At 44.8% G+C, this 70841-nt stretch overlaps 2 protein-coding genes and 1 non-coding gene across 4 annotated transcripts in view; 2 read left to right on the top strand and 1 right to left on the bottom strand.

Moving 5' to 3' along the window:
* Window positions 1-24575: 24575 nt before the first annotated feature.
* Window positions 24576-24739, bottom strand: LOC121152419. Its single transcript, XR_005883262.1, has one exon. It is a non-coding gene; the product is annotated as a U1 spliceosomal RNA (small nuclear RNA).
* A 4085-nt stretch (window positions 24740-28824) lies between these two features.
* Window positions 28825-67596, top strand: ZMYM6 (zinc finger MYM-type containing 6). Of its 2 annotated transcripts, XM_040974184.1 has the most exons (16): window positions 28825-28932; window positions 29672-29827; window positions 35608-35692; window positions 36139-36388; window positions 39704-39878; window positions 40000-40191; window positions 43194-43344; window positions 45006-45121; window positions 46222-46509; window positions 46664-46814; window positions 47548-47720; window positions 51233-51380; window positions 52467-52604; window positions 52995-53032; window positions 63364-63508; window positions 65646-67596. In XM_040974184.1, exons 2-16 carry the CDS (start codon window positions 29735-29737, stop codon window positions 67475-67477), a joined length of 3975 nt encoding a protein of 1324 aa, XP_040830118.1. In that variant the 5' UTR covers window positions 28825-28932; window positions 29672-29734; the 3' UTR covers window positions 67478-67596. The 2 variants fall into 2 exon arrangements, with proteins under 2 accessions (XP_040830118.1, XP_040830119.1); XM_040974185.1 differs by lacking the exon at window positions 28825-28932 and having other exon boundaries at window positions 29410-29827; window positions 46237-46509.
* Window positions 67597-68943: 1347 nt separating this feature from the next.
* TMEM35B (transmembrane protein 35B) overlaps window positions 68944-70841 on the top strand; it is a 2652-nt gene continuing 754 nt past the window's right edge. Inside the window, exons 1-2 of the mRNA XM_040974410.1 lie at window positions 68944-69048; window positions 70014-70194. Coding sequence (XP_040830344.1) covers window positions 68944-69048; window positions 70014-70194 — 286 coding nt within the window. The remainder of the gene's footprint in view (window positions 69049-70013; window positions 70195-70841) is intronic.

The raw sequence follows: 70841 nt of genomic DNA, 5'->3' as shown, positions 1-70841 counted from the left end.
AATCCTTGGGACCCTGCACCCGTGTGAGAGACCTAGAAAAAGCTCTGACTCTCGAAATTGGATTGGTGCAACTCTGACTGCTGAAGCTATTTGGGGAGTGAACCAGCGGGTGGAAGACCTTCTCTCTCCATCGCCTCTCTCTGTATTATCTACCTATCTTGCAAATCAAAATTAATAAATCTTTTTAATAAATTGATCGAAGACAGTGTCCAAACGCACGACTGAAAAACCAACCTATTACTGCCTCTCAGCCTTGGTTTGATTCTGCTTCTCCATTTCCAATCCAGCTCTCTGCTAATGGCATGGGAAAGCAGCAGAGGATAGCCAAATATCTTGGGCCCTTGCACTCATGTGCAACAGCCAGAAGAAGCTCCTGACTCCTGGCCCAGCCCTGGTGGTTTGCACCGGCTTGGAGAGTGAAGCGGCAGGTAAAAGACCTGTCACTGTCTTTTCTCAGTAACTCTGACTTTCAAATACCGCCCCCTCCTCCCCCCAAAAAATGTTCTTGTGGTGAGCTCCTGCCTGCTTATCTGCGCTCCTGCCTTATGATCAGCCTCTGGTCCCAGGTGTGTTATCTCTGGTTGAGCCAGTCCATCCTATCTGGTGCTTCATGGCCTTGGGCGCCTTGGTTTATAATCCCAAGTCTTATCTTGAAAATTTAAAGTTCCCTATTAGCTCTTGCAAAAATACTCTTCAGTGTATTTTCTCCCGATGCTTGATAACCAGAAATTTTCTCTCTTGACCCCTATGGCTACCTCCCCAGCCTGGGCCAGCTGCCCCAGTCAGCCTGCTTTCCCCTTACAAGTCTGAACTGTTGTATTTTGATTGTGGTCATACATACATGAATCTATTTAGGTGCTAAAATTAATAAGGCAATGTTAGAGTAATTGAAAAAGCAAACCACTAAATCAGAGATGTCTTCTCATTGGGAGGTTCTCTCTTTGAATTTCTCAATCTTTTTTCCTGTCCCACCAAGAACTGGGATCAAGTCTCCCAGGAAGTTTTGCTGTGCTGGTTTTTGCTTGCTTCACAGAGCCTATTCCTCTCCCTTGTAAAATTCTCTAGAAGCTACACCATAAAATGAGCTACCCATGACCAAAGAACCTTCAAACTTCACTGACTGCTAACTGCTGGGTTTGGATGATCGGCCATCAGGGAACCCAAAGATTGTGAGCAGGCAGCCTGGTCACCTGGCTAAGGGCACAGGGCTGCTTATTTTGATAGACTTACTTCCAACAACAACAAAAGGTAATTTCACATCAAAACCTTGCTTTTTGGCATCTCCAAGATACTGGAAGTTTACACAGACACTGGCCTGCATTTCTAAATGGCAAAAAATTCATTGAGGATTAGCAAGAGGTGGTTTAGGCTTAGCCTTCCATCTTTTATTAATTAATTAATTAATTAATTATATTTTTGACAATCTTTACATAGTTAATTGGGGTAAAAAGGCTAAAGGGCTATAGGAAAGTGGGTAAGACTATTATTTCCATATTGTTTCCTTCATGTTTAAAGAGGGGTATTAAGGGAGAAGGCCCACCCAATTTCCTACCCTCCCCAGGTCCCGGAGGTAGGTTATGCTCTGAGGTTCTTGCTCAAGTGGTTTTGATAGTTTGCCAGTTATAAATTGCTGCCAATCTTGCCACTCCAAGCGCTATGAGGTCTTTGAAGAGTCCACTGATTGACATAGTCCATCATAGAGTCTCCATTTGCCCTGTATTTTGCTGCCAACATATAGCTGAGGTGGTTGATTGACCTGTTCTGTCTTCTCTCTTTTCTTGGTTAGGGTTCTGAGTGCAGTGTTTCGATTGGGGAAATCTCCAAAGAAACTTTGTCTGAGGTGTTCTCAGACCAGATTCTTGTATGTACTTGCAGGTACAGGGCCCAACTCAGTCCATAGCCCTCTGATCAGCTATCTAATTTCAACCCTGACTTCCACTGGAACCAATGGGTGTTGCAGTCCAGCCTGGTTGTGCCCAGCACATTCTCGGCCCTCGCATAAACCAGTGGGAGCTGCAGCCTAGTTGGGGCGACCCACAATAACCCCTACCAGGCTTACCCCCTACCCTGATTTGCCAGTATGTGTAGCAGTAGTTCAGTCTGTCCCACACCCCATTCCACGCCAGCCTCTGTCCTGGTTTTCGTGCCCTCCGAGATACTGGAGGTGGTAACCCAAGAGGGATGAGTCCACTATTTCCCTCCCAGATCTCTTCTACTCCCAGATTATGCACCTCTGCAGATAGTTCTGTGGTTTGACTTGACAGAACTAGCCCCCAGTGCCAGCTTCTGCCAGTCAGCCTTCCATCTTTGCATTGCAGCTCCAAACACACTCCACCCCACTGGGCCTCACCCCTTCTGTTACATTTCTAGTACCTGTAGGCTTCTGGTGTCTGAAAAGTTAGAATTCATTTTAAAGTGCTGCGTATTCCCAAAGGCATGTTCCTGACACTTGGAAATACATTCAGGCTGCAACTGTCATTAACTTCTTTCATTTCTTCCCTCTGCATCTATGATACTGCCTTTGTTATTGCAACATCAAGTTCATTTTTATTGCATTGAGCTTCAGAGTATGGGATTGAAAAGAAGTAAATCAAGGTCCCTAACTGCCACCTGGAAAGAATATCTTTTCTCTTTGTCTCTCCTTTCCTTGTAGATATGCCTGTCCAATAAAAAATAAAGTCTAAAAAAGAAAAAAAAAACAAAAAACAAAAATATAAACCCAAACCAAAAAACATTGTGACAGGGTACCAGCGTGGTGGTGTTGAAAGCTAATCTTCTGCCTATGGTGCTGGCATCTCTCACATGCATTGGCTCGAGTCCTGGCTGTTCCAATTTTGATCCAACTCCCTGCTTATGGTCTGGGAAAGCAATGGACAATGGCTCAAGATCATTCGCTGGTTCCCTCCCCAAATGGCCATAGCAGCCAGAGCTGTCCATTTGAACCTGGAAGCCAGCAGATTTTTCTGTATCTCTTATGTGTGCACAGAGGCCCAAGCATCTTGTCCATCTGCTGCTGCTTTCCCTGGCCATAAGTGGAAGCTACATCAGAATTGGAGCAGCCAGGAACTAGAACCAGTATCCAGCTGCGATGTCAGCACTGCAGGCAGAGGCTAAACCAACATGACATGGCACAGGCCCTTAGGCATCATTTCTTGTGGCTGAAGAACTTGTAATACTGCTTTAAGAGGACTTATTAAGGCCGGCATGGTGGCCTAGTAGTTTAGATCCTTGCCTTGAGCATGCCCGGGATCCCATATGGGAGTCAGTTCTAATCCCGGCAGCTCCACTTCCCATCCAGCTCCCTGCTTGCTGCCTGGGAAAGCAGTCAAGGACGGCCTGAAGGCTTGGGATTCTGCACCCACATGGGAGACCTGAAGAAACTCCTGGTTCCTGGCTCTGGATCATTGCATTCACTTGGGGAGTGAATCATCAGACAGAAGATCTTCCTCTCTGTCTTTCCTCCTGTATATTTGACTTTGTAATAAAAATAAAATAAATCTTTTTTTTTAAAGGAGACTTATTAGGCAACAGATCCTTTTATTTTTTTTAAATGCTTGTTGGTCATGTACTATGTGTCAGCTACTTATTTATTTATTTATCTATTTCTTTATTTATGTTGGAAAGGAAGATTTACAGAGAGAGGGAGAGACAGAGAAATCTTCTATCTACCAGTTCATTCCCCAAATGGTTTCAATGACCAGAGCTGAACCATTCAGAAGATAGTAGTCAGCAGTCTCTCCTGGGTCTCCCATGTAGGTACAGGATTCCAAAGCTTTGGGCCTGGCTTTCCCGGGCCATGATCAGGGAGCTGGATGGGAAGTGTAGCAGCGGGGACACAAACTGGCACATATATTGGATCCTAGCACTTGCAAGGTGAGGATTTAGCCATTGAGCCATTGTTCTGGGCCTGTCACAGGTCTTTTTGACTTTGTTCTGACAATGCCTTTATCTCCATTCCTGAAGGATACTTTCACTCAGTAAAGAAGTGCATCTCAGGCCTAGCGCAGTAGTTTATGTAATCTGGGGCCCAGCGTGGTAGTCCAACAGTTAAAGTTCTTGCCTTGCCTACAGTGGGATCCCACATGAGCACCAGGTCATGCAAAGTGAGAGGATTTAGCCACTAGGCTATTGTGCTGGGCCGGGAGACTGGGGTACTTTAATCAGAGATGATGAGCCCTGAGTTTGGAGGGTAGGAGTAGGAGATGCAGAAGAATGAACTGACCTGGGAGATAATTAACTGGAAGAATCTCTGTGGATGAATGTGAGAGAAAATAGTTTTGATGGATGGTAGTGTCAAGTGGAAACACTGTACAGAGAGTGGTTCCCAAAGTGAGTGAATGTGTTTGGGAAGGATCAAGGGTTTAGGATCTGGGATCCGGGTGTTAGGATGGAGCCCAAGATGCTGGGATGAGGGGGAGCTTGTGAAGGTAGAAAAGATTAGTTCAGAGAGTTTATCAGTCAGGGAGGCTCAGTGAAAGAGCGGGCCACTGCTAACTGATACAGCAGGTGGGAGGAGAGGTCTTCAAAAAGCATCTTTGGAGTTGCTTTGTGCTGTGAGAATTCTGCAAATGGTCTTATCACAGGCAGAAGGCCCTTCAGAGAGTCTGTAACAATTTTTATCATAGGCATGTATGTGTGAGAAAGAGAGAGCTCCTCACTGATGGCATCCTGGTTTCGGTTTGTTAGGGTTTGAACTAAGTGGCTGTGTTTTGATTTTGACAACTATCACAGACCTTGCATTCTATAGGGAACCCAGGAGGTGAGCCAGCAAAAGGAAAATGATAGATTCAATTTTAGATTGAATGAGTTTGAGGTGCTATGGGATATACAAAGAGACACAGTTCAGAGGCAGTTGGGTAAACAGTTCAGAAGAAATGCCTGGGCAGGAACTGCAACCTTGCAAATTATCACATGGAGTTGATTACAGTCATAGAAGTGAGTTCTGAGGGTACTGCCTACTGTGGGCAGAATGAGATGAAAGGAGGGTTTGAGGAGCCTTGATATGGACAAACAAGTGAACACTATAAGATAAAAGTTAAGGGACCAGGGAGATGGCTCAGTTTTCTTTCCTTCTCTCTCTCTCTCTCTCTTTTTTTCTAATTTTGATGATCTCTACATAGTTAATTAGGGCTCAAAGAGACAAGGGCTATAGGAAAGTGGGTAAGACCATTGTTTCCACATTCTTTTTTCCTTCCTGTATCTGGGGGATGGGAGAAACAAAGCAAGAAGCCACACATATCCGCCCAACAATCCCAGGGTCCCCAATGTGGGGCATGCTCCGAGGGCACTGCTCAAGTGGCTTCTATAGTTCAACTGTTCTGAATTGCTGCCAATCTCGCCATTCCAAGCATGATGGAATCTCTTCAGAATCCACTGGCTGAAATAATCCACCTTAGCATCTCCACTTGCCCATATTTTCACTGCCAACACTTGGCTGGGGTAGTTGATCAATTTGTTCTGTCCTCTGTTGTGTCCTGTGCAGGTGTCCTCTGCAGGCTCCAATGGACTGCATATCCTCCATGTTCACCTGGATATGCAGTCCACTGCTCCAATTGAGCTACTGAGAAGGTTCAGCTTTGACACATGCACTCCATACTCAGACTCTGGAATCTGCACTTCTCTTCATGGTTGGGGTTCTGAGTTTAGCAGTTCGATTGGGGGATCCCCAAAAAACTTTACCTGAGATGATCCCAGATTCTTGTGTGTGTTTGCCAGTTCAGGGTCTGACACAGACTCTCACCCCATCAGCCTGTGCATATGCTAGTGTTTGCATTTGCTGGATCAGTTCTGTCTCCAGCCCTTTCTTCTACACAAACCAATGGGTGCAGGAACCGAACCTGACCTTGCCCAGCACACACTTGGCCTTCACGCAAACCAGTTGGAGCTGCAGCCTAGTCGGAGCAACCCGTAATAACCCCCACCAGGCCCATCCCATGCCCTGGTTCCCATGCTTGCCAGTATGTACAGCAGACTAGTCCAGTCTGTCCAATATCCCATTCAGCTCTCATACAAGTCAATGGGCATTAAAGCCTAGTTCAACCCAACCAGCCCACTATCCAGTCCACACGTGCCAGCGGGTAACACTCTGTCTAGCCACACCTGCCCCAGTCCTGGTTCTCATGTTTACCAGACAGAGTGGCAACCCAAGAGGGAGGTGCCCACTGTTTCCCTACTGGGCTGATGTTGCGGCAGAGCCCAACCAATCCACACCCACTCTGTCATGCTTGCACCAATAGGAACAGTAAACTCAGCCTGGCTTTTCCCTGGTCCAGCTCACATGAGGCCAGCAGGTGTTATAGTTTTGCCTGGTCTGGTCTGCCTCCATCCCAACTCATGCTCTCCAGTGGAGTGGTGATCCAGCAGGGGAGCCCCATGCAGCCCCACTCCTAGCTCTGTCCCCTTCCCCATTCCCTGTGTTCTGCTTGTGCTGGTCAAGTGCTGTGGCCTGGTCAGGAATGGCCTACCTCGCCTCGGCTTTTGCTAGAGGATGTTCTAGTCTGGCCTGGCCTGGCCCACCCCTAGTTACAGCTCAGGTTGTTGGTGAATATAGCCTATTCCAGGCCAGCCGGCACTCATTCCAAGCCCTCATGTGTACTAGCATGTGTTGCGATCAAACCTGGCTTGACCCACACTGCATTGTGGTGCTCAGATTTGCCAGCGGGTGTTGTAAACTGTCCCTACCTCGTTCGCCCCCGACCTAGGCCAAATGTATGCCACTGGATCCTGTTCTCTGGCCTGGTCTGGGCTGCTGCCTGTCGTAGTTCTTGAGCTCACCTGCAGGGACTGTCTTGACACAGGAGTTTCCCAGGCTCCTCCATTAGAACCTCTCCCAGTGTGTCAGATCTCTCGCACACTGTTGGGTCCATGGACTAGCCGTACTCAGTCCACCTCCTGACCTAGCAGGAACAATTGATTAAATTGGAAAAAGGACAAAGTCAAAAAGCATGGCTGTTCTGCTGAGCCCAGTACATTCAAATCAAGAGATGTAGGGAGAGGATTTAGCACAGCAGTTGAGCCCCCACTTGGGCTGCCCGCATCCCATTTCACAGCCCCAATCCAATTCCCAATTTCAGTTTCCTAGTAATGTGCACCTTGGTAGGCCGCAGCAATGGCTCAAGTGCTTGAGGTTGAGTGTTTTGCCTCCAGGTAGCATACTAGGCAGTTAGGGTCTCTGGTCCTCGGTGAAGTTGCCTTTGTAAAATATAAAATCATGCTTCTCCCCATTTTGTGCCCTTCCAGCATATTCTCTCTAGCTGGCTCAATTTTCTAATTCTCCATCTGCGAATGCATTCCATATGGGCATTGGTTGATGTCCAGCTGCTCCACTTCCCACCCAGCTCCCTGCTTATGGCCTGGGAAAGCAGTAGAGGATGGCCCAAAGCCTTCCTGTCTGCAGATTCCTGGCTTTGGATCAGCTCAGCTCTGGCCATTGTAGCCAATTGGGAAGTGAAGTAGCAGATGAAAGATTGCTCTATGACTCTCCTTTTTCTCTGTAGCTCTGCATTTCCAATAAAAATAATTTTTTTTTAATGACAAAGGCTAAGAAGAAATGAACAAGGTGACGTGAGGAAAACTCAGGGATTGGATTACCCAGTGAAGAGGAGTTTTATAAGAGTTTGAGGCCAACCACAACAACACTAATGACTGATGGAAAGAGATCTCAGCTATCTCCACAGAGCTTGGCAGTAAAGTCATTAGTGAACTGACCAAGAGTGATTTCTGCAGAAGGCAGAGCACACAGGTGGTTCTTGATCGAAGTGTGAGTGCATCAGTGCGTCAAGTGTCAAGTGCTCTTTTTTTTTTTTTTAACATTTATTTCTTTTTTTGAAAGACAGATTCACAGAGCAAGGAGAGACAGAATGAAAGACCTTCTACTGGTTTGCTCCCCAAGTGGCTGCAATGGCTGGAGCTGAGCTAATTGGAAGCCAGGAGCTTCCTCCGGATCTCCCAAGTGGGTTCAGGCTCCCAAGGCTTTGGGCTATCCTCTACTGCTTTCCCAGACTACAAGCAGAGAGCTAAATGGGAAGTGGAGTAGCCAGAACAAGAACCAGTGCCCAAATGGGATCCCAGTGCATGCAATACAAGGATTTAGCCACTGAGACATTGAGTCAGACCTGAGTGCAGGTGTTAAGTTTGGGGCCCAGTGCCATAGCTTAGTAGCTAAATCCTTGCCTTGCAGCTGCTGGAATCCCATATGAACTCCGGTTCGTATCCCATGTGCTCCACTTCCCATCCAGCTCCCTGCTTGTGGCCTGGGAAAATAATACAGGATGGCCCAAGGCCTTGTGACCCTGCACCCACATGAAAGACCCAGAAGAAGCTCCAGGCTCCTGGCTTCAGATCAGCTTAGCTCCAGCTGTTGTGGCCACTTGGTGAGTGAACCAGTGGGCAGAAGATCTTTCTCCCTGTATCTCCTCTCTGTAAATCTACCTTTCCAATAAAAATAAATAAAATCTTAAAAAAAAAAAAGAGTGAGATGTATGGTCAGGACAAAGAAGACGGGGCAGTAGTTGGACAGACACTCGCTGCCTTTGGCATGAGAGGAAAGAGCAGAATGGAGCACTGTAGAACACCTTGTGTTTCGTGCTGGGAACTGAGAGAGCACTTATCTAATGGCATATGGTATTTTCTGTGTGAACTAAGAGGGCAGGTCATCTGCCCTGATGGACATGATAAAGCCAGATATCTGGAAAGAAAGAAATTGCACTTAGTCACTGAAGAATGGGAGACAGATCTGACAACAGTCACATGACATCTAGCTGTCTCACCGGAGGTCAGCATCCCGTGTCAGAATGCTGGGGAGTCCCATCTAGCTGCCTGCTAAATGCACCTTGGAAACTGGCAGAAGATAGCCCAAGTAGTTGGGCCTCTGTCACCCACATGGAAGGCTCAACCAGAATTCCAGGCTCCTGGCTTTAGCCTGGATCACTCCTGGCCATTGGCTATCACTTGGGAAGTGAAACAATAGATGGGAGAGCGCTCTCTCTGTCTCTTGATTAAAAAATAAGTCTTTCTTTAAAGATTTATTTGTTTTTATTGGGAAGACAAATTTACAGAGAGGAGGAGAGACAGAGAAAAAGATTATTTATTCACTGGTTTACTTCCTAAGTGGCTGCAACTGTCAGAACGGAGCCAATCCAAAGGTAGGTGCCAGGAGCCTCTTCCAGGTCTCTCACATTCAGGATCCCAAGCTTTGGGCTGTCCTTGACTGCTTTCTCAGGCCACAAATAGGGAGTTGGATGGGAAGTGAAGCAGTTGAGACATAAATTGACACCCTTATGAGATACCAGAGTGTGTTAGGTGAGGATTTAGCTACTGAGAGATTGTGCCAGGCCCTAATAAATCCTTAAAATGAAAATTATTAAGGAAATGAACAGTCATGGGGTGGGATTTTGGCCCCTTGGGCAAGATATCCATGTCTCAGATTGGACTACCTGGGAATGATACCCAGCTCCAGCGCTGGCTTCCAATTCCAGCTAGTTGCTGATGCAAATCATAGAAGGCAGCAGAGAGGGATCAAGCAATTGTCTCCTTGTCACCTACCCGGGAGACTTAGATGGAGTTTCTAGTTCCTGACTTTAGCCTCTGCCCAACCCTGATCGTTAGGGGCGTCTGGGGAGAGAATTAGCAGATGGGAGTTCTCTGTCTCTGTTCTGCCCTTCAAAGTAATTAACGAATTGAAAAAATAACAGGAGACCACGAAGGAGTGTGTAAAATAAAAAAGGTAGGAATTAGATCCATACAAAATCTGTTCACAAATTCCAACTTCATTGCTCATAGCCTGGGGGATTCAGGATCTCTGGGTTCCAGTTTCCTAATTGCATTTGGAGTTGGAATTTCCCTGGCTCCTTTCTGGGTGGTATGGACCCCTGGCTATGATAAAGAGATGTCCTTTTATGTGACTTTTGTCACTCTCTGCGGGATAGATGCTGAGGTAGTGTTCGTGTCTATCAGAGACGTTAGTAACTCCACCTGATGGTTCTTTCTTGGTTCCTCTCCCCATTCTTCCTCGCTTCGTGTTTTCCTGTCTAGGCTGTGGTACAGCTAGGTAATAAACACTGCATTTTCTTTAGCCTGCTCTCCCCTGTACTGGCCAGGCCTGGTCCTGCTGGTTTATTTTTCTCTTCACATGAGTTCTCTCCAACAAGCAGATTTCTTGGCTGTCTTACCAGTTAGGTGTGCCTGGAGAATGCATCTAGATGTTATCTGTGGAAACATGGCTAATGTGGCTTCTCCTTATTGTGAAATATGCCTAGCAGAGATGTGATGTTTCTATGGTATTTGGTGAAAACATCCAATGGATTACACAGCATTCTATAGTGTAGGACACTGGCATGAGACAGGCACATTTCAAAGATTCATTTCGCCTTTTTTTAAAAAAAAGATTTATTTATTTTTATTGGAAAGTCAGATATACATAGAGGAGAGACAGAGAGGAAGATCTTCTGTCTGATAATTCACTACCCAAGTGAGCGCAATGGCTGGTGCTGTGCCGATCTGAAGCCAGGAGCCAGGAATGTCCTTCAGGTCTCCCACATGGCCTCCAGGTCTCCCACGTGGGTGAAGGGTCCCAAGGCTTTGGACTATCCTCTATTGCTTTCCCAGGCCACAAGCAGGGAGCTGGATGGGAAGTGGAGCAACTAGAACTTCAGTCACCACCCATATGGGATGCAGGTGCCAAAGGCAGAAGCTTAGTCTTCTATGCCAGTCCCCACACATCATACTTCACATTTCTAATGAAAAATACTGGAATCAGTTTTTTCTTAAGCATAAAACTATTGGTGTACCTGTTTTATTAAAATATTTCCCTTAAACAATTTAAGCTATAGTTACAAAATTAGTATTTTTGGAGTACTGGTTTAAGACATCACTTGGGAAATTCACATCTTATATGGGAGAGCCTGCTTTGAGTCTTGGCTATTCCATTCTCAGTCCTTGACAGGCAGTGCATGGTGGCTCAAGTCCTCAGTCCCTGTCACCAGAGCAGGAGATCTGCATGGACTGCCCAGCACTCCAAAGTTCAAACACACATCCTGTGATTTTCCCTGTGGCCAGGGTCTGAGTCCAGTGATGCAGTCAGGAAGTCTCCCAAGAAATCTCACCTGGGATGACCTCAGATTTGGCTCTTACGTGTACTAGCCAATGTAAGGTCAGATGTGGTGTCACCTACACCAACCTACACATATACTTGTGGGTGTAGCTTGGCCAGTTCTGCCTCAGCCCCACATCTCACACAGACCTACAGCTGCTGCAGCCCAGCCCAGCCAGCCTACCACAGACCCAGTCCTCATGCATAACAGCCAGTGCCATGGCCTAGTTGGAGTGACAGCTAATAACCTCCACCAGGCCTGCACCCAGCCATGGTTTTGTGTATGCCAGCTCTGCTATAGCCCTGCATGGCCCAGCCCTTGCCCAGTTAGCCCACCCCTATTTCAGCTCACAAACATGCTGATGGATGCTAGAGCCTTGCCTAGTCTGGTCCACCCACAGCCCTGGCTCTCACAATCCCAGACAGGAGTCTCCAGAGTTCTCCTACCAGGACTGCTCCCAGTCCTGGCATTGCCCATTTACATTCTCAGCTCTTGCTGGCGTATGTTACAACTCGGCTCAACCTGGTATGGCCCACACCCTCTCCTAGCTCTTGTGCTTGCCAATGGGTGCTAATGCCTGGTCCAGCCCAGCCTGTCCCCAGACCCAGCCCACACAAACACTGAGGAGAGCTGTGGCCTTTCCTGGCCTGGCCCACTCCCCAGTCCTAGCACTTGTGCTCCCTAGAGGGAGCTGTGGACCAGTAGGTGAGTTCCCCAAGGTTCTCTACCAGGTCTGCTCCCAGCCCCAGACCTCATGCATGCCAGTGAGGACAGCAGCCCTGCTTCGCATGATCTGCCCTCAGTCCTGGCCATAGCTTGTGCTGCTGGGTGCTGCAGCTTGGTCCCACCCAGCCTTCTCCCAGTCCTAACCCCCATGTGTGTCTTGTGGGTTGCTGTTAGGTGAGTTCTGTGGTCCAGACTGTCTCTTCCTGTCACCACCCCCAGCTCTCTGCTTAAACTGGTGGGTGCTACAGTTCCACAGAGGTGAGCCCATAAGTCCCTTGTAGAATCTGCCCCCGGTAGAGGGGAAGATGTTGGGTCACAGGCACCAAAACATGGTTAGATAGGATTAATGGGTTCTGGCATTGTACATCAAAGTGTGGTATTATTGACAAAGATATTACTTGCTGTATAAGGAAGTATTAATAAAAGCATTATATACTGTTAAAAAAAAAAAGAATCTGCCCCCAGATCCGGTTCTCTTGTATTCTCGTGGGTGCTGTGTCCCAGCTTTACATGTCCACTCTCTGCTCTCACACTGACAGGTGGATTCTGTAGCCTAGCCCAGCCAGGTATGATCCCAGCTCCAGCTTTTGCAAGCACCAGTGGGTGGTGGGTGACGCTATTTAGCCCAGACCATGTCTCTCACATGGTTGGGGTACCTTGACTTAACCCAGACATGCCCTTTGGTTTCCCCTCTCTTAATCACTCCATCTCACACCTTTGCCTACATGAAAATGTGTGATCTTGTCTGTAGAAGACCTCAGAAGTCATTTTTTCCACCGTTAAACATGCCCTGAGATGTTCCTACTCCAATTAGGTCCCCAGACCCTTTCTCCAGGCAATTTGCAGCCCCTTCACCTGATGCTGGGATGGTGTGTCTCTGCCAGGAGTTTCATGCCTTGCCCATTTACCTTAAAAAAAAAAAAAAAGCTGGGGGCGGGGGAGAGAGTAAGTAACTATGCTGGCATACTGGTATAGTTAACACAAATTTGGCATTAATTAGGCCAGAATGCCTCCAGCTACTGGCTGCATTTTCAGCAGCGGCGTAACACTTGCATGAGTACAAGGCAACTTAGGCAGTTACCTACAGCTGGGAAGATTTATTTTATTTGGAAAGGCAGAGTTACAGAGAGATGGAGAGATAGACAGAAAGCTATTTCATCTGCTGGTTCATTCCTCAAATGACCACAACAGCTGGGGCATAACGGACAAGGGATTCCCTCCGGATCTCTCACATGGGTGCAGGGTCCCAAAGCTTTGGGCCATCCTCGACTGCTTTCCCAGGCCACAAGCAGGGAGCCACAAGCAGGATGGGAAGTGGAGCTGCCAGGATTAGAACTGGTGCCCATATGGGATCCCGGGGCGTTCAAGGTAAGGACTTTAGTTGCTAGGCCACGCCGCCAGGCCCAATTTTATTTATTTTTTAAAGATTTATTTTACTTTTTACTGGAGAGCCAGATAAAAAGAGAGAAGGAGAGACAGAGGAAGAACTTTCATCTGCTGCTCCACTCCCCAAGTGGCTGTAACGGCCTGAACTGATCTGATCCAAAACCAGGAGCTTCTTCTGGGTCTCCTATGTGCGTGCAGGATCCTAAGGCTTTGGATCATCCTTTACTGCTTTCCCAGGCCACAAGGAAGGAGCTGAATGGGAAGTGAGGTGGCTGGAATTAGAACCGGCACCCATATGGAATTCCAGGATGTGCAAGGCAAGTACTTTTGCCACTAGGGCTATCATGCCACGCCCTCTTTTTTCTTAAAGAGTTATTTATTTTTATCTGCAAGGCAGATTATCCATCCATTGGTTTAATCCCCAAATATCTGCAATGGCTGAAATTGAGCAGATCAGAACCAGGAGCTTTTTCTAAGTCTCCCACATGGGTGCAGGGTCCCAAGGCCATGGGCCATCCTCTGCTGCTTTCCCAGGACACAAGCAGGGAGCTAGATGGGAAGTGGAGCATGCAGGACGTGAACAGGTGCCCATATGGGATGCTGACGCTTGCAAGGAGAGGATCTGCTTTTCTAACTGAGAAGCAAATAGAAGGTAAAGAAAAGGATGAACCCACTTTTACACTTCGAAAAAAATGAGTGGACTCTCTCATTAAAACCTGAATAGAGCACTCCCATACCCAGTAGGAAACCCATCACACAAATTTGAGGAAATTTTTTTTAAGGTGAAAGAGAGAAACCAAAACTAAGCAGCAGGACAGAGAAGTTAGGAGGAAATAGGAAACATGCAGGGAACAGAAGAAAATTACTTAAAAGCTCACCAACTTTAATTAACATACCCCCAAACCGAGAGGATGTATTACTTTAATAAAACAAGAATCATGAAAAAAATATATAGCAATGAAAAAAAATGGGGCAAGAGTGATACAGAGAGTGGGTCCTGGGAAATTAAAAATATGGTAATGGATGGTAGAAATTCAACAGAGATGCTGGGAAATAAAATTGGGAAATTGCTGAGAAAGAAGATCTAAGAGATAAGACCACGCCAGCTGCAGCTTCTTCCCAGAGGACAGACATGAAGGAAGGCTGGGTTCAAAAGAAACATATCCCTGTCAAAACCCCAATGATTGCTTCTGCAGAACTGAACAAGATCTTAAAATTTGTTTGGAAATGCAGGGAAATCCAAACTAGTCTAAACAATCTTGAAACAGAGAACAAAGTGGAAGGATTCATAGTTTATCTCAAAAGTTGCTACAAAGCTATAGTAACTGAGAGAAATCGATGCTTAGATACATCAAAGAAATAAAACTTAAAAAAAAGATTTATTTACTTTTATTGGAAAGGGAGATATACAGAGAGGAGGAGAGACAGAGAGGAAGATGTTCCATCCGATGATTCACTTCCAAAGTGGACACAATGGCCAGTGTGGACCAGGTTAAAGCAAGGAGCCAGGAACTCTGAAGCTCCTTTGCAAGTGGCAGGAAGCCAGGATCTGCACCATCTTCTTCTGCTCTCACAGGCACATTAGCAGGGAGTTGGAAAGGAAGTGGAGCAATCAGGCCGTGAATTAATACTCACGTGGAATTCTGGCTCTATAGGTAGTAGCTTAACCCAGCACACTGTAACTCTGGTCCCAATTAATATTATTTGACAATAAAAAGAAATATACGGCTAATATATGCTGCAACATAGGTTGGATATTATTCTAAGTGGAATAAATTAGTCACAAAGGACCACATATTATATGATCTACTTATATGAAATGCTCAGGATATATAATTCTTAGAGAGACAGGAAGTAGACAGGTAATTCTAACTGTGGGCCTGGTGGCGTGGCCTAGCGGCTGAAGTCCTCACTTTGAACGCGTTAGGACCCGTATGATATCATAGCTAGTATTACTTTTTTTAAAAGATTTCTTTTTTTATTGCAAAGTCAGATATACAGAGAAGAGGAGAGACAGAGAGGAAGATCTTCCGTCTGATGATTCACTCCCCAAGTGAGCGCAACGGCCGATGCTATGCTGATCTGAAGCCAGGATCCGGGAACTTCTTCTGGGTCTCCCACGTGGGTGCAGGGTCCCAAGGTTTTGGGCCGTCCTCTGCTGCTTTCCCAGGCCACAAGCAGGGAGCTGGATGGGAAGTGGAGCTGCCAGGATTAGAACCGGCGCCCATATGGGATCCTGACGTGTTCAAGGCGAGGACTATGCAACTGTCCATGCCCACAATGACGGAGATGTGATTGTGTATGAAAAACTATACTATAGTAACGATATAGGGTAACTCAGTGGGGGGAAGGGAATTGGTGAGGGGATAAGAGAAATCTCACAATCTATGTAATTGTATCATATGATGATAGTAAAAATAAGTAAAATTAAAAAAAAAAAGATTATACTCCTCCACCCAGGTTTTTAAATGCAAGCTTTGTCATCATCTCTTGCCATCAAGCTACCCTCAACTAATACAGGCACACTTGCAAGAAAACAAAGATTCAATAAAGAAGAGAAAGTCCCAGAGATAGCGCCCCTTGATCCTTTCTGTCCAGATGAGCTGACTATAGAGCTTTCATTTCTCGGGATCAAATAATGGCATCAGCTTGATGGTTCCTGAGTCAGATAAGTGTAACTTAATAACTGCAAGAACCATTAGGGGATGGGGAGACTGGTGTTGTGGCATTTGTGGGTTAAGGCACTTGCTGTGACACTGGCATCCCATGTCAGAGGGCTGCTTGAAGTCTGAGCTGCTCTACATTTGCTCCAGCTCCCTGCTAATGTGCTGGAGGATGATCCTAGTATTTTGGCCCCTGCCATCCATAAGACAAATTTGGGTAGAGTGTCTGTCTGTTGACTCAAGCCTGGCATAACCTTGGCCATTGCAACCATCTGGGAGTAAACAAGTGGATGGAAGATGTCTCTCTTTTGAATACATTGATCAATTTTTAGAAAAAGGACAGAAAGCATCCTCTGAGACACGTGGAGGAAATCCTTTTCTTGCTGTGACAGGGAACAAGGTGCCAATCACAGGGAGGTGCCTTCAGGTTGAGTTCTTTGGCAACTGAAATCAAGGCAGAGAAAGGATGGAAGCCTTACTCCTGAGTCATGTGGGACAAGTGAAGATGCAGGGAAGAGTAGGCAAGGTCCAAGAGGATTCAGGGCTAGTTCCCGCTGTGTGTAGAGCCCAGGACTAGGGGCCAACCCTAGTCATGGAGGGAAGACCCATCCATGGTTGAGGCTGAGGGAATGTCAGGGTAAGGGGTGTCTGGGAATCAAGGTTTTTGGATTAAACGATGAAGCAGTTCTGGAAACGATCAGAGTGCTTGTGGATGGAAGTTGTTTCTTGGGAAATATTGTGACTGGGCATTGTTGACCTAGATGGAGGAAAGGAGAGCCCAAGCCCAGTAGATGCTGATGATTAAGAAGGAGCAGCAACTGAGCTTCCTTCAGGTCCTGGCAGCACAGATAGTCAAGGCCCACCCAGGGTTCGAGGCCTTGTGTTACTAGCTGTATTCTTCCTCATTCTGACTTGGGGTCCGAGCTCTGGATCAAATATTTGATCATAGAAAGCTTAGCATGGAGGCAGGCTGAGAATATTAACTGGAAACATTCTTCCATGGTCTCAAGTTCCGGGATAGTTCCTGTTCACTGTCTTACTCTTCTTGAGCTGCCTACGGGTATGGCCTTTGAACAGATCTGCCATCTGTCCTGCAGCCAGGAGCTGAGTGACAATGCTGATTTCGTCACAGCGCAGAGCTGCGCTCTTTTACCTGTATCTCTAGGCTCCTGTCTGGCCTTGTGATGGGTCATCTGATCTTGGTGTCAGCACCATTGCTGTCCTAATTTTCTCCTCAAGCGTCTTCCCCCATGTGTTTGCTAGAAGACAGTGTATCTTTCCAAATTAAAATTTAATACTCACAATAGAGGAATTTCACATTTCTTTCCCAGAGGTGAGGTTCTTGTAGTGCAGTGATGTTCTGTCTCTTGGTCTTGTCTGTGTTTAGGAGACAATGTTCCTCGGTAATTTTTTTATAAAGTTGTACAACTTAGAATTTGTGCACTTTCCTGATGACACTGGATTTGCCAATATCAAGATCTTCTGAACCTCTCCATAAGAGGGAAATAGATGGCCTGATTCAATGGCTCGATGGCTAAATCCTCACCTTGCAAGTGTCAGGGTTTCCTATGGGTTCTGGTTCATGTCCTGACTGGTCTGCCTCCCATCCAGCTCCCTGCTTGTGGCCTGGGAAAGCAGTGGAGGACAGCCCAAAGCCTTGGGACCCTGCACCCATGTGGGAGCCCTGAAAGAAGCTTTTGACTCCTGGCTTCGGATTGGCTCAGTTTCATTTGTTGGCAGCCATTTGGAGAGTGAACCAGCAGATGGAGGATCTTTCTTTCTCTCTGTAAATCTGATCTGCCTTTCCAATAAAAATAAATAAATAAATACATTTTTAAAAAGAGGGACATAAACTTCCATCCCATGTATGGATTCAAGTTAGTGTTCTCGGCTTGCCAGAAAAGAGTGATCTAAAGTGTTTATCAGCAAGATCCTCCCTGAGCTTTACTGATATGTATGCTTGGTAAATATCATTTAAAATTTTTTTTTTTACTCCATGCTCTTGTTATGAACAAAAACAAGCATGCTAAGTGCTGGCATATATAAACACACACACACACACACACACACACACACACACACACACGAACATGGGTTGCCCCACACAAAGATATCCATCATGATTTGGCAGTGGGTCAGATTTACCTTAACAGAAGGACTAGCAGAAGGGAAGCAGGCAGAACCTGGTAGCCCATCCAGCTGTGCTCTCCTGAGGAAGAGACACGTCCCCCAGCCCGAGTTGTTGGTCTCCTTTGTGAGGTTGGGTGGTGCCCTTCATGCAGAAAGCCAACTGGGTATTACCTGACACCCATACAAGTTCCATGTGAAAGTCATTATCTATATTCTCTTGGTGTCTTTCTCTTAGGTCCCAAATGAAGCAGACACATTCTGTGAAAGGGAACATTTGATTGATAAGTAAGAAGACAGAATTACACCTAGGGGCTGGTGACTTCCAGCTCAGCAATCCTAAACTTCCTGCCTGTATATCCCACAGCAGCATGACTATAAACAGAATTCCAAGAAAACAGAAGTTTAAACTTAAATCTACGGATCCATCATCTCACCCTTTATAATCCTGAAATCCAAAAATTTCCAAAAAGGGAAGCTTCTCCTTGTTCAGCTGGCAGCACAAGACTTGACTAGGACTTAGTAGCGACAAAGCATGACCTGAAGCAAAGCTGTTTTCAGTTTTTATTTATTTTAAGGTGAATCTTCATTAAATTTTGCTTTTAAAAATTTGGTTATGAGGTATTAATAGATTGTTAAAAATGTTGCTGGAGAGTGTTGGCCAACTCTTTGGTTCTTGCCAGATGTAAGAGAAATAAGTGGGTAAAAATCCTAAAAGAAGTGTGAATAAAGAAAAGAAAACACTCATAAGCAATCCAAGTTGAAGATGATTTTATTCACAAAGGCAAGAGAATGAAACTAGTTTGGGACTTCTGACACTAAGGCAGAAGCCAAAATTTAGGACTCTTATAGATAGCTGAAACATCAATCTTGGGCAGGTTGTTGCTATTGTTGGAAATGGTGTAGTAGAAGATGTCATGGGGATTGCAAATCTTCCACTAAAGTTCAGTATGGAACTTAAAGAACAAGAGTTTGTGGGCCCTCTCTCTGGGTAACCAGGCAAAAGAGGAACATCTTATCAAAAAATAACGACTGAACATATATGAATGAACACCACCTGGGTCTCGCATGGGGTGACAGAAGCCAAGGCACTTGAGTCATGACATACTTTTTGCCAGGATGCATTAGCTAGAAGTTGGATGCCAAGTGTAGGAGCCGGGACTAGAGCCGGGCACTCTGATATAGGATGCTGGTATCCCGACACAACACTTACAGTGGCCTACTTCTCAAAAACCATTAAACCCTGTGACAAAAGGAAGGTACCCATGTTTGAGGACTATAGCTGCCTCTTGCCTCTTAATTAAGAAGGCAAAAGATTAACAACCAGGGTCCGGCAGCGTGGCCTAGTGGCTAAAGTCCTCTCCTTGAACACCCGGGATCTCATATGGGTGCCAGTTCTATCCCAGCAGCCCCGCTTCCCATCCAGCTCCCTGCTTGTGGCCTGGGAAAGCAGTCGAGGACAGCCCAAAGCCTTGGGACTCTGCACCCATGTGGGAGACCTAGAGGAAATGCCTGGCTCCTGGCTTCAGATCAGCTCAGCTCCAGCCGTTGCAGCCACTTGGGGAGTGAATCATTGGACGGAAGGTCTTCCTCTCTGTCTTTCCTCCTCTCTGTATATCTGACTTTGCAATTAAAATAAATAAATCTTAAAAAAAAAGATTAACAACCAGAAAATTGATGATGGGTCAACTTACTGACATGAATTCCTCAGAAGGTCTCCAGTCTCTGAAAAACTAAAAGAATATTCTCAACCATTCCAAAACACTGCAACACCAAGCCAGGCTAGACTCTCCTCAACCTCTGTACACATACTCTGAGAGTGGCTTCTCTATAACTCAAATTCATGGAGCTATCTGGAGAGAAAGAGAACCTCTTAAAAATGACAGTAAAAATTAAACATGGCTCAGAGAGTCTTAAGCTGCTGAAAACCGTACTTGACTCCAAGGAAATATCTATGCTCTACTCTAGGTCATTGAAGCAAAAGATCAGAGGCCATAAACTAACAGATGCAAGAAAGTGTTTCCAATTGCTATTAAACTGATCTCTGTCTTTCTAAACTTTGGCTGCACTGTATCAAGAGACCAAGAAATCTGATACAATCACTGCCAATAGCCTTTTCGTATGTAATGACAGCTGGGAAAGCCAAACTGGAGCACAGTCCTTTATTTTTTTAATGTTTATTTTTATTTACTTCAAATAAAGGGTCTCTCTTCACATGCACACATGAAAGAGAGAGAGAGAGAGAAAAAGCTTTCCACTTGCAGATTTACTCTTCAAATCCCTAAAGCAGGGCACGGCGGCATGGCCTAGCAACTAAAGTCCTCGCCTTGAACGCCCAGAATCTCATATAGGTTGCCGGTTCTAATTCTGGCAGCTCCACTTCCCATCCAGCTCCCTGCTTGTGGCCTGGGAAAGCAGTTGAGGACGGCCCAAAGCCTTGGGACCCTGCACCCATGTGGGATACCTGGAAGAAGTTCCTGGAACCTGGCTTCGGATAGGCATAACACTGGCCATTGCGCTCACTTGGGGAGTGAATCATGGGGGGGAAGATCTTCCTCTCTGTCTCTCCTCCTCTCTGTATATCTGACTTTGCAATAAGAATAAATAAATAAATCTTTAAAAACAAAACAAACAAAACAAAAAAACAACCAAATCCCTAAAGCAGCCAGAGTGGGGCCAGATCAGAGCCAGGAGCCTGAAGCTCCATCTATATCTCCAATGTGGGTTCAGGAATTCAGCAAATGAGTCATTCTTTTCTTTTCTTTTCTTTTTTTAAGATTTATTTATTTTTATTGCAAAATCAGATATACAGAGAGGAGGAAGGAGAGAGGAAGATCCCCTGTCCGATGATTCACCCCCCAAGTGACTGCAATGGCTGGTGCTGCACCATCTGAAGCCAGGAGCCAGGAACCTCTTGTAAGTCTTCCACGCAGGTGCAGAGTCCTAAGGCATTGGGCTGTTCTTGACTGCCTTCTCAGGCCACAGTATGGAGCTGGATGGGAAGTGGAGCTGCCAGGACCAGAACCAGTGCCCATATGGGATCCTGGCATGCTCAACGTGAGGACTTAAGCCGCTAGGCCACAGTGCTGGGTTCCCAAGTCATTATTTTCTGCTTCTCAGGACGCATGGGCAGGAGGTTGGGTCAGAAGCAGAGTTGCCAACACTCTGACACGGAGTATGGCCACTGTGCCACCACACCCCTCCTCCTGAGCCCCTTTATCGTTCCTTTCCATTGCACATCCAGAACCAGAATGGAACTTGAAACAGAATTTTTTAAAAATTATTTTTATTTTCATTGGAAAGCCAGATATATAAAGAGCAAAATCTTCCTTCCAATAATTCATTCCCCAAGTGGCCACAACGGCCGGAACTGCCCCAATCCAAAGACAGGATCCAGGATTCTCTTCCAGGTCTCCCACGTGGGTGCAGGGTTCCAAGGCTTTGGGCCATCCTCAACTGCTTTCCCAGGCTACAAGAAGGGATCTGGATGGGAAGCGCGGCCCCAGGGATTAGAATCAGAGCCCATATGGGATCCCGGAGTGTGCAAGGCAAGGACATTAGATATTAGGTTATTGCACTGGGCCCCAAAATAGTTTCCTTAGGAGATGGTTTTTAGATAGACTTAGGGGAGGTTGTATTTTAGCCGACACATTGGCTTTTTCTATCAGTACTAGTAGCGCTATCAAAAGAACAAAAAGCTTTCTAATAAAAACTGTCAGCCTCATCTTACAAAATATATACAAGATTGACTAGAGCCACTCCTTCTTTCTTGGGCCTTGGAGAGGCCACTCTTTTCTCTTTTTGTTCTTTGAGTGAGCCTCTATATTTCATTGCTTTGGTCTGTATGTGGACAAAACAAATAAAATCCCTAAAAACTGGAGCCGGTGCCATGACATAGCAAACTCAGTCTTCACATGGAATACTGACATCCCATATGAGCACTGGTTCAAGTCCTGGGTGCTCCACTTTCACCCCACCTCCCTGATCATGGCCTGGAAAAGCAGTGAAGGATGGCTGAAAGCCTGAGCCCTTACCCCCACAGAGGGGGCTCAGAGCTCCTGGCTTCAGCAGTTGCAGCACTAACCGCTGAGGCCATGTGAGGAGCGAACCAGCAATGGAAGATCTCTCTTCCTTGTTTCTTCTTTCTCTGCATCTGCCTTTCAAATAAAAATAAATCTTTAAAAACTACAGATGGTTTTTGTTCAGGAATATAGACAATTAGGGTTTATTCCTGGGGATCTGCCAGGCCTTTTAATAAATCCAATTCTCACAGACAGCAGCTACCAACAACAACAAAAAAATCTTCAACCCAGCCTCGGGTCTCTCAAAAATGTGTGGAGTCAAGTGAAAATAGAAGAGGGATTTTTCTAACTCCTGTAATGAGAGCTGGAAGAATCCTTCCTTCTTGGTAATCAGACAAAAGAGTTAACAGCTCACAGAAATGTTCTTTCTGGCCTAGGGAGAGGAGACAGGTAGTTTGTTTGACCTGAAATCTTGTTGAAACCATTCAGGGCCACAGCTAGGACAACTGAGCATGCGCACATGTCCAAAATCGACTAAGTCTTCCCCCAGTTTTCATGACAAGGTCCATGAGGATGTCAGCACAGTTAGCATAATACGCAATGCATGTCCAAGCATGTATCTAAACTCTGTCTGTGCCTGCTCTTTTTTTAAAAAAATTTTTTAATTATTATTTTTATTGGAAAGTCAGATATACAGAGAGGAGGAGAGACAGAGAGGAAGTTCTTCCTTCTGATGATTCACTCCCCAAGTGAGCGCAATGGCCAGTGCTATGCTGATCTGAAGCCAGGAGCCTCTTCCAGGTCTCCCACGCGGGTGCAGGGTCCCAAAGCCTTGGGCCTTCCTCGACTGCTTTCCCAGGCCACAGGCAGGGAGCTGGATGGGAAGCGAGGCCACTGGGATTAGAACTGGCGCCCATATGAGATCCCAGGGCGTGCAAGGCGAGGACATTAACCACTGCGCCACTGCGCCGGGCCCTGTGCCTGCTCTTGCATGCTCTAAGGTGGCCCACACTTCCTTGCGTGTCAGAGACATTTTTCTGTGGTCTCCTTAAAAGACAATGTGTGACTTTGTATGACAATGACTTCTGTAGGGGTTTGGAGCAGTGGGCCCACAACTTCGGTGGGTAACAAGACTTTCCCTTTTTCTGTTGAATTATAATTGTCGCTGGGAGCATGACGCTGCCTCAACTGCCAGTGCAGCTGTGTGTGGCCATGTGGCCTAGATTGTTTCTGATACGGTAGGATCAGAAGAGCTAGGTGCCACTTCTGAGCCTAGTGACTTAAATATTTATTTATTTTTAATGTAAAAGCAGATTTACAGAGAAAAGGAGATACAAAGAGAAGGTCTTCCATCCCCTGGTTCACTCTCCCAAATGGCTGCAAGAGTAGAGCTGAGCTGATCCAATACCAGCAGCCAGGATTTCCTCCAGGTTTCCCACATGGGTGCAGTGTCCCAAAGACTTGGACCATCCTTCACTGTTCTCCCAGGTCATAAGCAGATAGCTGGATCAAAAGTTAAGCGGTCATTACTAATTAACTATGTAAAAATCACTTATTTAAAACCTTTTAAAAATTACTAAGTTTTATTTATTTGGAAGACAGATTTACAGTGAAAGAAGATGAGACAGAAAGATCTTTCATCTACTAGTTTACTCCCCAAATGGTCATAATGGCTGGGGCTGGGCCAGGCTGAGGCCAGGAGGCTGGAATTCCATTGGGTTTCCCACAAGTGAGCAGGGGCCCAAGCACTTGGACTGCCTTCTGCTGATTTCTGAGGTGTGTTAACAGGAAACAGGGTTGAAAGTGGAGCAGCCAGGGCTTGAAATAGTGCCCAAATGGGATGTCAGCTTTGTGAGTAGTAGCTTTACCTTCTATACCCAAACAAAAACACATTTTTCTTTATCTGCCCAACTCTGCAAAGGAGGAAGGCTGGCATCTCCTAGTGTTAGACGATGTGTGGGAAATATGAAAGCAAGGGACGAGAATGTGGCACAACATCAATTACTGAAAAGTTTTCAAGAAGTAGAAAAGCCAAAGAGACTCATATGTGACATTTAATTTAATATAAAACATTCCAGCTACAGAGCACTTTACCAAAGCCCTCATGTCCTCATAGGCAACTTTCATAACTGACAAGAAACAGAAACCCCCAATTGCAGCAAAACGAAACTTCAGCTATTCAGGGTGGATGGTGAGGACAGCGGTTGGGAGGTTGCTTGAGACAGCTGCATGTTCCCTTACACTGCCTGGATTCCAGGCCTAGCTCTGTTTCTGCTTCCAGCTTCCTGCTAATGCACACCTGGGGCACAGCAGGTGACTGCTTGGGCATGCATGGCCCTGACACCCAGCCGGGAGACCCACATTGAGTTTATTGCTGACTTTGTTCTGGCTCAGCCTAAGCAGTAGTAAAGTGTAGGGCTTAATTTGTCTGACTGTCTCTCTTTCAAAAGGTAAAATGAATTAAAAATATTTTAAAAGCTTTTAAAAGATACAATAATAATGGGGAAATGATGAAATTAAGAGGGTTTAAAGAGTAAATTATGAAACTCTTTTTTTTTCTCCAGGGGAGAGTGCGAACACAGTACCCCACTACCACAGATTATGCAGTCGAGTTTCCCACAATTGGGGAAATTGCTGGGGTCAGCACACCCGGAGTGCAATGGGTGAGCCTTGCCCTCGGAAAACCACCTTCGTGATCATGGTATTTCCCCTGGCAGGTAAGTATAGATTATAAAAATCTTAAAATTTTTGGCATCAAAATAAACTTATCGTTAAGGAAAAAAAAAAAGTTAAAAAGTCATGACATGAACAGTGTCCATATGAGATGCTGGTGTCACAGGGTGGAGGATTAGCCTGTTGAGCCACAGCAAACCCAGTGACTTAAGAGCAGAGCACAGTCCTACACTCTCAGGAAGGTGTGCCCAGGACCGAGTTTCTCTTTGTTTTTCTTTCTATCTCTCCCTTAAAAAAAGTATTTACTTATCTGAAGGTCCTAGATACACAAAATATGGAGAGAGATCTTATATCTGTTGGTTCACTTCCCAAATGGTTGCAACAGTCAGCCAGGGCTGGGCCAGACAACAGCCAGAAACCTTGATCTCCTGGATTTCTCACATGGGCAGCAGGGACCCATGCACTTTGGTCATTTTCTGTTGCTTTCCCAGGAAAGCAGGAAGTTGAATTAGAAAGGGAGCAGCTGCTCATATGGGATTCTGGCACCCTAGGCAGTGGCTTGGCACACTGTGCTCCCACACCAGCTCCCAGGCTATGTTTAAGTTGATAATTTTGTGTGGCTCAGCAATGTTATAAATACCTAATTGACATCCCTGTTCTAAATGTTTCACAACTTCTTAATAGTGCCACTTTAAAAAAAATTATTTTTTTTTATTGGAAAGGCAGATATACAGAGAGGAAGAGAGAAAGATCTTCCATCCACTGGTTCACTCCCCAAGTGGCTGCAAAGGCCAGTGCTGAGCTGATCTGAAGCCAGGATCCAGGAGCTAGGAGCTTCTTCCAGGTCTTCATGCAGGTGCAGGACCCCAAGGCTTTGGGCCATCCTCGACTGCTTTCCCAGGCCACAAACCAGGAGCTGGATGGGAAGCAGGGCTGCTGGGACATGAACCAGCACCCATATGGGATCCCAGCCATACAAGGTGAGGACTTTAGCCACTAGGCTATCACACCTGGCACTAATAGTGCCACTTTATTAACCAATCCTTTGACTCATGGGGGGACACCTACAGTGATAAAAACAAAACAAAACAAAACCCTTGGCAGTCATAGAAATTTGGTCTTCAATATTTAGACTCAGACAGTGTATCATCTATAACTTTATCTGAGGAAAATAATAGAAAAAAATCTTTCAAGAAGAGGAAAATGAAAGGAAGAAAAAGAATGATGAATATTTAATACTTTCCATGGTCAAATCTATAGATAATACAACATTATAATTCAAAATTTACTGTGAAAAAATAAAGCAAAATTGCTTGCAGCAGCACATGTACACTGAACAAAAAATTACCAAGAACATCAAAGTGTGTATTTTTAGTAGTACAACAAACCATCCCAAAACATAACGGTTTAAAACAATAATTTAATTTGTTAATTCTCATGTGCCTGTGATTGGCCAGGCTCAGCCAGGAAGTCCGCTTGTCAATGATAGCTATTAGAGTCATGTCTGGAACATTCAAGGCAGCATCATTCACACGTCTGGGACCTTGGCCACATCATTCTGGGACTTTTCTCTCATTCTCCCCGTGGCCTCCCCAGCAGCTATTTTAAAGATAGAGTTATCTATTTCATTATCTTAATGGCAGAGTAGGAGAAGGGAGAAGAGAGAGAGAGGAATCCATTTCCATTCAATAGTCCCTCCCCAAAGGGTCACCGCAATCAAAGCTGGGCCAGGCTGAAGACAGGAGCCAAAACTGCATCTGAGTCTCCCACATGGATAACAAATAACTTGGGCCATTATCTCCTGATTGGCGAGGCACAGTAGCAGGAACTGCATCAGATTCAACACAGCCATGAGTCAAATCATTGTTGCTCGCATATAGTTGCTGGCGTTGCAAGTGGCGGCATCACCTCCTGTGTTACAACCCCAGCCTCTCACCAGCATTGGTTTACGTTGTGACTCCAAGAGAGAAAAGGCAGATGCTGCCAATGCTTATGGATGATCTAGTGTGCTTTCTCTGCACTGTGGGGAACAAGATGAGACACAGTCGAGCCCAGATTCCACTGGAAAAGAAACCGACAGTTTCTGTTGGAGAAAGAAAAGCATCAGGGACACCCAAAGGTGGGGGTGAGGGTGGAGATTGTTGGCAGTCTTCTTTGGCAACCTTCTCATCGTTCACCTTCTGCCTCTAATAATTCAGATGCCGCTGAACCAAAACACCTTCATCCACCAAGAATTTCAAACCATCATCATATTCCATCATAGTCCGGGATGTCATAGCCTACATCAGCCCCTAGAAAAAGAAGCTTCTCAGATGTGGTTTGGTTGTCTGTAACTGTCTTCAACCTAGATGACAATGAACTAAGCAGACAATGCACCTGCTCCTGCATTCCCAACACACTTGATGCTGCAGAGACAAAATGACTCGTGGGGCACAACAGGGAAGAACACGAGTGTTTTTACTGAGCATCAACCTGCAGTAGTTCTGAAATCTACCTGGGGGTCTATGATCAGATTCTCCACCTCTGAGGACAGAGAAAGCTCCGCAGCTGTTCTGCATCTGGGAATGTCTTCATAGTACTCTTCTTTCTTTCTTTCTTTCTTTCTTTCTTTCTTTCTTTCTTTCTTTCTTTCTTTCTTTCTTTCTTTCTTTCTTTCTTTCTTTCTTTCTCTCTCTCTCTCTCTGTCTCTCGCTCTCTTTCTTTCTCTTTCCTTCTCTCTTTCTCTCTTTGTTTTCAGTTTCTTGCTTCTGTTCTCTGGACTCTTAGCTTCATCCCTGAGAAAACTTCCATTCCAATAAGACAACTTGAGTATTTTTCTACTTCTTTTTGCCCAGAGAAAGCTGGGAGCACAGAGATCTTTGTCATTCCAAACTGTTATTGCTTATTATTACAGTGTTTGATATTTAAAAAAGATTCATTTATTTTTATTGGAAAGTCAGATACACAGAGAGGATGAGAGACAGAGAGGAAGATCTTCCATTGGCTGGTTTACTCATCACCAGAGCTGAGCCAATCCAAAGCCAGGAGGCAGGAGCTTCTTCCGGGTCTCTCACACAGGTTTAGAGTCCCAATGCTTTGGGCTGTCCTCAGCTGCTTTCCCAGATCACAGGCAGGGAACTGGATGGGAAGTGGGGCTGCAGAGATTAGAACCGATGTCTATATGGGATCCTAGTGCGTTCAAGGTGAGGACTTTAATGGCTAGGCCATCATCGCACAGGGTCCTGACAACCATTTTCTAGAGAGGAGAGCTGGGTTTGAAAACCACAATCTCTGTCCTTTCTGTAATTCTTTCAAATCCAAATAAATCTTTTTTTTTTTTTTTTTAAAGAGGGCTCCAATAAGAAATGGCTCAATCTCATTAGTAACATGAGAAATGCAAATTGAAAGCACCATGAACTAACATTACACCCTTGACAGAACGACTTACGTTAAAAGGATGTGTAGGAAGGCTGTTGTCCACTGAAAATCCTTCTGTATGGCTGGTGGGAATAAACCAAAGACTCCTCTCCAACATTTCCCTTACTATATGATTTTACATTTGTGAGCACAAAAAAAAAACAATTTCACCATTAGGTGTAAACACAAAAGTGTTTGATGCGAATGGTTAAAATATATTCACAGAGGCAGTAGTCTTCATAGCCACAAATTGGAAGTAACTTAAATGGCCGTCAGGAAATGACATTTGTGGCCTGTTCACAAAATGGAATGCCGCCAAAATTAAAACACCCATCCACCCTCTCCCGTCTCTGGGTAAGTCTGTGACTTCTTCATCCAATACTTTTAAGGGCAGAAATGAGGTTAATTGGTTGGATGTTCACCCATGGTTCAGCAAGCACTCGGCTTAGTGAAACTCACCGACTATTTCAGTGCTCCCTCAGTAAGCGGCCTTTCTGGAAAAGAAGATTCAAGAATGCAGTAGAGAACTCGTGGCTGCCTGAAGCCCTGGACATTCACCCCTCCAAAACCCCTGTTTCCAGCTTGTCCCAATTGAGTCTCGGCCTCTTTAAGAAGTCAACCATAACTGAAGCTAGGGGCATGCCGGGAACGTCCACTCAGATCAATTCTGGGGCCTGATGGGAAAAAAGGGGGCGGGGACCTGGGCGGCGCAGGCGCAGCTGCAGGATAGGGCTCCTAGAATCCCCGGGAGGTATCCTCCTGGTCGGCGTCCGCCACGGACAGCTGAGGCGCGTGACCTCGGCCTGCGGGCCGGCCCGTGGGCGCTCGTGGCGCGGGAGGGAAGAGCAGGTGGGAGCGGCCGTGGCGAGGGGTCGTGGCCCGGGACGGGCGCGCGCGCGGCGAGCGCTGTGGGGTCGCGGGTCCCGCCGCCGGCACGCGCTGACAGGCGCCACGCGTGGGAAGAACCCTCGGTGGAACGCTGGCGGCCCTCTGATGCGGGACGAGCGCCCCTGGTGGGGCTGCAGCTTGGGGCACGGGGCCAGAAAGTTCTCTCCGGAGCCCTGGGAACGTGGGGGCTTCTAGAAGGCTTGCGAGCCTGACTGGACCGTCCGGCTCGGAGAGAGAGCGTCCTTGGGGTCCGCCCTCCCGGAGTGGCGCTTCCCCGAAGGCGAGGCTCGCCTGACGCCCCGTGGTGGCCCTGGCAGCGAGGGTTGGGGTGGCATCCCGGTCACTGACCTGGCCCCGCGGCCGCTAAAGGCTGAGTCATAGGGGAGGGTAGAGGCAGGCTGGTGCGCGCCCCCCTGGGAGAGGCAGAGCCACCGTGGGCTTTGCGCGTGAAAACGAGGTGCTTGGTCACCTGCTCTGCTGTGTGGGGTGGACGGCCCTGACGAGGACGGGGCTCTGTGGATGCTTCGCTCACTGCATCTGTTTCTGGTGTATGATGGGGACCCCACAGTCCAGGTCCACGGGGTTGGGAAACAGGTGCTTTTTTTCTCATGCTCGACCGTCCCCCCCCCCCGCCCCCCCAAGCCTTGTGCAACGGGAAGGGGATCAACCCCGAACCTAAATCTGCTCTGTCGTGTTGTAGGAGTCCCCGAGTGTCGGGTTAGAGTTTTTTTGGCTAGCGGATGCCTTGACGGAAAAGGTTAGGATGAAAGAACCCTTGGATGTTGGATGGAGCAAAGCCATGGCGCCACAGCAGGGGATCCTGGACAAAATCAAAGAAGAACCTGACGATGCGCAAGTAAGGGTTGCGTGCCAAAGATGACTTTTCATCCTCTTTTTATCTGGGGAATGGAGACTTTGAGTTAGCCAGCCACTGGTTTGTCAGTTAAAGCAGTCCCTAGGGTTTATCCCCGCCTCCCCGTTGGGGAGTGGCTGTGGTTGGAATGAGTTTCCCAGAGTGGAAGCTGATTTCCGATGTGAGATTGCTGAGTGGTGCCTAATAAAAAAGGTGACTGTTTTGGTGGGAGTGCCTTCTTAGAGAGTGGGCTGTTACAGAGGCCACGGCAGCCCCCTACTCCTGCCCCTGCCCCCTGCGCTCTGGTTATCATGCAGCTGGACGGGCCTGAGCCCCCCGGGCCTGAGGCCATGGGCTCCTTGACCTTGGACCAGATATAGTTAGGAGCTGGAAGATGCGAATTTCCGTATGAATTACCTAGCTTGCATTGTTTTAGCAACACAGAATGGACAAAGTGAGTAATTGGGCTTCCCATTTTTTGAATGAAATAAGTTCTGGATAACTGAATTGTTTTTGTAAAAAGGAAGGGCTGTGTGTTATTATTTTTTTCATGCTTGGCGCTTGAGACAGTTCTGTTGTCTGTGGTGTCTGTGGTAGGCATTTCTTTTATCCTGGTGTGTGCTGACTACATTATGCCAGGCGCTGGGGCTCAAGGAGTGGGCAGTCATTCATGCCCCTTTCTCAGAGCTTGTAGGATGGTAAAGAAGACAGATTACACAAGTAACTGATCAGAGAGTATATATAATCAGAAGAAGTGACTGTTAACCCTAATGTTTAAAGATGCCCCTCACCCATTCAGAGTACCTGGATTTCATTCCCAGCTCCTGCCTCTGACTCCACCTTCCTGCTAATGTGGACCCTGATGACTCAAGTAATCGGGCTCTTGCCACCCACATAGGCAACTTGAACTGAGTGCCTGGCACCTGAGTGCTGCCTGACCCAGCCTGGCCAGTGTAGACATTTGGGGGGAGAACAAGCAGATGGATGCTTACCCTGTCTCTGCCTCACCCTCTCTGTAAGGAAAGGCCGTGTTTGTTCTCTCTCACACACACACACACACACACACACACACACACACACACACACACACACACATACACACACACACACACCACTGTATGTAGAATATCAGACTGTGACAAGTGCTTTGAAAGGAAGGCCTAAAATGGGAAATTCTGGGAGCACAGTGGCGAGGGAAGGACTGTGAGCTGCGTGATGCTAATGAATGCAAGAGGCATGGGAAGAGTGATCTGCACACAGCAGCTACAGATGGGAAAGGCCTGAATTGGAAGGAGGCGTGGTGGTTTTGAAGAACCAAAAGAGCTGAGGTCCTGGCGTCCTGGCATAGAAGAGGCATGGAAGTGGAGGTGATGAGCATAAATTAGTAGCTATATAACATTCATTATACATGGCGGCATATGAGATAATTAGTTAATTGCTGCTACTTAGATATCTTCATTTTACACATGAAAAAAACAAAGCCCAGAAAGGTCAAGGGACTTAGCATAGATCACAGTCAAAGGCAGACTGGACTCCGATTCAGCGAGAGGGACTCTAGGGCTTCTGCTGGCCTCTTGTGTGTGTCTGTGAGCTTGAGGCCAGATCGCGTAGGATGTGCTGGGCTTTGTATGCGGCTCAGTAAGATGAAGCAGATTTGTGTTAGGAAAGATCATTCTGGCTTCCTCTAAGAGAATAAGACTTTTTTTTTAAGCCCAAAAATGAGTGTGGAAAGACCATCGAATTATTCTGCAAACATTGTTTTTTCTTTTCATTGTTTTCTTTTTTAAAGGCAGTTCTTTTACTTTCTCTCTTTAGTTACTGACTTCATTGATGAGTAAAACAATTGTATTTAAAAATAATAATTCTGAAGCACTAAAGTAGTACATATAGTCAGAGCAATCTGGTCCCTCGCACCATCTCACAGGGTGCCGCATTCCGGTGCAGGGATGTCAGGTGGGCCTCACCTCAGCCAGGAGCTTTGAGCCTGCCTGGCCTGCCGGGTGGGCAGGGGCAAGCTGGCATCCCTGACACCTCGAGCGTGTCCACATGGTGAATTTCTTCCTCTGCCAAAAGTAACCTTTTTATTTGGCCAGATTTGTGGCTTCTTTCTTTTAGATAGGTTTTTTTTTCCCTTAAATCTGGTCCTTCCTCTTCCTCATGATCTCATTCTTTCTCATCTGTTTCCAGCTGTTCTTCCTGCAGTCATAAGGTCCAGCAGCAACTCTGTGGGGATGCCATTGTGCTCTGTGTGAAGACCTCGGCTCTGTGTGAGGAAGCTCATACTTGTTCGTGTGATGTCACACGTGTAGGCTCTCATTCCTTCCTTTACTGTCCTTGCTTGTCCTTCTGATTGCTTCTAATCTTTTGCAGCCTTTTTTTTTTTTAAGATTTATTTATTTTTATTACGAAGTCAGATATACAGAGAGGAGGAGAGACAGAGAGGAAGATCTTCCATCTGATGATTCACTCCCCAAGTGAGCACAACAGCCGGTGCTGCGCCGATCTGAAGCCAGGAGCCTGGAGCCTCTTCCAGGTCTTTCACACGGTGCAGGATCCAAAGCATTGGGCCATCCTCGACTGCTTTCCCAGGCCACAAGCAGGGAGCTGGATGGGAAGTGGAGCACCCGGGACACGAACTGGTGTCCATATAGGATCCTGGCACATGCAAGACGAGGATTTATGCTATCGTGCTCTGCCCAGTCATTTTCTTTTTCTGTTGTATTATGATTCTTTTTATGGTATCTATAGGTCAAAGTATTATTGTTTTCTTATGATTTAATTGTTTGAAAGAATTACAGAGAGAAGGAGAGAAAGACAGATCTGCTGTCTTATGGTTTGCACCCCAAATGTCTGAAATGACCAAGGCTGGTCCAGGTCAAAACCAGAAACCTCATCTGTCTGGGTGACAGGGCCTGGTCACTTGGACCATTTTCTACTAATTTTCTCTGCCTGATAGCCAGGATTATATCAGAAGTAGAACAGCTGGGATGTGAACTGGCACCCATATGGGATGTTAGTGTTGCTGACAGCAGCTGTAACTGCTATGTTACGATGTGGAGCCCAATTTTTTTTATATAAAATTTTTTTTTTGAGAGAGCGAGTGAGCGAGCAAGCATAGAGCACCTATCTACTGTTTCACTCTCTGTCTGCAACAGTCAGGGCTGTTCTAGGCCAAATCCAGGAGCCAGAAGCTCAGTCTGGATTTCCCATGTGGGTAGCATAGACGCGGCCAATTGTGGCATCAGTGCTGCCTGCTAGCGTGTGCATTGCTGGAGTGATACTTGGATGTGTATACTCTGCCTGCCCCTGAATTTATTTTTATATTGATCATAATAGTCCTGCTATTCTTTCTTCTTCCCCCATCTGTCTTCACATGCTAGACTTCATATTGTTGAAGTCAGAATTGTTGTTTGACCTGACTATGCAGTTCCAAGCACAATGACTAGTATTCCAGAGTGCATGATCAGTAATTGGGAAAAAGACCTTTGTGTCACAAATAAGGAAACAGTTGAAAGAATAAGTGACTCCATCAGTACAGTACCCCTTGCTATGAAACCACAGTGCCAACTGGGGCTTTTTAAAAAAATTTCAAACTCAGTATATCCTTATGTCTTGCCTATAGTCTATAAATGTAACAAGTGCTATACTGTAAATTAAATAAATGAATATAACAACTTGGGGTCATGAATGCAAGTAGGTACGGACCGCCTTGATTCTCTTTAGTTCCAGGCAGATAGGCTGTGCTTCTTCATGACTGAGGGTGGGGACTTGGCTGAAAAGCACGTGAGCACATTGCATGTGCCGTTTTCCATGCTGCAGGGATGCATCTCATTTGGAGATTAGAAAATAAGAGCCAACAAATTGAAGTGAGTTTGAGTCTGTTCTGGATGTTCAAGTTAGAGCTGAGCTGTCATTCATTCATTCAGTGAATTAGATTCCTGCTTATTGTTGGCCCTTATCCTTGAACGCTGTGCAAGTACTTTATGTAAATTGGTCAGTTGGATGTTCACCACCCTGCCTTTGGTGTCATTTTTATCTCCATCTTACACTGGAGGAAGCAGGCTGTTAAAGGCCACAGTGTGTAGGCGCCTGTCTTTCTTAGTCTGTTCTGTTGCTGTAACAGAGTGCTCAGAGCTCTGTGATTGATAGGAAAAGGGCCTTACTTTGGCTCCTAATTCTGGAAGATGGGAATTCTAGGAGCAGGGTGCAGGCATCTGCTTAGCTTCTGGTTAGGGCATCATGGCTGGAAAACAGATAGCAGGTAAGTGGGGTGTAAGGGACAAAGTGTGAGAGGTGGCCCCTCTGTGTGAGAACCGACCAAGTCAGTTGTCCAAGAAAGGTGTTTATCTGTCTCAAGACCTAACCACTTCTTTGAAAGGCAGAGTTTTACACACACACACATATGCACCTGTCTGGAGCCAGGGACTTTTCTCGTGGGTGCAGTGGCCTAAGCACCAGGGTCATCTTCCACTGCTTTTCCAGGCATATTAACAAGGAACTGGTAGGAAGTGGAACAGCTGGGACTGAATCCAGTGCTCATCTGGAGGTGGCAGCTTAACGTGCTCCGCCACAACACTGACCCCTAATCACCTCTAAAAGTTCCTGTCCACACTCAACACCACCATATTGGGAACCAATTTCCCACATAAGTTTCAACAGATAGATGTACTAAAAAAAAGAGCTAGCTGTGAGTAATTTTGTTCTGCTGTAACAAATTATAGTAAACAGGGTGACTTAAACATACCTCATGTTTATTTCTTACAGTCTGAGCTCAGGGTTCCAGCATGGTCAGTTCCACTAAGGACTGTTTGGGGGTTGCAGCCTACAGCTGTGGGGAGTGGAGGGATGGCCAGCTTTCTGTCCCTTTTGCACAAATACACGGCTGCCATTCATGACTTAAGGCCCCACCTCCAGGTACCGATTCTGTTGGGATTATGGTCTTTAACATTGGAATCTGGAAGGGACACCAACATTCAGTACACTGCACCTACTAAGAAGTGGTAACAAAGCAGCAGAAGGCAGTGGAATTGTTGGCAGCTCTGTGTTTGTTTGAGAGGTCTTGTAGGTAGAAATAAAAGATCTAGTATTTGTGTGTGTCATATGTGCTTGTGGCTAGCTGGAGGACATCATGTTGTGTGCTTTATCAGTATTCAGTGATCTGCCCCGCCCCCCCCGAATGGAGCCTAGGCTAAGTAACATCTTTATTTTACAGATAAAGAAATTGAAACTGAAAAAATTTTTTAAAAACATTGCTTATGTTTAAGTTTTATCTGAAAGATAGTAGCAGAGAGCGATCTTCTATCAGTGATTTTAAAAACTGATTTTGTGGTTATTTTTAGGATGCATTAAGGATAAACCTGTCTTAGGCTGTGATTTTATGTATAATGAGAAGATTGCATTGAAGCTCTTGTGTCTTTTCTGCCTTTGAAAGATATGACAGTTAAATGTGCTGTGTAAAATTATTAATTTAGATTGACTAAATAATTTAGATTTAATTTCACTTATTGCTTCCTTATAAATAAATAAAAATTGAATAATAAAGGGGTAGTATTTAGAATTGACGTAGTTATGTTACTCTCGTGTGTTAGACTGCGTCTGTTACAGATGGCTCTCCAGTTGTGAAAGACTGTCTCCACTGAGATTCAATCTAATCACTGTGGTATTTGCAAACATGATTAATAAAATGTGTAAGAGATGAAAATGATAATATAATTTTTTGCTTGAATTTGTAATTGGCTAGGTATACTATAATCCTTTCTCTCTGGCTTTCTCTAATTTTAAAGGAGTATGGACATGCCCAACAACCAAAAACTGAAGAAAGTGAACTGAAAATTAGTGCTGTGTTTTCAGTAGGTGATGGTCCTCTAGGTAAGAATGGAACTGCTTGACTTACCTGCAGAGAGTGTGTTGATGCTGACCAGTAGGACTGAAGGACAGCACCACCTCGCGTCCTTCCTTCTCCTCAATTAGAGCCATGTTTTTTGAATTGTGAGCAGCTGGTCTTCCCCAGCATTTAAAAAAAAAAAAAGAAATTCATTAGGGTTACATCAGAGTCTGATGCATGTGGTAAGGAAGTGGACTGTTTCATGAAATTTTGTTTCAGTCATTCAGTTGGACACATGTACAAAATGTATGTGTGTGAGAACTGGGTTATAAAGTACAAAGTAATTTTTACTGTGAGTCAAGAGAAAAGGTTGTAGGAAATCCTCTGTTTTGGCTGGCTCTTTCCCTCTTCAGTGTTGAGGATTTTCCTGTAGGGTGTCTGTATGTGCCTTGGAACTGGCCCTAAAACTTCTCTGTTCTTGTTTTGGTAGCTCAACAGTTCAGCCCAGCCTTTCAGCTGCCTCTTGTACCTCCTGGCCCCCAAATAATGATCCCTCCAGTTCCAGCTGTGCCACTTCAGGTGTTTTGTTCTGGTTGTAAGAAAATGCTCTATAAGGGGCAGACTGCATATCACAAGACAGGATCCACTCAGCTCTTCTGCTCCACAACCTGCATCTCCAGGAACCCTGCTCCCAGCTGCCAGCTGCCGCTCCCCAGGAAGACCTGCACGAACTGCTCCAAGTAGGGGGTGCCTCAGACCCTTCCTCCTCACTTTACCTTTTTATTTTTTAATATGTTTAGTTCAAATATGTTATTGCTACTTTAAATCTCTTTTACTTTATTGTGGAAGAAGATTTATAGCTACTGTGCAGTATTAAATGAATGACTTACCCAGAGCAGTTTTCACTGTCTTCTAGTTTACATTTTTACTGTGAAAGAAATGGCAAAACATTTGTGAGAATTACAGGGCCACTTGTATATCCTGTAACTGTAGATTATAACCATTTAAAATTATCACACTGTCATTTTGAAATCCATTGAAATATGGAATAAAAAATTATTCTTTTTTTTAAAGATTTATTTTTATTATTTTTTATTGGAAAGGCGGATATACAGAGAGGAGAGACAGAGAGGAAGATCTTCCATCTGATGATTCACTCCCCAAGTGAGCGCAACAGCCGATGCTATGCCGATCCGAAGCCAGGAGCCTCTTCCGGGTCTCCCACGTGGGTGCAGGGTCCCAAAGCTTTGGGCCGTCCTCGACTGCTTTCCCAGGCCACAGGCAGGGAGCTGGATGGGAAGCGAGGCCACTAGGATTAGAACTGGCGCCCATATGAGATCCCAGGGCGTGCAAGGCGAGGACCTTAACTACTGCGCCACCGCGCCGGGCCCCAAAAAATTATTCTTTTAATGGTATATGAAAGTTATTTAATTCTTGAGAAGATTCTTGAAAGCTAAATGATTCAAGAGTACGTGTTTATGTAGCTGTGTAAACTTCTGTTGTTGTCACTGTTGCCTTATATGAGGCACAGATGCCCATTGAAGGAGGAGCAGCAGCTCTTGCTCTGTGCCTCACACTGAAGCATTGGGCCTATTTTGCCCCATCCCCTGGTGGTATGCATCCAGTGTGTTGTCAGCATTAACTAACACAGAGCAAGAAGATCTTCACAATTTTAGAAATTTCTTTATTTGAGACTCTGAAAAACAGAGTGAACAAGTGAACGCCTCCATGTGTTAACTTCTGGGGTAGGGGCTGGGTTGAGACTAAAACCAAGAACCAGGAACTCAGTCCAGGTCTCCCTCGTGGTGGCTGGAACCCAGTTACCGTCCTCAGCTCTGCATTAGCAAAAAGCTGGAGGTGAGAATCAAACTCAGGTAGAGACAGGACACACATGTGTTAACCGCTCAGCCAAGCATCTACCCCAGGAGATAGGTTTCACCATGTGATTCATTCCTTTTAATTGTGTAACCTTACTTAACTTTTTTACTTTCTCATTGGAAAGTAATATTAATTTTTTAGGATTTTTAACAGTCAGTTTTAATTTGTAGGCTAGCACATACAAAGTGTTTAATAATGGAACCTTATTATTGGCAAAGTTTGTGTTATATTACTATTTACAATTAATATTGTTATGTGCCATTCTATACTTTTTATAGTTTACAGGCCCCTATTTTGTTGGTAGAGATAACAAATATTTAAGAGGTTTTTTTTTTCTTAAGATTTATTTATTTTATTAGAAAGTCAGTTCTACAGAGAAGGAGAGGAAGATCTTCCATCCGCTGATCCACTCCCCAAGTGACCGCAATGGCTGAAACTGAGCCAATCTGAAGCCAGGAGCCTCTTCCAGGTCTCTCCTGTGGGTGCAGGTCCCAAGGCTTTGGGCCGTTCTCGACTGCTTTCCCGGGCCACAAGCAGGGGGCTGGATGGAAGTGGAGCAGCTGGGACACCAACCGGATCCTGGTGTGTGCAAAATGAGGAGCTTAGTCACTAGACTACTGTGCTGGGACCAGCCCCCCTCTTTTTTTTTAATTAAAAAGATTTATTTATGTAAGAAAGGCAGAATGATGGTGGAGAGAGTGAGTGGGAGAGAGAGGTTGATGCAATGGTGTAGCAAACTAATCCTCTCTGGGTTGCTGATATCCCATATGGGTACCACTTTGTGTCCTGGCTGCTTCATGTTGAATTCAGCTCCTTGCTATTTTCTGGGAAAGCACCAGAGGGTGGCCTAAGTGCTTGGGCTCCTGCATCCACATTGAGGACCCAGAATGGAACTCTTGGCTTTTAGCTTTGGATCAGCTCAGCTCCAGCTGTTGTGGTCGTTTGGAAGTGAACCAGCAGTTGGGAGACCTCTCTCTGTCTCTGTAAAATCTGCCTTTCAAATAAAAAAATAAATACATCCTTTACAAAAGGAGAAATGTTTGGATCTTCCACCTGTGGGCTCACTTCTTATATGGCTGTAACAGCTAAGGCTGGGCCAGGCTAAAACCAGGAGCCAGGAAGTTCATCCAGGTCTCCCAGGCAGATGTTGGGTGATAGGTGCTCACGCTACTTGAACCGTCAGCTGCTGTCCCTAGGTGCGTTAGCAGGAAGCTGGACCAGAAGTGGAACCGCCAGAACTGTCATTGGTTCTCTAGTAGGGGATGTGGGCTTCCCAAATTGTAGCTTAACCCATTGTACTGTAATGACAGCCCAAGCCAGTTTTTTTTTTTTTACTTGTTTGGTGTGTTAGCATTAATTATTAAAAAGCAGAAATGGAATTTACCAGCTAGGAAGTAGAGAGGAAGTTCTAAATATTTTACTTAAATTTACTATTTGAAGATTTATTTGTTTTACTATGCCACAGCACCGAACCCAGTTTACTTAAATATTTAAACTTGATTTTGCTCTAAAAACACTTGTAATACTTTAACTTTATATGTATTCTTTATAAAATTCCTAGAGATTTACTTATTTGACAGAGTTAGAAAAAGAGAGTGAAGGGCCTGTCATGGTGGCCTAGGGGCTGAAGTCCTCATCTTGAACATGCCAGGGATCCCATATGGGCGCCGATTCTAGTCCCGTCAACCCCGCTTTCCATCCTGCTCCCTGCTTGTGGCCTGGGAAAGCAGTCGAGGATGACCCAAGGTCTTGGGAATCTACACCTGCATGGGAGACCTGCAAGAGCTCCTGGCTCCTAGCTTCAGATTGGCACAGCTCTGGCTATTGTGGTCACTTGGGTAGTGAATCATCAGATGGAAGATCTTCCTCTCTGTCTCTCCTCCTCTCTCTGTATAACTGACTTCGTAATAAAAAAAAAGTTTTTTTTAAAAAAAAGAAAGAGTGAAACTCCCATCTGCTTGTTCACTCCCCAGATAACCGCAATGACCCAGGCTTGGCCAGGCCCCAGCTACAGCCAGGAGCTTCATCTGGGTCTCCCATGTGGGTGCAGGGGCAGTTGGCTCATCTTTCTGCCATGAAGTCTTTCCCCCTAGTAAATGTGCCTGTGGCTGACAAAGAGGAAAAAAATACAGTTGTGAAGAAAGACCACTTTTCATTTTGCCTCTCTTATTTTTTAGGAGCATTGTAAATGTGAAGGCTATAGTTACCACCCGCTCTGAGAATTCCATTCCCGGCAAAGAGTTCTGCAGCCAGTCCTGTCTGTCCTCTTACGAGCTCAAGAAGAAACCTGTCGTTACCATCTACACCAATGGCAATTCAACCAGGTGCAGCATGTGTCAGAAGAACGCCGATGTGAGTCATGTCCAGCAGTGTTTGGAATCTGCTGAAAGATCAGATTTTTTTTAAGTAACTGCTTGTTTTTTTTGTTGTTGTTTGTTTTGTTTTGTTCTTTACGTGTGTTTTTATCTCCTAGATTCGATTTGAAGTTAAATTTCAAAACGTGGTGCATGACCTTTGTAGTGATGCCTGTTTTTCCAAATTTCACTCTACCTACAACCTCACCATGAACTGCTGTGAGAACTGTGGCAGCTATTGCTATAGTAGCTCTGGCTCTGCCCAGTCCCAGAAGGTTTTTAGTTCCACAAGTGTCACAGCCTACAAACAGGTAAGGACATCCAAGTCAGCTACACAGGCCTGAGCTGGCAAATGAGTTCTTCCTGCAGTTCATCCTGATGTCTGGTTTTCCTGCCTGGAAGATAGAAGGGATCCCAGTGAGGAGTAGGAAAATTGGGAGACGGCGTAGGAAAACGGGGTGGCTTGCAGAGATCCCTCTCATGGCTAAGAATTCCTGATTGTGATTTCCAGATAGGCTGCAGACAGTTTTGTGACATATTGATACAGAAGATAACTTCATGTTGTACATAAACTGCCACGCAAGAGGTAAAAGATGATACAATTAGTGAAGCTAAGGAAAGCCAATCTTGTTCGTTATAAAAATATTCTGGGATGAGTTGTAATTATCTTAGCAACATTGCCTTATTAGAATACTTATTTAATATAATGAATAGAAATGATTCAGCTGGTTAAAGTAAAATACTCAGTTTATTTACTGAATGATTTGAAGGTTTTAAAAAGTTACTTTTTTTTTTAGAAATTATGCATGTAACATGCTTTTTCAGTAGGCAGGTTTGGTTTATTTCTTCTGAACAGTTGGTAATTAATTCCTTACTGGAAAGTAGATTGGGAGTTGTGCTTTTTGTCTGGTTGATTTATTGGAAAAGAATCTACTATTTAATATTAAAGCACTTAAAATTCATGGAGGATAGAATTAAATGAATATATACAAAATATACTTATTTTTGTGCAGAAAACTTTTGAAACCATGTCTAGTTTTTTTAATAATAAGCATAGTCTATGAACATTTTATTTGAAAGGTGAAGCAACACAGAGGATATAGACAGGAGTGAGTGCTTCCATCCTCTGGCTCACTTTGCAAATGGGCCCAACAGTTAGATGTGGACCATTGTGAAGCTAGAAGCAGGAACTCCATTCAAGTTTCCCACATGTGCCAGGGCCCCAAATACCTTGGCCATCTGCTGCTGCCTTCTCAGGATCGTTAGCAGGAAGACAGCAGTACAGAAACAGGAAGAGACATCTTCCCACGTGATGGTTCACTCCCCAGGTGGAGAGGGGTTGGTCCAAAGTCAGAAGCCTGGAGCTGGGTCTCCCACATCAGTGGCAGAGGCCCAAGGAGTTGACTGTATTCCATTGCTTTCAGCAGGGAGCTCAATCAGAAATGCAGCAGTTGGGACTCAGACCAGCTCCCACATGGATGCCAGCACCACAGGCGCCATGTCTACTTGCTATACCAGAATGCCAGCTGTGCTACTATTTACTGTGTTATAGAGAGGCCTTCCGTTGTAGTATAGAGATCTGGGGCTGGAACTAGAGTCTGATGAAAATTTCATCTCCAGCTTCTTTTGTTTAATGCACTGATCCGCAGTTACCTTATACTTTTTGTTAATGTCATTTTTACAGCACCTTGCCGTACAGTTGGGTGAGTTTTGTGATAGAGTGTAGGTAAATGGTTCAGTACTGAGTGCCATATGCTAAGTGTTTAGTAAGGAATAATAGGTTTATTGAAAATTGAGAGGGCTTGGTGCAATAGCCTAGTGGCTAAATCCTCACCTTGCATGCCCAGGATCCCATATGGACACCAGTTCAAGTCCTGGCTGCTTTATTTCCCACTTAGCTCCCAGCTTGTGGCCTGGGAAAAGCAGTCTACGATGGCCCAAAGCCTTGGTACCTTGCAACCACAGGGGAGACCCAGAAGAAACTCCTTGCTCCTGGCTTTGAATCAGCTCAGTTGCAGCCGTTGAGACTACTTGAGAGTGAATCAGTGGATAGAAGATCTTTCTCTCTGGCTCTTCTCTATATGTCTGACTTTCCAATGGAAAAAAAAAATCTTAAAAAAAGGAAGTGAGAGCCATTATTCTTATTACTACTCCTTAAAACATTAATATACTTATAGGAAATTTATGAAGCTGCTGGAAAGCAGGTAGTTGTGTAGGCTCTCCTACAACACATTAAACATTATTTCTGTTTCTTGATAGAGTCTCACCAGTGATTTTAAATGGTCGGCTCTCCTGTTCACATCTATTAGCATGGCCCTTTGGTTCAGGAATTACCTGGCCTTTTCCTGTATTTTTAATGAGAAAAGAATGTTAGAACTTATAATTTGCTCTGCTTTTTTTTTTTTTTTTTTTGCTATTTTTAAGGTATCTGAGTGGTTACTCATTTTCTAATTTCTGTTTTGCCATTGTTTGATGGACCTTTACCTAGATCCCAACTTACTTTCTTGCTTGCTTTTTTTTTTTTAAGATTTATTTATATTTACTGGAAAGTTAGGTTTACAGAAATATCTTCAGTCTGCTGGTTCACTCTCGAAGTGGCTGCAACAGCAGGAGCTGAGCCAATCCAAAGCCAGGAGCCTGGAGCTTCTTCTGGGTCTCCCATGCTGATGCAGGGTTCCAAGGTTTTGGGCCATCCTCTACTGCTTTCCCAGGACACAAGCAGGGAGCTGGATGGGAAGTGGAACACCCAGAGCATGAACTGGCATTCATATGGGATCCTGGTGCGTGCAAGGCAAGGGTTTTAGCCACTATGCCATTGTGCTAGGCGCTCTCTGTCTCTCTCTTTTTTAAGATTTTGTTTATTATTTACTGGAAAGGCAGAGTTACAGAGAAGGGAATGAGATTTTATATCTGCTCGTTTATTCCTCAAATGTTTAAAATGGACTGGACCAGGCTGAAGCCAGGAGCCTAGAACTTCTTCTGGATCTCCCCTGTGGATACCAGGGACCCAGGCGTTTGGATCATCCTTTACTACTTACCTGGGTGTAATAGCAGGGAGCTGAGTCAGAGGTGGAGCCGCCAGGACTTGAACAGGCACTTACAGGGAATGCCATTGCCACAACCTGGCAATCCCTGATCGTACCTTTCAGAAGAGTGGAAGACTCCGTGTGACCTCATTATCATGCTTAAGTAGTTCAGGCAAAGGCAATGGTTGTAGGTAGCCCTTTTTTGTTTGTTTGTTTTTGTTTTTTTAAGCTATATGTAGTAGTGTATGTGTCTTAGGCACCTAAATGTTATTTTGTTTTCTTGCTAGAACTCAGCCCAGGTACCTCCATATGCCTTGGGGAAATCATTAAGGCCTTCAGCTGAAATGATTGAGACCACAAATGACTCAGGAAAAACAGAGCTTTTTTGTTCTGTGAATTGCTTATCTGCTTACAGAGTTAAGACTGTTACTTCTTCAGGTAATGTTCAGATTTCATTCCCACCTATTGAAGAGTGTATCTGCCTTTCTTTCACTTTATTACAAATGAGGTTTATCTGCATAGTTCAGTAAAGACATCAAATAAGTAATTTTTTGAAATATTTGTTTTTATTGAAAAGGCAGATTTACAGAGAGATGGAGAGACAAAGATCTTCTATCCGTTCATTTATTCTCCAAAAGGCTGCAACAGCCAGAGCTGAGCCCATCTGAAGTTGGGAGCCAGGAGCTTCTTTCAGGAATCTAGGGTACAGGGTCCCAAGGCTTTGGGCATCCTCTTCTGCTTTCCTAGGCCATAAACAGGGAACTGGCTGAAAGTGGAGCAGCCAGCACAGGAACTGGGGCCAATTTGGGATACTGGTGCTTGAGGTTGTGGATTAATCAGTTGAGCCATTGTGCCAATCCTGAAATAACTAATTTTAGGTGAAAATCTATTTTCACTGATTATCTTGGTTTGCTACATGCTTTCTATTTCTATTTTATATGTGAGAAGACAAAACACAAATGTGATTTTTTTTTTTAATTTAAAGGTTTGTTTATTTATTTGAAAGAATTACAGAGAGGGAGATCCAAACAAAGGATATCTTCCATCCACTTGTCCACTCCTCAGATGGCTGCAGCAGCTGGGGCTGGGGCAGGCCGAAGCCAGGAGCCAGAAACCTTCTGCAGGTCTCCTACGTGGATAGCAGGGGCCCAAGTACTTGGGCCATCCTCTGCTGTCCCAGGCTACTACCAGGGAGCTAGATCAGAAGTGGAGTAGCTGGGACTTGAACCAGTCCCCATATGGGATGCTGTCCTCATAGGTGGTACGGGGTTGCCACAACTCCACCTCAAGTTAGTTTTTAATCTAAGTGACCTTAGAGCTGTAGATTCATAAATCATTGTAAAATATCTTGATTTTTATTCATGTCTTACAATTGTCTCCTTATGTCTGTACATTGTCCATCCTTGGATTTAACTAGGCGTGGATGAAAAAAAAAAGTCTATAGTGAATAGATACAAACTTGTTTTCTTGTTGTTATTCGGATAGTGAATAGATACAAACTTGTTTTCTTGTTGTTATTCCTTAAACGAGATAGTCTGACAAGTATCATTTATGTTGTGTTATGTATTACAAGTAATCTTAGAGATGATTTAAACTATAACAGGAGAATGTATGTAGGTTCTATGTGAATTCTATACCATTTTATCTAAATTTTGTTCATTTTAGTTATTTGAAAGATGTATCAACAGAGAGACAGAGACAGAATTCTCCTACCTACTGGTTTAGTCTCCCAAATCCTGTAACAACTGCCTGGGACAGACAGAAGCCAGGAGCCTGGGACTCCAGCTGGGTGTCCCCTGTGGGTGGCAGGGACTCCAGTAGCTGAGTCCTCACCTGCTGGCTGTCCAGGGGATTTGCCATCAGGAAACTGAATTGAAAGTGGAGCAGGGACTTAAACTCTGGCCTCTTAACTGCTCACCAAATGCCTGCCCCTGCTACACGATTTTGCAAAGGAGACTTGACCTTGCGTAGATCTTGGTACCTAGTCTGCCTCAGAGAATGAGGGATGAATGTCCTATTTTTTTGTTTTCATTCACTAACATACTTTTGGATCATTGTTCAGTTGTATAATTTGCTCTTTTATTTTTTTTGTCACCAAGGGGTCCAGGTATCATGTCACAGCTGTAAAACTTCAGCCATCCCTCAGTATCACCTGGCCATGTCAAATGGAACTATATACAGCTTCTGCAGCTCCAGTTGTGTGGTGGCTTTCCAGGTATGACCCAAGATGATATGTTTGTCCCTGCTCTTTTTTTTTAGTCACTGTCCAGTGGCAAAGCATTGTTTGCTAAAGGTCTACCTTACAGAAGTTCAACTTTTAAAAAGAAAAATATCCGGTGGCCCTCAGTTAATAGCACTTACTCTATAGTGTACCTGAGCCCAGATATTATGCCTCAGTGTTTTCTTCCTTACTCAAGGTCCTTGACTCAGCACCTTCTGTTTTTTCAGATGGATGGCAGCTAAAATTTGGTTTGGATAGGCAGTGTGGTGAAGAATGGTAGCTTATTTGGCCCATCTGTTACCCTGGGCCTGATTCCTAATGATGCCCAGTGGGGTACTGGAGGCAGCCGCTTGTACTCACTTCTCAGTCTTAGAAGGACATGCAGAAAGAGCAGAGCCTAGTGGTCCCTCTGGGTGGGAAGATACCTGGTGTAGTGTCCCTGGCAACCAGAGAAAGACTGCTGGGGGCCATTGTGTCTTTTGGTCTTAAGATTGATTGGTTGGTCTGAAAGATGGAGTTAACGGAGATGGGGAGCAGGGGCGCAGAGGCGTAGAGACCTTTCTTCTATCTGTTTGATCAGTCCCAAATGACTGCAATGGCTGAGCCAGGTGGAAACCAGGAGTCTGGAACTCCATCAAGACCATCTTCCACTGCTTTCCCAGGCATATTAGCAGGGAGTTGGATTGGAAATGGACCAATCAGCACCCATTTGGGATGCCATCATCACAGGCAGCAGCTTAGCGTGTTGTGAGTTAAGATGTGATAGATCAGCCGTCTTAATGCATGTCAGGAGCTGGCTGTGAATGCACATCGGCTGCAGGGTGTCTCAGGGGCCAGAAGGGCGGCTGTGATTTACCAGAGGCCTGTGTTGTGGGGTCCAGAAACCGTGCATGCTAGGCCTCAGCCTTCTGATGGTGTCGTTCTCAGGCCTTCTGTTATGAAATGCTGCTCTTTACCTAACATCTTTCTGTGAGATAGAAAATTTCAGAAGTGTCTCTGGGAGAATTATTTTCTTAACAATGAGGGGAGGAAGATTCCTAAACTGTGCTGTTTCTCTGTTGGTAACATCTCTCCCTTGTCTTGTGTTCATTCAGAATGTCTTTAACAAGCCCAAAGGAACAGACCTTTCTCCAGCAGTGCCCCTGTCTCAGGGCCAAGTGGTTGTAAAGCCGCCCTCTGGGTCAGCAGAGCGAGCAAGAGGAAGCACTGCTTCTGCAGCTTCATCGGTTGTCCCCATCTCCGTCAGCGGCTCAGCTGCTGCCAGTCTCCAATCTCTTGCTATACAATCCCAGCAAGTTGCTTTATCCCATGCAGTTGTTAAACTCAGGTGTCAGCACTGTAACCACATGTTTGCCAGAAAACCAGAGCTCCTTTTCTATAAGGTAAAGAGATCATGAAAGGGCTTGAATATACATGTATTCAGTAGTAGCACTTTTGTCTTTTGTTTTTTGACAGTCTCTTGGTTTGCGTTGAAATGGAAGAGGATTTATTAAGCAACTGTTTAGCTGGAGCTTAATGACTTTTGTTTCTCTGCAGGGTAAAATGTTTTTGTTCTGTGGCAAAACTTGCTCTGATGTATACAAAAAGAAAAATAAAGTTATAGCCATGTGTGACTACTGTAAACTGCAGAAAATTATCAAGGAGACTGTGCGATTTTCGGGGGTTGATAAGCCATTCTGTAGTGAAGGTAAACACAAAAGTTCAGCTTTACCCTTGTAGCCGCCGATAGCTGGGAAATACTGCACGATGAGTTAGTTGGGTGATGAATCTGGTTCATTTACAGGCAATTTTTGTCTTAGGAGGCAAAATTTCAATGCTTTTATCTTGACTTTAAAAAAACTTTAAAGTCTATCTGCTTAAAATATTATAATGTTTGCAATAAAGAAAAGCTGTCAGAATTGATTTAAGACATTAAGGTAGACAGTTTCTTGAAAAATTTAACTAGGGCATCAAGAAATCTTGTTCTTGCATCTGTTATGATCTAATTTTTTGTTAAAGATGTACTTATAATCAAAATGACCAAGAGAGCGCGAGAAACAGAGTGATATTTCCATCCATCTGATGCACTCCTGGGATGGCTGCTAGAGCCAGCCTTGGAGCCAGGCTAATGCAGAAAGCAGCCCTGGAAGCTAAGTAGCCAAGTGTAGGACTCAAGGGGGCATGCCAGTGTGGAATGTTGCTATCAAGCAGTGGCTTACTGTGCTGTGCTACAACACGGGCCCCCTGATGATTTTAGTGTTTAGCACATATTTAAAGCGTGAGAAGAGCTGGTTTTATGACTATGGAGACTATCCTTTAGAAGTCATTAATTGGATGTTTCGACGTCAGCAAGTTTTGACCAAGACCATAGAAACTCATTTGCCCTCTCTTACGTTAATGTAAATTTGATGTTTCTTCCTTTCATCTGTTCTGGTTCTCAGTTTGCAAATTCCTCTCTGCACGAGACTTTGGAGAACGATGGGGAACCTACTGTAAGAGGTGCAGTTACTGTTCACAGACATCCCCAAATCTGATAGAAAACCGTTTGGAGGGCAAGTTGGAAGAGTTTTGTTGTGAAGAGTGCATGGCTAAATTCACAGTTCTGTTTTATCAGGTAAATGTGATACCTGTTTTTTTTTGTTGTTGTTTTTTGCTTTCTTTATGTTATTTTCTATTAAATTTTTTGCTTGAATTTGTTTGGATTTTGTTTCATGTTTAGGTTGAGTAAAATAAATTATGGGCAGCAGCAGTTAATAGTGCTACTTGAGAAACCCAGCTCTTACACCACAGTGCCTAGCTATGAATACCAGCTCGTTTGCCAGTTCTGGTGTCCTGCTGATCTGCACGCTTGGAGTCAGCAGATGGTGGCTCCGGTACTTAGGCCCTTGCCCAGCCATGTGAGAATCCAGATGGAGTTCCAGGCTCCTGGCTTTGGCCAGATCCAGCAGATCAAAGATCTGTGTTTCTTTCTCTTTCTTTCCTTCTTCCTTTCCTTTTCTTCCTTTTTTTTTTAAAATAAAATTTTATTCATTTTATTGGAAAGGAAGATTTACAGAGAAAGCTCTTCCATCTTCCATCTACTGATTCACTCCCCAAGAGGCTGCAATGACTGGAGCTAAGCCGATCCAAAGCCAAGAGCCAGGAGCTTCCTCCAGGTCTCACATGTAGGTGCAGGGTCCCAGTGCTTTGGGCCATCCTCTGTTGCTATGTCTGACCACAAGCAGGGAGCTGGAAGGGAGGTGGAGCAGCTGGGACATGAGCCAGTGTCCAATGCTGCAGGGTGAGGCTTTAGATATTAGGCTGTTGCGCCAGGCTCCTTGTTGTTTTGTTTTTTTCTTATATGTAAGGCACATTGGCCTTACTGGTAACTTTAGTTCTTTCAGCTTAGATGTTTGTGGTTGCCTTAATGTGGCTCTGTCATTCAGGTTATGGTGAAGAATTTGAAGTCAGACCTTTTTTTTTTTTAAGATTTATTTTTATTGGAAATTCAGATTTTTTTTTTTATCTTTTTTTTGGAAATTCAGATTTACAGAGAGGAGGAGAGACAGAAAGGAGAGACAAAAATCTTCCATCCATTGATTCACTCCCCAAGTAGCTGCAACGACTAGACTTGAACCGATCTAAAGCCAGGAGCCAGGGCTGCTTCTGGATCTCCCATGCACATGCAGGGTTCCAAGTCTTTGAGCCATCCTCGACTGCCACAAGAAGGGAACTGGATGGGAAGTGGAACAGCCAGCACCTGTATGGGATCCTGACACATGTAAGGGGAGGATTAGCCAGCTGAGCCATGGTCAGGTCCACCAGTCTTGCTTTTAAATGCAGGTTAACTTTTGTGAGGGATAGGTGTTTGGGGAGGTCATGAAGACTCCCCTTGGGGTACATTGCGCCCCATATTGTAGTACCTGGGTTGAAGTGCTGGCTGTGTTCCTGATAACAGCCTTCTGCTAATACACACCTTGGGAGGCAGCAGGTGATGGTCTAATAGCATGGGTCCTTTCTACCCACGTGGGAGACGTGAATTGAGTTCTAGACTCCTGGGTTTGGCCTGGCCCAGCCTTGGCTATAATTGGCATTTGACAAGTGAACTAGCAGAGAGAAGATCTTGTTCTGTCTCTCTGCCTTTCAAATATAAAATAAGTATTTTTTTTAAATGTTAACTTTTTAAAAAAGATTTATTTTTTAATTGGAAAGCAGGTTTACAAAGAGGAGAGAGAAAGCTCTTCCATACATTGCTTCATTCCCCAAGTGGCCACAGTGGCCGGAGTTGAGCTGATCCAAAGCCAGAAGCTTCTTCTAGGTCTTCCACGCAGGTGCAGCGTTCCAGTGCTTTGGGTCGTCCTCTATTGTTTTCCCAAAGCATAAACAGGGAGTGGAAGGGAAGTGAAGCAGCTGGACATGAACTGACATCCATATGGGTTCCTGGCACATGCAAGGCAAGAATTTAGCCATTGAACCATTGCACCAGGCCCAAGAAAATTAACTTTTTGAAAGGCCAATAAAAGATATAATTAATGGAACTACTAGTACACATCTGGTGTTCCTAAAGTGTTATTTCATTTATTCCTCATCATTGTCTCAAGAAATAGGTGTATTATTGTCAGTTAATAATTAGAAAAGAATGAGGTCCTGTGAGGTTAAGTAAAATGCACTTTAGGAAACTTTGAAGTGAAGGAGCAGCTGGAGTGCTGTAGTTAAATCCCTGTTTGGATAGCTACGTCCCTCCCAACATGATTCTCTTTCATTTAAAAAAAAATTATTTATTTTTAATTGAAAGCAAATTTACAGAGAGAGTAGAGACAACAGAGAAATCTTTTGTCTGCTGGTTTACTTCCAAAATGGCTGCAGTAGCTGGAGCTGGGTGAGTTTGAAGCAGGAGCCTGGAGGTCCTGTGGGGTACAGGGCCCAAGAACCTTGGGTACCCTTCACTGCTCACCCAGACACACTAGTTGGGAGCTGGATTGGAAGCACAGCAGTCTGGTCTTGAACCGACGCCCCCTGTGGGTTGCTGGTATCGCAGGCAGAGGTTTAACCTGTTATACTACAGCATGGGGTTACTCTCTTCTCCCCCCACAAGCTGTGACTTTCTTAGGGGAAGGGGCATGGCAGTGTCTTTTTCCCCATTATATGACCAGTAGTAGTAACAGCAGTACTCAAGACAAAGAATGTCTAATTGGATGCTTATTGGATGAGTCATATTCCTCATGCCTCCAAAGTGCACATTTTTTTAATTGCAATATGCTGCTACTTAAGCTTTCTAGCAATTAAATATTTTGTTTGTTTATTTAAGGGCAGAGGGGGAGAGAGAGAGTTCCTGTCTGCTGGTTTACTGTACACATGCTTACATGTTGAATTGAATAGCTGAATTGAACTGGGCAAAGGTGGAAGTCAGAAACTCAATCCAGGTGCCCCACATGGGTGACAGGAATTTGATCACTTAAAACACCACTGCTACTTTTTTGGAGTCTGCATTGATAAGAAGCTTAAGTCAGCAGTTGGAACCCGGTATCAAACTCGGGTGTCTCTAACTGGGATCTTTTGTTTTTTAAAGGTTTGTTTATTTATGTATTTGAAAGGTAGATGTTCTGTTCATTAGTTTACTCCCAGATGGCTGCAACAGCTAGGGCTGGCCCAGGCTGGAGGCATCTGGGTCTGCCCTGTGGATGGCAGGGACTTGGCTAGTTGGGCCTTCCTCTGCTGCCTTATGAGGTACATCTGCAAGGAGCTGGACCTGAAGGGGAGGAACCAGGACTAGTCTCCACACTGTGGTGACGGACACCAGCAAAACAGGAAGCAGCTTAATGCTGCACCACATTGCTAGCCCCATAACTGGCATCTTAACCACTAGAATAAACATTTCCTCTGCTCTTACTATTGCAAAAGTAGAATTTATCTTTATATTCCTTTATCACTTTTGGAAACAAAAGAGCAAGTTTTGTATGTCTCAACTTGGGGCATCTGTATGAAACAAATATATGTATCACATATATAAGAGTATAAGATAGGAACCTTTTATGGCCTCAGCTGACTTATCTGTGCCGTTCTCAAAGTGTATCTGATTCTCTGAATTTTTAAATTAGTATTACTTTATGGTTCTAAGCTTATCCTGTCTTAACGTTTCTTTCCCAGATGGCCAAATGTGACGGCTGTAAACGACAGGGCAAGCTCACTGAGTCCATAAAATGGCGAGGCAACGTCAAACATTTCTGTAACCTCTTTTGTGTCCTGAAGTTCTGCCATCAGCAAGTTATGAATGACCCTGTTTCACAAAGTAAAGGTAACAGTAACTGTGGCTAATGAGATCCTTGTGTCGTTGCTTGGATATACTGTTGGCATACACTGTTAGCAAAAACAAGATTTTATTGGATGGCCTGAATATCCTTAAATTCCCCCTCTAAGATATTTTAAAGGTTTGCCCTTGAGGAGAAAGTTATTCAGATGCTTTTTTGCTGTCATAGTCAAACACACTAGTGTTTTAGTATGAATTTTTATAGAAAACTGTTTGGATTTCTTTTGGTTGAATGAGGCTGCACATAAATGACTTAATGCTAATGTGTATTAGTCTATGTCTCTCTGTATGCTATTCAGTTAATAAACTAGAAGTCAATATAGAAAATGAGGGCAAGGTGGGGAGATGTAATGTGTGCTAATACAGGTATTGTGATTTCAACCAGAGTTTGCCTGTAGTCAAGGAAAGAACAGAACATTAATTATCCCAGAAAAAAAAAAACAATAAAGTAGACCAGTTCTTCCTGGGTAGCAGAAGTTTTTCCTTGCTAAGAATAAACAATTTTGCAAGTAGGACATCTAATGTGGTCAGACAGAGGGATAGATGCTGGCGTGGACTTCTAGTGCCTCGTTGGCAGAACTCACTTTTTTTGACCCCTTTGTATTCTGGCCTTTCGTCTGCACTTTCTGTGTTTTAAGTCAGTTAGGTGTGCCTTTGGCTCACCTGTTATGTTGTTCTCCATCCATTCTCTAGGACCAAGTGGTGAATAGTTAATGTGGGTTAAGAAGGTTAGTGTTGCACAAGTGGGCAGCTCTCTCATCTACATACTTTTTGTCATTGTCATGTCAGATTTGTGTTTGAAACAAGCTAAGAAGCCTGTTCATTTATACAACAACCCAGTGAATTCTGAGGCTAGTACCTGCATTTTTACCTGTTAAATATCATTTGAGTTTTGTAGTTTTGAGAGGCTGGTTCTTGTTAAGCCTAAATGAAAGCTAATCTAGTCAGCTTCCTCCAGCTCAGTACGGAGTTCAATATTTTTACTTCTCCTAGAAAGCTGAGTTGTTAGACCGGGATTTTTCTGTGTGACCCTTTTGTTATCTCAGGCCTTACCTTCTTATTTATTTTAATCAGTACCTATTTCTAAGGCCCCAACTCCTTTGGTGGAGCTCCGCCCTGTGAGGATGACCACAACCCCAGTTATAACCAAAGTGGTGTCGTTGGCAAAAACACCTGCCCAACCCACTGTGGACACTAACACGGTTTTAAAAGGTATGACTTGATATGAGGGCATTTGGCTCCAGGTGGCGCTGCTTCCTGTGGCAGTGGTTTTGGCTGTATTTCATGAAGAAGCATGTGCCGAATAAACAGCAAGCAAGGGGGAGGGGTGGGAGGGAGGTGGTGAGCATGATTTATTTTGTTAAGATCCCCGCTGGTTGCAGTGCACCTGCTTCTTTACCACCGGAGTCTAATGTAGTAGGGTGGGTTTGGGCCTGGGAATGGCATGCCCTCCCCTTGTGGTATTGCTGGGTGCCTTTCCTTGGACCATTTTTTTGAGAAATTTTGGTGTAGTCCACCTTACTGAGAGAAGAGGAACTTTTTGGTTTTGACATTTATGTCTTATATTCTGGGGATAATAGTGTATGTTTTTATCCCTAACAGCCATAGCTACTGAGGAGGCAGCAAAGACCACAGATGATGTAAGTTTTAATATTTTTCCTGTTGTTGCCATGTGGGTTTGTTTTCACTTCCTGATGCATATCTCAGTATTTTGCTCTCTATAGCTTAGCCTTAAAGTGTAGTAGTATATTGTTGTATAGTCGCCTTTGTTTAAAATCTTACAGCTTAACCCTTGATCATCAACAAGAATGCAAGTCTGATCTATTTTTTTTTTTTGATTTTTCAGTATATTTTTATTTTGAATTTTGAATTACGTGGTACAATTTCATAGTCTGGGATTCTCCCCTCCCCCAAACCCCTATCCTCAACAGATTTTCCCCATTTTACTACAATGGTGTAGTCGTTCATAAGGAATCATAATTCTGTCAGTCTCTTATTTATTTATTTATTTATTTTTACTCTTTTTTTTTTATTACATTGCATCATGAGACACAGTTTTATAGGCACTGGGATTCCCCCCTCCCCTCCCCAAAACCCGCTTCCCCCCCCATAGTGGATTCTTCCATCTTGTTGCATTACCACAGATCAAATTCAGTTGAGATTTTTTTTTCCTTGCAAGCATCTACAAAGCATAGAGTCCAGCATCTTATTGTGCAGATAAGTTCAACAGTTTCATGGGGAGACAGTCTCTGGTCTGAAGGTACAGCCGAAAGAGTATCATCCCAATCAATTGAAAGCGCCGACATTACATCAGTAACAATTTATAACGTACCAGAATTAGTTGATATGATATTGTGTAACCAGCATGTTCAAAGAGAGAGAAAACAACAACAACAACAACAAAAAGAGTACAAGTTCTGAACCACATCCTATGACTTCTACATTGACATTACAATTATTAGTTTATATACAGCTGGGTTCTATACACCTTAAAATGGCTATAGATTACTATTCAGCTGTCTCATGTCTATTTTAATTTTAGTATTTAGCAGTTCATAGTGTTGAAGCCTGATTTTGCAGAACCTGGCTGTTTTTTGGGTAGTCTAGCTCTATAACTATAACAAGACATATGTCAACAGTTTAGGTGAACGGTTTTAGGAGGGGTGTGCAGAGAAATCCCCAATACCCTAGTGAGGAGCAACCAATCTTCGTGTCTCACCCAGTGAGTTATAAGTGCATCCCCCCTGCCCATTTCCTATTTCTAAGCTTTCCTCGCTGTTCTCCATCTATTCTAGGTTTTTTTTGTTGTTGTTTATTTGTTTATTTGTTAATTTTTTTGAGGGATTTCTGGAGCAATCCTGATGGTCATTATAAGAGAGAGTGGGGACCCAAAATTAGAACCAGGCAAGAACCAGAGAAAGCTCCTCTCCCTAGTCCCGAAGGAAGTTTACTGTTTTGTTTCTGCGGACCGCTCAGTGCTCCTGGTTGTCGTTCCGATGACCTTGGATCCTGCAAGGCGGGGTATGGGCTTCTTCCATCCCATGTGTGAGACCCAAATGGAAATGGGTGACCTCAGAGTTCTCGGCCTCCGAAGGCACTCCAATTCCCCATGGTCTCCTTGGCGATTGGGATGTAGTCCTCGGAGCTCATACTGATAGTCCTTGGTGAGGAGTCTGATCTATTTTTTGTGTTCCATCATTTCTTTAATAACTTTGTTGATTTCTTGCATTTATTGCCATATTCAAGTATATTCCTTTTAGGTTAGAGAGTCTTTTGGAAGTTAGTGTAGTTTATTTGATATAACTTTGGATTATGTGAGGCTGAAAATACTGCCAAGTGAATATTTAGTTAATTAATATTAAAGAATATTTAAACTGTTACTTGATGTCCAAAATTTGAAATATTGTGCAGCTTCCCTGAATCACATTTTTTCCCCTGTAGATTTATTTTATTTTTAGTGGTAAGGCAGACTACAGAGAGAAGCATTGACAGAGATTGTCTCTCTGCTGGTTCACTCCCCAAATGGCTGTGATGGTTGGAGCTGAGCTGATCCAAAGCTAGGAGCCAGGAGCTTCTCTGTGTCTTCCACGTGGTACAGAGATCCAACAACCTGAGAGCCATCCTCCGCTGCTTTTCCAGGCTGTAAGCAGGAGCTGGATGGGAAGTAGAGCGACCCAGATATGCACCGGCACCCATATGAGATGCTGGTGCTTGCAGGTGAAAGATTAGCCAGTTGAGCTATCCTGCTAACTTCCCAAAATCACATTTTTCAAGAGGTACTTAATTTCCATTCTGGCAGTCAGAAAGGTTCATATTTTTAGTGATGGTTGTGCTAGCTTTAACATTTGCTCTAGATAAAATTAAGTACTTAAAATAAAAAAAACATATAACAGTGTCATTCAACTAGTCTTCCAGTTGTAGTGTCCCAAATTTAGTAATGTGGGAACAGAAACTAGATATGACAAAGCTCTCAAGGTGACCAAACCCCTGCTCTTTATGAGATTCTTCTCTGTATGATAGGAGGTAATGCTCGAAAAACCAAAAGTAGCATTAGAGCAGGTGTAACCCTCTAGTTCCCAGAATTATAGCCAGAGGAAGATCATGGAATAAATGGACAAAGTCCTGGCTGCCCAGCTGTGAAGTCAGTGCTGCCACAGTACCCTGTAAGTGTCAACTGTTGGCTTTGCCAAGGCATGAAGTGTTTTGATGGTTTGAAAGGTGGCAGACACAGGGTTTGTTCTAAGTCACTGCTGGCTCTCTGGTTTTCAAGCCCAGTGAGAGTTTAAGAATATAAAGATGAGCAAGCAGGCTATGGAACTGTTACCAAGTTTGAGCTTTACAAAGAGCTTGCTGCTGAGAAATGTGTGAGAGTGGAGCAGAAGGTAGGGTTGTACCAAATGGGTGGAGAAGATACTGACAAAGGAATGCTTGCTAGAATTAGAAACACAGCAGGCAGGGCGTCCCTGCAGTTACCCTGGGCGTGCAGCACAGCTGAGGGTAAAGCTGTAGATGAAGGCTTGTGGCTGCATTTTAGTAGCTGGTAACTGGGTTTGGAAATCCAAATGTGGATTGCTTGTCCTTGGTGGTGAGGCAGAGATGGGAAATGTGTTCGTGTTTCAACAACTTCTTGTTGAAATAAAAAAATCAGAGGGAAAAAACCTTTCAACAAAAGCCTTCCAAGGAATGAGACCAGCTTTCATCATAGTGTGGTAGGATGGCTTGCCCTAATAGTGCCTCTCACTCTCCTGTTATTTGTGTTGTTAGAAGATGATTTCTACCTAATTCATTTCAGATAGTATTCCATGATAGTTAATGAAATGCCATTAAACTAGCTTTGTGTTTGAATATTAGTTATTGCACCTTAGATTATAAAGTCCTATGATTAATTATTACATATTGAACTACACAATTATATAACTAAGATATTAATGTGTTATATATTTAGGAAAGCATTCTATATTGGTTGTATATTTATGAACACTGAGAACATACCCTCCTCTGCTTTATATGTGTGGGACAATTAGTCTTGAATTAGGCCAATGTTGAATTATTCAGGTTTTTCAGGAACAAATAATTCATATTTAATGACTGCCCTATATAAGGTTCCCTGTGTGGAGTATTGCTATAATTCACCAGTCATTTAAACTGTGTTACAGGATAGCTCTGATTAGTATTTTTGGTTTAGTGTAATAGTAAATAACGTAGTGCTCTTAATGATATAAATGGACAGTTTCAGAATATTTTTGTTGTTGTTTCCCTGAGGATTTTAGTATGAATCTCCCTCAAGTTATTTAAGTTGTTTTAAGGGTTTTTTGTTTGTTTGTTTATTTTTCTTTGAAAGGCAGAGTGACACAAAGAAGGTCAGACAAAGATAAAGACTTACATTTTCTGGTTCACTTCCCAGATGGCGGCCAGGGTTGAGCCAGGCTAAAGCCAGGAGAGTGCAAGGGGCCCAGGTTCTGGGGCCATCAGTGCCCAGCTGATTTGAAGTGAAGCAGCTGGGAATTGAATTAGTGCTCATATGGGATGCTGTCATCATAGGTAGCTTAACCTGCTGTCCACAACATTGGCCCCAAATGGTTTTAAATCTAAAGATGAAAATAGAGAATGGTATAGAAAGGAAAATTACTGCCAAAAGCATGCAACTGTTTGTGTAAAGGTATAGATAGTACTTAAATATGTTAGGTTCACAGAATGTATGATCTTGATTGTGACTTAAGACTGCCACTTCAGCTCTGAGAATGTGCAAGAGGTTATGAATAGCACAGAATGAGCAAATGTGGCTGTGTTGCAGCAAAATTTTACTTGCAAAGGCAGGTGGTGGGCTGCACTTGGCCTACAGAGCACTGTTGGCCAACCCCTGCCTGTGTTTCCATACCCGGAGTCTAACCTTTGTCAGATTTGGGTCGTTTGCCCACCGTACCCTTCCACCCCTCTTTATAATCCTGATCTGTCCCCTTTTCACATCTCCAGAAGCACTTGTGAGGGTTTTGCTGTGTGACTTTCAGACTGATTTGTGCCTTTCGTATACAGAAACCCTAAAAATGTTTCGTGTTTTTAAAAAATGCCTATCCATGTTGATGCTTACTAGGTTTGCTACATTCCTGTTGGCTTCTGGGTATGATGTCTTGATTTCTGTTATCCTGATCTTTGAGCTTCGTTTTTATAAAGCCAGTTGGTACTTGAGGCTTACACTTAGATGTTACTAACCATCTCAGATTGTCCATCTGCATAGGGTTCGTCTGTGCCCCTGTCATGCTCTCCAGCGTCCTCCTCCTCACCAGCCTTGTTGTTGCCCCCTTAGTTTCAGCACCATTGTCTCTGTTAGGTTGTTGCAGTGCCCTCCTTGTCCTGCAGCCATGCTTTCCTTTTGCAGTCTTTTCTGCATTCTATTACAGAATGATTTTTTTTTAATTAAAAAAAGGCAAAACAAAACCTTAATTGAAAAGAGGGATTGAGATGACCAACTCACCCACCTACTGGTTAACTCCCCAAGCCCCCGAGTGACCACAACAACCAGAACTGGACCATGCCTGCTGAGGTCTCACAGGGGTGGCAGGGACCCCAGTACCTGAGCCATCATCCGCTGCTTCCCAGGGTGCATGTTCCCAGGAGAGTGGAGATGGGCAGAGAGCTCAGCCATGAGCTGGACCCGGTATGCGATGTGGATGTTCTCGTGTCTGGACGACCCTGCCCCATGCTCACCCTCCGGACTCGTCTTCTAAAAACACTCACCCGCTCATGTGCTTCTTTGCTCAGAAATTTTTAGTGAAAATCTAGAAAAGAAGAATACAGAGGGGGAAGGAGACTAGTTTCCTTATGTTAATGTCATAGGAAAACTATAGCCATTATAGAGCTGGAGAGTTAAAATAGCTGATACTGGTATATGAATAGACCAGCATTTCAATAGGAAATAAAGTAGAGCAAATATGTGTATATGTGTAGATATTGTATATATATATTATAAATATGTGTATTTATAAATATGAATATTGTAATATATGTAGACATCTGTATTTATGTTGATAAATAAAGGTAGCATTTCAGATCAGTAGAGATTTTTCTACAAATAATTATGTGAGAACTAGATAGATATATGCAAGAAAATGAAAAAAAAATGGTTATCTACCTCACAATTTAAAACTTCAAAATGAAATTGAAATGTAAAAAAGATCTAAATATAAGAAACAATGGGGCCCAGCGCAGTAGTGTAGTGGTTAAAGTCCTCGTCTTGCACGCCCAGAATCCCATATGGGTGCCTGTTCTAATCCCGGCAGCCCCACTTCCCATCCAGCTCCCTGCTTGTGGCCTGGGAAAGCAGTAGAGGATGGCCCAAAGCCTTAGGACCGTGCACCCGTGTGGCAGACCCAGAAGAAGCTCCTGGCTCCTGGCTTTGGATTGGCTCAGCTCCAGCCATAGCGGTCACTTGGGGAATGAATCATCAGACAGAAGATCTTTTTCTCTGTCTCTCCTCCTCTCTGTATATCTGCCTTTTCAATAAAAAATAAATAAATCTTAAAAAAAAAAGAAACAATGAAAGTACAGGAAAAATATCTTTCATAATGTTGAAATGTAGAAAATATTTTTTTAAATAAAGGTTTATTTATTTTTATTGAAAAGGCAGATTTACAAAGAGAAGGAGACGCAGAAAAAAAAGATTTTCCATATACTGGTTCATTCCCCATGTGGCCACGATGGCTGGAGTTGAACCAATCCAAAGCCAGGAGCCAGAAGCTTCCTCCAGGTTTTCCATGTGGATGCAGAGTCCCAAGGACTAGGGCCATCCTCTACTGTTTTCCCAGGCTACAAGCAGGGACCTGGATGGGGAGTGGAGCAACTGGGACAGGAACCGGTGCCCACATGGGATCCTGGTGTGTGCAAGGTGAGGACTTAGCCACTGAGCCATTGCTCAAGCCCAGAACCTGTTAAAATTTGTAACGTGGAGACACCACTTGCCTAGGAGCTCTTTTTACAAACTTCTCCTTCAGTGCGTTCTGCACTTGTATGAAATGAAGCTTGAAAACAAAGCCACAGCAAGCTCACTCTGAGTTGTTACATGTGAGTTAGCAAAAAGAGCCTTATGGGATCAGTCTGAAATAAATAGGCTCTTTCCGGTCCCTATACCTGCTGATATGGCCTGGCTGCAGTTAATTTATGGGTTATGTATACGGTGCAATACTCTGCAGTTGTTAAAAAGGATGTGGAAGCTTTGTCCATAGAGCCACCTCGTAAGTGAAAAAAGCTGGATAACATACACTGCTGTAGGGCTTGAACATATGGTACTCATGCATGTATGTGCTTGTATGTATGTCTAGAGTATCCCTAGAAGGCAACCATTTAGCAGAGAATAATGGTTACCTAAATGGCTAGGGGAGAACTTAGAGAGGAAAAAATTGGTTTTTCATTCTTGACCATTTGAATCTTTGAACTTTGTCACTTGACCCACTAAAAAATATGAATGGATTTAGTGGGTTTTCTTTTGTTTGTTTTGTTTAAATAAAGGCAAGCAGGGCAAAGGATCTGCATAGATAACTCACAGAAGAGGAATTGTTAACCACACCACAGTAAGATAATTTTTCACTCACTGAGAAATAGCAGAAGATTTGATACTACTGGGTTGGCTAGAATGTTGGGAAACAGGCTCCCATGCATTGCTCATGGTTGTGTAATTTGATGTGAGATCTGTGGAAGGAATCTGGCAATGCCATCAGGATGAAACGTTGATATTCATTCGTTACTCTGTCCCCAGCTTGTTTTGTTGGTGCTTCTAAAGCAAGGCAGGCTTCCCACTTTAGGGTGTTGCACTTGCCATCCCTCCGCCTGGTCTCTTCTGATCCCAGGCCTCTGCTTGGCTTACTCTTGAATCATTCAGAAGATCCCTTGCTCAGCTGGCATTATGGCATAGCAGGTACAGCTGCCACCTGAGAGCCTGGAATCCCATTTGGGTACTGGTGCAAGGTCTGGCTGTTCCACTTCTGATCCATCTTCCTGCTGATGGCATGGAGAAGCAGGGTAAGAAGGCCCTAGTGCGTGGGCCTCTGTACCCATGCAGGAGACCTGGAGGAAGCTCTCAGCGTCAGACCGGCCAAGCCCTGGCTGTTGAGGCTGTTCAGGGTGGGGATCAGTGGGTGAAAGACACATCTCTCTCCCTTTTCTTCCTCTTTCTGTCTGTAACTCTGTCTTTCAAATAAATCTTAAAAACAAATCAAAAAAATCCTTCTCAGATGTTTACTCCAAGATCACCCCTGTTCAACATCATTGCTTCCTTTTTCTTCATAGCTCTTATCACCACCTAGAATTATACGTTCCATGTTTCACCTCTGTCTCCCTGTGGAATGTAAAGCCCATAATACAAAACTGTCTCACTTTCTGCCACATCCTCAGGGCTTAGAAGAGTGTCTGGCTGGAAGTGAACGTTCTCTAAATATTTGCTGAATGAATAAACATGCTTTAAATACATCCTTGCACTCTACTGTTTATCCTTTAGCTTTGTTTTGTAAAGACCTTTGTTTATAAATGTTGTCACTTTTGAGGTAGTCAAACGATGTAAGACTAATAATAGCATGCTGCCATTTGTGCTTTGAGTACACACACCCATGTGTACTTACACCAATGAGGTACTTCAAAAATTTCATGGAAAATGGAACTAAAAAAAATTATTCTCATGCAAAAAATTTTTGAAGCTGACACATAGTTTTTTAAAGACTCATATGCAGATATTTCAGGTGTGTGTTTGTTTGTTTGTTTGTTTGTTTGAATAGACTTTGAGGGCTGACATTGTGGTGTAACAGCTTAAGCCAGCACCTGCAGTGCAGGTATCTTATGTGGGCACCAGTTCAGTCCTGGCGGATCCACTTCCAGTCCAGCTCACCTGTTAAGGCAGTGGAGTATGGCCTAGGTATTTGGTTCCCTGCACTGACATAGGACATTGCCAGCCCTTTTGGGAAGAAAGCCAGTGAATGAAAGATCTGTCTTCAATCTCTGTCTCTTTGTGTAACTTTTTCAAATAGGTAACTTATTAAAAGATTTATATATTTGAAAGAGTTACAGAGAGAATCTTTCATCCACTGGTTCACTCCCTAAATGGCATCTATGGACAGGCCAAAGCTAGAAGCTACGAGCTTCTTCTGGGTTCCCCTTGAGTGTTTGGGTCATCCTCTGCTGCTTTCCCAGTCTGTAAGCAGATGGATCAGAGAAAGAGCAGCTGGGCCTTGAACTGGCAGTTGGATGGGATGCTGGTGCTGCAGAGAGCAGCTTAGCCTGGCCCAATAAATTAATCTTTAAAAGAAAAGTAAAATATACTTGAGGGGGGAGCAGTTTTGTGACATGGAGGTTAAGCCACCAGTTGCACTGCTGGCATGCTGTAGAGACACTATTTTGAGTCCTGGTTTCTGTACTTCCAATTCAGCTCTTGCTAATGTGCGCAAAACCAGAAGACAGCCCAGGTGCTTGGTTCCCCGCCACCCTTGTGGAAGATCCAGTTAGAATTCTTTCTGTTAGTGTTGGCCTGGCCCAGTGCTGGCTGTTGCAGTTATTTGGGGCATGAACCAGTAAATGAGTTTTCTCACTCTTTTCTCTCCAGCTTTGCCTTTCAGATGAATAAGTAATTCTTTAAAAATTAAGAAAAAAATTTCTTTCAAAAGTAAGAGTCAATTTGCAAAACAAAAATTGGAAAGCGGCACGAAAAGTTCCCATATAGTTTACACCTAGCTTCTCCATTAAGATCTTCCATTAGTATGCTGAATTTCTCTCAATAAACCATACCCAGCAGCTCCTATTTTTGAAGGTTTTTTTTTAAAGATTTCTTTATTTCAGGCCTGGTGCGGTAGCCTAGCAGCTAAAATCCTCACCTTGCATGCACCAGGATCCCATATAGGCACTGGTACATATCCCAGCTGCTCTACTTCCCATCCAGCTCCCTGCCTGTGGCCTGGGAAAGCAGTAGAGGATGGCCCAAAGCCTTGGGACCCTGTACCCACATGGGAGACCCGGAAGCTGCTCCTGGCTTCCTGGCTTTGGATTGGCTCAGTTTTGGCCCTTACAGTCACTTGGGTAGGAAACCAACAGATGAAAGATCTCTCTCTCTGTCTCTTCTCTCTGTATATCTGCCTTTCCAATAAAAATAAATAAGTCTTAAGAAAGAAAAAGAATTTTTTAAAGATGTACTTGTTTCAAAGACAGAGTGACAGAGAAGAGGGGAGAGAGAGAGGTCTTCCATCTGCAGGGTAATTCTCCAGATGCTCACAAACCACCAGGTCTAGGCCAAGGCCGAAGCTGGAGCCAGTAACCACCTGAGTGTCGCACAGCAGTGGCAGGGGCTCAGGCACCTGGGTCACCTTCCTTCCCAGGCCATTAGAGGGAGCTACACGGGAAACAAAATGGCTGGGACTCAGCACACTCCAGGAGGCTGGCAGCCACAACACATCCTCCCCATCCAATAATGTTTTAAGAAAATTGCCTTAAAAGAAATAGACTTATCTGAAAGGGAGTTAGAGAAGAGAGAACCTTCCATCCATTGATTCATTGCCCAAACGGCCGCCACAGCCAGGGCGGGGCCAGGCTGCAGTTAGGATCCAGAACCTCCATCATGTCTGGGGCGTGCATGGCAGAGGCCCTAGGACTCGGGCCATCCCCCGTCCTCCCAGGCGCACTTGCAAGGAGCCGGGTTGGAAGGGGGGCAGCCTGCACTTGAATCAGTGTTCAGATAAGAGGTCGGTGTTGCACACGGCAGCTTAGACACTGCACCACAGCAGCCCCATAGAATTTTTCTTTTAATCGGTAGGTGTAAGTGATGCTGATGAGGAGAGTTAGGAATTAGTCCCTGTCTGTGACCTCTGTGGTCCCTGAATGACCTCTTTATTGCACCTACTCTTATTTCTCTTGATACATACTACTTTTCTATTAGTAGCAGTTGGGTCAGTGATAAAATACTAAAAATATCCGTTTGGTGCCTGAATTTGTTTTTCACCAGGAAAGTATGCAAGCAGATGCCACAAAACCCGAGTCTCCCCAGCTTCCCATGGCTTTAAAGAACAAAGCCTTACTGTGCAAGCCTGTCACACAGACGAAGGCCACCTCCTGCAAACCCCACATCCAGCATAAGGAGTGTCAAGCGGGTACGTGTCGCTGTACTGTTCCGTGTGCAGGGTCTGTTTTCTGGTTGGTTGGTTTGGGATTTTTAGTTGCTTTAAGAAAGGAAAATGGACACTTTTTTCCTGAATTGTGAGACAGCTTTAGCTCACTCTTCTTTTTTCATTTTGTTTAGTTTTTCTAATACTGTTCCATAGGTTCAGTGCTTTCCCCTCCTGCCTCCCTCACTGATTTCTCCAATGTTATTACAAATAGTAGAGTCCGTCCACATGAGTCACAGTGAAATGGACAGTTCTTGAATGTAAAAACATTAATTCTTTAAATCTTTAAATAACAATACCTTATCCTTTTATATAATTATCGTTATTAATTCTAATCACTGGTAAATTGAATCCATCTGCATACAAAGCCTGTGTCGAGTAGACAGGCATTTTCTGTAACCTGTGCACTGCTAGTTTTCACATTTGTAGACATGCTGATAGAATTACTAAGATACAGATGTAGTTAAAAGCATTGCTAATTTAACCCTGGTTCTTTTATTTTGAACACTGAGCACAGTTGCTGGGGTGACAAAGTATAGTGCTGCGTCCAAGGCTCTGCTGATTCAGATGTCATGTGAACACACAGTGGGGCATGCTGGGAAGTGGGCCCCAGCCATGCAGACTACTTGGAGGGCCTCTCTCCTATTAGTTACATGAAAAGCCAGCTCTGCCAAAATCAGTTTTTATTTTTATTTTCATAGAGCATACTGTCTTTAGTGGCTTTGTCTACCGATAAATAGTCGTGTATTTTTCTGTAGGGGACCTTTCTTTTGGTGGGAGAAAATTCTGTTTTCCTTTCTCAGGAAATTGTCCTGTATTCCTGTTACGGGGCACTTTTGTGAACCTGAGTTCCTATTGTACTTTCACATGTGAGGGGGTAAGGCATCTATGGACACCATATGTCTGGGTGTGTGAACTCACCACTTCTTTGAATTTCCAGATGCAATTTTGTTTTCCTATGCTGTCAGTTACTTTGTCATCAGACAAAGCATTGAAAACATTCCACATCAGTATAAATTCAGATGTATGTTGTGATTAGGAATGGACACAGATTCCAACATATGTAATGCAAGTAGCACCCTGTATGGAAGTTTAATTTGGCTTTAGTTATTTGAGAGAGAGCTGCCTTCTGCTAGCTCTCTCAAAAGCTTACTTGCAACAGCTTAGTTTGGGCCAGACAGAAGCCAGGAGCCAGGAAATTCCATCTGGGTGTGCCAGAGGAGCAGCAAGGACCAACCACTTGAGTGATCACCTGCCAGCTCCCAGGGTGTGCATGACCAGGAAGCTAGAATTGGAGCAGCGCTGGGACTGAAACCCAGGTGTTCCAGTAAAGGGTGTGGGTGTCTCAGCTCCAAGCCACATGCATGTCCCCACCTTTCACATTGTAATCAGTGCTGTGGTCGGCCGTCTTAATGGATCTTTGTCTACTTGTCTGATTATATCTTCAGAGTAAACTCTAAGCAGTAGAATTATGGATCCAGATTTTAAGGCTTGTGATACCTCTTGCTGAATTGACCTCAAGAAAAGTTTTATCCATCCATGTTCCACATAATACTTTGTATGCATATGAGTTCAATTTAGTAGCTATTAGAGTTAATAAAAAGCTATAGAAGAGTAAATATGTATTTAAAGATGTAAACCATGTGTTAAAGATCTGGTTCTCCACATCCTGCCCCATACTGTATATTAAAATTAATAATTACCATTTATATTTTTCCCAACTTCAGTTTAGAAAAACAAATTTCAGAGAGGTTGGAGCTGCGGTACAGTGAGCACTGCATTGCTCCTTATCCAGATTTCCCAATGCTTTTTTTTTTAAATCTGAATTGTTTGTAAGTAAAATAATTTATTCATAATTTGGCATGTTCTTTGGGCCTCAGCTCTAACTCTAGTCATCTTTTGGATACTTGGGGTTACTTACACGTGTATCACAGTCTGCTTGGTCTGCAACTTGGGGCGAAGTAGAAACTGTTTAATGGCACCCTGTAGTTACTCTGGTTGGTATTTAAGCCAGTCTGTGTACTGTTTTGATGAAAATAAATAGTAGCAAAATATGAATTTTGAATGTGTGAGGAAAACTATAAAGAAATTGCTTCTAACATGATTCAAATGTTTCATCCAGATTTACCTGTGCCCAATGAGAAAAATGATGCAGAACTTGATTCTCCACCTGCAAAGAAAAAAAGAATAGGTGTTTTCCAGACTTATGATGCAGAATATTTAAAAGTTGGCTTTATTATCTGTCCTGGCTCAACAGAAAGTTTACCGCGGCCTCAGTGTGTCATCTGCGGTGAGATCCTGCCCAGTGAAAGCTTGAAGCCAGCCAGTCTTCTTCATCATCTGAAGACAAAGCATTCGGAACTGCAAAACAAACCAGTAGATTTTTTTGAACAAAAATCTCTTGAAATGGAATGTCCAAACAGTTCTCTTAAAACATGTTTACTAGTTGAAAAGTCACTGGTGAAAGCTTCTTACTTAGTTGCTTTCCAAATTGCTGCCAGCAAGAAGCCATTGTCCACTGTTGAAGATTTCATTAAACCGTATTTAGTAGAAACGTGTTCGGAGGTTTTGGGTTCAAGTGCTGGGGACAAGATGAAGACCATTCCTCTTTCTCATAGTGCCGTCAGACACAGGATTCAGGAGCTGTCTGCCGACATCGAAGAGCAGCTCATCCAGAAAGTCCGAGAGTCCGGGTGGTTCGCCCTCCAGCTGGACGAGTCGGCAGAGGTCTCGGATGCCACCCTTCTTCTGTGCTATGTTCGTTTCATTGATTATGACTGTAAAGATATAAAAGAAGAATTACTATTTTGCCTTGAAATGCCTTCTCCAATGAGGGACTCTGAAATGTTTGCACTAATAAATGGGTATATCAGTAGTAAATCCCTGAACTGGAAGCACTGTGTCGGGCTCTGTCTGGACGGGGTGGCAAGCATGACTGACAGGTGTTCTGCTTTAAGGGCCAAAATTCAAGAAGTTGCCTTAAACCCAGTGGCGTTTACTCCTTGTCTTATTCATCGGGAGCATCTGGCTGCAGAAAAGTTGTCCCCAGGCCTGCACAAAACCCTTTTGCAGTCAGCGCAGATTATAAGCTTTGTAAAGAGCAATGCATCGAACTCACGCATGTTAATGATTTTGTGTGAAGAGATGGGGTCCCAGCATGTGAATTTACCACTCCCTGCTGAAGTACGCTGGATAGCAAGAGGGAAAATTTTAACAAGATTATTTGAGTTACGACATGAAGTTGAAATATTTTTAAACCAGAAGCATTCAGAGTTAGCCAGGCATTTTCGTGATGAGGAATGGGTTGCGAAGCTGGCCTATTTGGCCGATATATTTTCACTTATAAATGAATTAAATTTGAGTCTGCAGGGAACTATGACTACTTTCTTCAATTTGTATAATAAAATCGATGCGTTTAAGAAAAAATTAAAAACATGGCTGGGGCGCACACAGGAGAACGATTATGACATGTTCCCTGCATTTTCGGAGTTCTGGAGTTCATCAGACTTGCACAGCAGCAGCATCAGAGACATCATTTTGGAGCACCTGGAAGGACTTGGTCAGGTGCTCGAGGCCTGTTACCCCACGGCAGAAGATGTTCGCGCAGGCAACTGGTGGATCATGAACCCTTTCACAAGCCACCAGCACAGTCACCTGAGCAGCAGGGAAGGAGAAGGGCTCACCCAGTTATCGTCTGATTCAGGACTACAGTCAGTGTTTAAGTCTATGCCTGTCACTCAGTTTTGGATAAATGCAAAGACAAGCTACCCAGAACTGCACGAAAAGGCGATGAAGTTTTTGTTGCCTTTTTCCACTGTGTATTTATGTGATGCTACCTTTTCAGCTTTGACTGAGTCAAAACAAAGAAATCTGTTGGCTTCTGGCCCTGCCCTGAGACTGGCAGTCACATCTTTAATTCCAAGAATAGAGAAATTAGTAAAAGACAAAGAATAGCAACATGCATATTTGCTTATTATCAAAGTCTATAATTTTGTGTTAAATTTTGTATAAGTATCCTAAAATATAATTTCCTAATGTGGACTTGTGTTTTCAGTGATTAAAGAAGTGTTTTAGTAACTTTTTCCTTGCTTTAGTAATTGTTTATTGATGCATCATTGCATGTCCCTGTCCTGAGTGCAGGTCATGGAGGACTTGGGTTTTAGAGCACAGGAAAGGCTCGCCGGCAGGTGAAGCAGCTTGGGGCTTAGAGGCACAGGGCACCTTGCAGTCTTGGGCTACTGCAAAGCAAAGCCTCAGCAGCAGGGGGAGTTGGACATCCTTGCTTTGGGTGGCTCACACACGGCTGGACAAGCTGTTCCCTTAGAGGTCCATGGAGTAGCCACACTAGCAAGTACTCAATTCAACACAGCCATGGCCAGTCCCCAGACAAGTGTGGCTGTTTCAACCCAACTTTGTTTAGGAGTGATGACATACCAATTTCATGTCATTTTCATGTGTCATAGAAACCTCCTTTTTTTTTATTATTATTTTTTTATTGGAAAGGCGGATATACAGAGAGGAGAGACAGAGAGGAAGATCTTCCGTCCGATGATTCACTCCCCAAGTGAGCGCAACGGCCAATACTATGCCGATCCGATGCCAGGAGCCTCTTCCGGGTCTCCCACGTGGATGCAGGGTCCCAAAGCTTTGGGCCGTCCTCAACTGCTTTCCCGGGCCACAGGCAGGGAGCTGGAAGGGAAGTGGGGCTGCTGGGATTAGAACCGGCACCCACATGGGATCCCGGGCGTGCAAGGTGAGGACCTTAACCACTTGCGCCACCGCGCCGGGCCCAGAAACCTCCTTTTTATAATAAAAAATGTAAACAAACAGTATGAGCCTGGAAACAGGGAGAAGAGGAAACAAAACAGCTGGCTGCGTTTGGTCCTCCCAGCCTTGAGGGATGTCTGCTTAAGGGCAGGTAGGTTTGCGACTCTTGGCCAAAGTCCCTACCCACCCCCACCCCCGCCCCCGCTGGTGTCCCAATCTCCAACCGCCTTCCACAGTTTGATTCAGAAACTACAGAAGGAAAGGTACTTCCCGGGTGGACGTAAAGAACAACTAACTACTGGGTCCTGACTTTACCAATAACCGTATAAGACAATTTGCTAACGTAGAAGTAACTTTCTAAGCTTGTGACAGCCTTGGGAGAATTGTTCAGGCCTCCTTGTCCCATTTGCGGATGCAGACACGGAGCTTTCCCCGAGCCCTGGGAGCAGGGGCAGAGGCCCCCTTTGTGCGCACAGCCATGTGGCTACCTGAACTCTCAGGGGGCGGTGACTCCTGCAGGGAGAGGGGAGGAGGCCGCGGCCCAGCCTTCCGGTAATCCTGGGGAGGGAGGAGACGAGGGGGCGGGTTCTCGACCGGCCCGGCCCTCGGGCGACGGGCGACGGAACGCCAAGTCCTGGAGTCCGGGCGCGGCCATGGCGCTGTCGCTGGCCGCGCTGCGCATCCTGCTGGGCACTTTCTTCGCGCTCACGGGAGCGGCCAAGCTCTCGCCGATCGCGGCCCCTGTGTCGCAACAGATGGTGAGCGGCGTGCGGCCCAGGGGTGAGAGCTCAGCCTGGCCTTGAGGCCAAAGCGCGCTGGGGCGGTAAAGTTGCCTGCTTGGCGCTGAGGTCTGGGGCCACCTCCGGGTTGGGGATCTTCCTGGCCGAAGGGGGCGGAACCTCACTTTCCGGTGGGTCTGGGTGGTCTCTGGCACGGATAGAGACGGAAGATGAATCCGCCTTGGAGGAGACACGGGTCGCTCCTCGCCCTCCTGCTCTTCTCGGCAGGGGCCGGTGCAGTTCTGGGAAGGTCGGCGAGGCAGGTGAAGCGCGCCGGCTAAAGACGCCACAGCTGGCCAGAAAGTGGGACCCAAACCAACACCTGCCCCGCTCAGAATCCAGAGTCCTTTTGGTGAAGCTTGGAGGCCACCTGACGGCCTCATCCAGCCCCTCCAGGATGCCAGTCCCCCCTCGTTTATCTCCCTGCCTAGAGCCTGAGGTCAGAGAGCTACTTCCCTGCAGGGCTTCAGAGAGGAGGCACAGCTAAGGCCAGGTAGCCCCGGCAGGTCAAGGGGAGGTGGTCATGTGACCTGGGTGTAGGGGCTGGCTAAGCTAGCTGAGTCACTTCGAGGCCCCTGTGCCTCGAAGTGACTCAGTCTTGTGCCTGCTGCAGTGGGATCCATTTAATGCTGTCCTTCCGGAGACTTTGGCATTAGATGGGAAGACCCTGCTACTTGCTTTTGGGATTTGGGGCTGGGATGTAATCTGCTTATTGTGGGGTGTGCTGAATGGGCCCCCTCTTTGCATCACCTCTTGGTCTTGACTGGGAGCAGAGAGCCTGGTTCCTTCCTCAGTGCAGTTCAGCTCTTCTGCAGGGTGACTTGAGGCCACCATTGCTGTGTGTGTTAGTTGGGAGTGGATGGTGCAGGCTCAGTGCCCTTGTGTGGCATCTGGGCTGTGCACCCAGCTGAGTAAGGCTGACGGCCATTTCTTGCCACCCTTAGCGAGCCCTGTTCGTGCGCTTCGCCGAGGTGTTCCCATTGAGGGTGTTCGGCTACCAGCCAGACCCTGTGAGCTACCAGACAGCAGTGGGCTGGCTGGAGCTGCTGGCAGGCTCGCTGCTGCTCGTGGGCCCACCGCTGCTGCGACACATCAGTACCATGTTCCTGATTTCACTCATGATGGGTAAGGGGGCCAACTGACCTGGGGCAAGGGGCCGTATGGGCAAGAGCTGACCCTTCCCATTCCTCTGGCTGCCCTCCTCTTTGCTCGGGAAACAGGGGCACTTCCTGCTGTCTCAGTTCCCATAGCCCTGGGACTAGGACAGTGCCTTGTAGACTTCATGTGTCAGGATGCTGTTCCATGCCAAGGACACCTTCTATCTCTTTCCTTCTGGTGGTTACATAGTATTGTGTTGTGTGCAGGGGGTATGTCCCCAGAGCTCCAACTCTGAGCTGGAGGGTTGGAACAGCCATCTAGGTGTCTGGCAGGTGGACACAGAGAGTAGGGAGGCTGGGGCCCCCTAAAGAGGAAGGTGGACACTTAGTTTCCCTCCAGGGGTCCCTCCCAGTGGCTCTGGCCACAAGGACAGCTGCTGCCTTAAAGGCCAGACATCTTCAGGTTCTTCTGTGTTGCCTGGCCTGTCGCTATTGCTATCACCATCAGCACCCCTACCTTGCTTTTCAGCTCAGGAACCTTCTTCTTTTCCAGTCTTTGCCATGCCCTCTCCACTGCCAACCCCGAGCCTCTTTCCAGAAAGTAGAGGATTAGGAAAGGAGAATATGGAGAGTCCCCCGTTGCCAGCCTTGGCCCCTTGTCCTGTTTGGCAATGT

The sequence above is a fragment of the Ochotona curzoniae genome, unplaced genomic scaffold (assembly GCF_017591425.1).
Source record: "Ochotona curzoniae isolate NIBS_2020 unplaced genomic scaffold, NIBS_Ocur_1.0 contig_2404, whole genome shotgun sequence".
Taxonomy (NCBI): domain Eukaryota; kingdom Metazoa; phylum Chordata; class Mammalia; order Lagomorpha; family Ochotonidae; genus Ochotona; species Ochotona curzoniae.
This window is presented reverse-complemented; position numbering and strand designations above follow the sequence as displayed.

Bases quoted from the DNA above. Each gene is read 5' to 3' on its own strand.
- ZMYM6 (XM_040974184.1), top strand. From the start codon at position 29,735: ATGAAAGAACCCTTGGATGTTGGATGGAGCAAAGCCATGGCGCCACAG. The intron at 47,721-51,232 runs GTAAATGTGATA...TTTCTTTCCCAG, and splicing joins TCACAGTTCTGTTTTATCAG to ATGGCCAAATGTGACGGCTG. The intron at 52,605-52,994 runs GTATGACTTGAT...TATCCCTAACAG, and splicing joins CACTAACACGGTTTTAAAAG to CCATAGCTACTGAGGAGGCA.